The sequence below is a fragment of the Simochromis diagramma genome, unplaced genomic scaffold (genome assembly GCF_900408965.1).
Source record: "Simochromis diagramma unplaced genomic scaffold, fSimDia1.1 OVJJ01000501.1, whole genome shotgun sequence".
Taxonomy (NCBI): Eukaryota; Metazoa; Chordata; class Actinopteri; order Cichliformes; family Cichlidae; genus Simochromis; species Simochromis diagramma.
In genome coordinates, this window is record NW_024387320.1 from 5956239 (window position 1) to 6026515 (window position 70277).

General features: G+C 39.5%; 6 protein-coding genes across 9 annotated transcripts in view; 5 read left to right on the top strand and 1 right to left on the bottom strand.

Annotated features, from left to right (window-relative positions):
* The window catches only part of fgf14 (fibroblast growth factor 14), a 109950-nt gene extending 106731 nt beyond the window's left edge, over positions 1–3219 (bottom strand). The window contains exon 1 of the mRNA XM_040005391.1: positions 1930–3219. Within this exon, the coding sequence (XP_039861325.1) occupies positions 1930–2137 (208 nt within the window). The 5' untranslated portion in view covers positions 2138–3219. The remainder of the gene's footprint in view (positions 1–1929) is intronic.
* A 13839-nt stretch (positions 3220–17058) lies between these two features.
* On the top strand, positions 17059–19489 carry cfap97d2 (CFAP97 domain containing 2). Its single transcript, XM_040005840.1, has 6 exons — positions 17059–17226; positions 18039–18141; positions 18363–18443; positions 18665–18783; positions 18875–19058; positions 19197–19489. Exons 1-6 carry the CDS (start codon positions 17183–17185, stop codon positions 19356–19358), a joined length of 693 nt encoding a protein of 230 aa, XP_039861774.1. The 5' UTR covers positions 17059–17182; the 3' UTR covers positions 19359–19489.
* Positions 19490–19967: 478 nt separating this feature from the next.
* cdc16 (cell division cycle 16 homolog (S. cerevisiae)) lies at positions 19968–31414 on the top strand. Of its 2 annotated transcripts, none has more exons than XM_040005661.1 (18): positions 19968–20178; positions 20362–20416; positions 20676–20770; positions 20926–20964; positions 21088–21228; positions 24865–25024; positions 25134–25228; positions 25582–25715; positions 25921–26000; positions 26095–26144; positions 26229–26302; positions 26416–26541; positions 27096–27248; positions 28707–28770; positions 28871–28932; positions 29214–29349; positions 30062–30152; positions 30583–31414. In XM_040005661.1, the coding sequence occupies exons 1-18, from the start codon at positions 20131–20133 to the stop codon at positions 30834–30836; spliced, it is 1857 nt and encodes a 618-aa protein (XP_039861595.1). In that variant the 5' UTR covers positions 19968–20130; the 3' UTR covers positions 30837–31414. The 2 variants fall into 2 exon arrangements, with proteins under 2 accessions (XP_039861595.1, XP_039861594.1); XM_040005660.1 differs by having other exon boundaries at positions 19969–20178; positions 20673–20770.
* Positions 31415–33136: 1722 nt separating this feature from the next.
* Positions 33137–40163, top strand: upf3a (UPF3A regulator of nonsense mediated mRNA decay). Of its 2 annotated transcripts, none has more exons than XM_040005662.1 (10): positions 33137–33301; positions 34002–34108; positions 34199–34305; positions 34538–34636; positions 34793–34903; positions 35001–35056; positions 35135–35293; positions 35397–35530; positions 37705–38005; positions 38860–40163. In XM_040005662.1, exons 1-10 carry the CDS (start codon positions 33161–33163, stop codon positions 39046–39048), a joined length of 1404 nt encoding a protein of 467 aa, XP_039861596.1. In that variant the 5' UTR covers positions 33137–33160; the 3' UTR covers positions 39049–40163. The 2 variants fall into 2 exon arrangements, with proteins under 2 accessions (XP_039861596.1, XP_039861598.1); XM_040005664.1 differs by having other exon boundaries at positions 37705–37993.
* A 734-nt stretch (positions 40164–40897) lies between these two features.
* On the top strand, positions 40898–44509 carry p2ry8 (P2Y receptor family member 8). Its single transcript, XM_040005665.1, has 3 exons — positions 40898–41295; positions 42918–43231; positions 43576–44509. The coding sequence occupies exons 2-3, from the start codon at positions 42945–42947 to the stop codon at positions 44273–44275; spliced, it is 987 nt and encodes a 328-aa protein (XP_039861599.1). The 5' UTR covers positions 40898–41295; positions 42918–42944; the 3' UTR covers positions 44276–44509.
* Positions 44510–49523: 5014 nt separating this feature from the next.
* asmtl (acetylserotonin O-methyltransferase-like) lies at positions 49524–56125 on the top strand. Of its 2 annotated transcripts, none has more exons than XM_040005714.1 (15): positions 49524–49633; positions 50328–50438; positions 51011–51142; positions 51231–51278; positions 51373–51437; positions 51527–51591; positions 51807–51915; positions 52241–52568; positions 52639–52836; positions 54235–54397; positions 54504–54694; positions 54773–54905; positions 54991–55131; positions 55270–55392; positions 55796–56125. In XM_040005714.1, exons 1-15 carry the CDS (start codon positions 49580–49582, stop codon positions 55999–56001), a joined length of 2067 nt encoding a protein of 688 aa, XP_039861648.1. In that variant the 5' UTR covers positions 49524–49579; the 3' UTR covers positions 56002–56125. The 2 variants fall into 2 exon arrangements, with proteins under 2 accessions (XP_039861648.1, XP_039861649.1); XM_040005715.1 differs by having other exon boundaries at positions 52394–52568.
* The last annotated feature ends 14152 nt before the right edge of the window (positions 56126–70277 follow it).

Here is a 70277-nt window from a genome sequence, read left to right on the forward strand (position 1 = left end):
AGATGGGAACCAGGGGCAGAACTGAACCAGTGTTTACAAATGAGTGAGGTGCAGAATTTGTTCTTTTGATTTGTCATATTTAAAATGTAGCACCAACTACTAGTAGAAAATGCTGCACCTCTGAAGAGATAAGTTAGAGTCTAATCAGCACCAGAAATTTTTGACTGATTATAAAGGGCTTTATATTGTACAGCTTCCCTCTAATGCAAGAATAACTGTTTATACTGAAATATGGAAGATGAGTATTGCTTAGAGAAATCTTTTCAAAGTAAAAGCCACTTAGAGTGTCACACTCTGCCTTGTTTTGGGGGGGGGAAATACCCAGGTTATGCCTATGGCCGGTGATGACATAATCTTCCTGCTTGCCAGGAAAAATGTGAGTAAGAACAATTATAATGCAGTATAACATAAAATAAATGGATGGCGTACATGCATTAACAAATATTTATATTTCAGAACAACATAAAGACAGCAAGAATTTATCCTACTTTCCTGCTTGGAGTTTGTAGCATGAGAAAATAGTTCCAAAGATGTTTATTATTATTATATTTTTTGACATATTTTGGCAAATCTTGTAATGCCTCCAAATTAGCTGTTGTAGCTGGGCCTATGAGAAAAATGCGTATTGCCAAACTGAAGGCACAAACTGAGGCTAACTGTGTTTTCACCCTATCTTGAGCTATACCAACACAAACCTTGGCTAGGTTTGTGGAGACATAATGCTGTAAAATATAACTTCTTCTTCTTGGTAATTGATAGTAGACAGTGTCTTGTTATCACTCCTGCAGTGTCTGCAAAGCGCGATTGTCCCACTAAAGTATGGTGATGATCTACTATACTGCAGTTGCAGTGTCGAAAAACTGTGCTGCTACTCAGCCCATCTACCCGCTTCATGAGGTAACAAGTAGCCCGCACTACATGCTGTCTACCTGGGGCTTTACAACAGCCTGTTGAAATAAGCATTCCTGGTACACTGGCCCTCTGCGTTGTTATATTTGTTTTGGCAGGATATATAAAAATATATATGATGTTACTGTGATCCTAAATTCAGGGCTTATGCACTGATTTTTTATTTATTTATTTTTTTTGTACCAGAAAAAAGTGCACAATCTAAATCGAAACGATGTCGACTGCTCAAGTGCAGGATTTGCTTCGGTGCAGCGGATCCCAGTCCCTTTCTACATGCCCTACTGGCATCTCAGCTGCCTGGCTTCGTCAACATAAGAGCAACTCAGGTGCTCGTGTAAAAATCACGCTTTCGCAGGGCCCGCATGATGAGTATTGGTCTGCATCAGTAGAGTGACAGACATGAAAGAATAGTCTGTCTCCTCCGGCTGTTTCGGTGAAAACACAGCGAGTATAGCTCATTTAATAGAGAAGTGGTGATGCAGAGGAGTGGGGGGGGTGGGGGGCACTGCTGCAGTCAACCCGAGGATGGAATAATCTGGTTAGGGGGGAATCACGTTGTCCAGAAAAAAGAAAGAAAGAAAAAAGAAATAATAAATAAATAACTGTGCGTGGATGTGATCCTCTGAAATACCATCGAGCCCCTGTGTGTGTCTGAGAGTGAGAGAGAGAGAGGTGGGGGGGGGTGGGAGCAAGCGTTATTTAAAAAGTTAGAAGATCATGGTGCCGTGGTGATGCAGCGGGGGGGCTTTGTGTGTCTGTGCTGTGCCCCCCTCCTAAAAAAAGACCTGAGCTCGCCGATGTAGTAGCAGCACAGAATAAGTTGTCGTCCCCCCCACCACCCCCCACCCTCCTTCAGGAGCCTCTGCATGATCCACTCGCTGCATAAATGTGATTGCAGATCTATCATCGTTACGACCAAATTAACAGAATTACGCAGACACTCAACTCTCTGCACACAAGCACGCATAAAGCCGGTTCGCTGAGAAACGGAGGAGTAGGCATAAATGGTGATGAGCTTACCACTTGGATTCTTGTTTTTCTTAAGACTCTTGCCACAAAGACACTGCAGCATATGCGTTCCTTTGCTGAAAATGTTCCAAAGAAACCACATTGATTTGGGCGAAGAGCAATCCCGTGTCTTAAACACCCAGATATAGATGAGATCCTTGCGGTTGCATAATAACACAATTGGATCAGTTCTCCCGAGCAAGGCTACCAATTGTATCATAAAAAAATAGGTATATCCAAGTCCTGTGCGCTTTCATTCACGTGACAAAATATTCACTGTCTGTCACACTTCGTGCTAATGGTGTGTTTTCTTCTTCTGGCGTGTAAAGAATGCCTCCTCAACTAGTCGACAATAGAAAATATACTCTGGAAATTGCATGTGTCGCACCGGGAGGAGACGGGTCGCCAGTAAACAAACACAACTAACGTGCAAACAGTAAACCACGGTGGATTTCCGAGGAGAAAATCATTGCCTATTAGTTCATCACTCTGAGGAGAGGAGGGTGGATCTGCACAGCATCAAAAGCCAAGGGAGGATGCATCCTATGGACAGACTGCTGCAATGATAGCCCCAACAAGACACCACATTGCCGGATCAAGTCCAGTTCGTTTCCCCTGCAAACCTGCTTGCCTGGCGAGGTCAGACAGCACCAACCCCAGTTTTCATTTCTTTGAGCCCCCACGCTGCAACGTTTCTATTAAAGCCAGGGTTCTTGGTGTGTGTGTGTCCGTGATTCCTGGAGTGTGCGTTTGCTCCCTTTTCGGGGTGTTCTCCTCAAGCCGTTTCAGCACAACGCCACTGGCATCTCCAAAAGTACGGTGCGCCTGTATAAGAACATTTGCATCATTTTTCTTTGGCGTCGGACCCTCTTGTTAGAAATAGACGAGTAGGAGGGGTTAAAGTGAAAGATTGGCTTTCCATTACGTAAACACGTGGTTTGTGCGCCGTCATATCGGTGATGCTTGGAAAAAAAATTTGATCCGGCAGAGACTGTTGTCCCAGGCTGTTGCAGGATATTACAATATTTCTATTTATTTATTTATTTATTACATGAGTGCGTGTGTGTGTGTCGCAGGTGAAAAAGTCTGGTGAAAAGCATTTCTGTCCGTTACCTCTGTGCGGTTTCTTCCAAACAAATCATTTCTTTGCCTTCACTTCCTCAAGCTGCTGCAGCTCTGTGCACCTATATGGGGTGTTAAATGAGAAATTGTGCTTAATAGCTCTAAAGTCGCAGGTGTTCAGTACTCATTTGGATAGGTCGGTAGACACTCGTGTGCACCTGTTTCACGTCATCTAAGCATTTGAAGCTCAGTGAAGCAACAGATCCCCGATTAAGACACTGAACTGAGGAGGAGGGGAAAGACGTGCAACAGAAGTCAAGCCACGATTGCAAAAGATACCAAAAGAAGTGACAGAAATGTCAAGGCAAAATTGTATATGAGGGGATTTTTTTTAATCACATTTACTTGCTCTGTTTTGTTGCTTCATCCCTGACGACAGAGGCCCAGTTAGTGTTGCTTGGAGCGACTGTTACCACTGCCTCATGGCTGATCTCTAAGGATTTATAGATTTTCCATCACAGACAAAAGGCGAAGGAGATATTGTTCATTATCCTTGCCCTTACCAAGCAGGGGTTCTGGAGATAGAGGACATGTATGTGCACGGACACTTGCGAGTTTATCATTTCAGCCCAGGCTCAAGATATTTTAAATTTGATTTGGAACCACCGGTGCATTTGTTGTTTAATCGTCTTTTGTTAAATGTGTTTTCCATACTTCAGACCGCTTAATAACTCTTCAGTCTGTCAGCATTATTCTCTCTCAGCACAAATGGCAGAAGTTGGTGTTTGGAAGAGGAGCCATTAGTCGCTCAGTACAGCACTGACTCCATTCCCAGGTGTTACACAGACCAGAGTCACTATAGTACAAGAAAATGGGGGAGGGAGGCACCGGGGTGATTGAACCAACAGGAGTATGTGACTCATTTGAGATCAAACCTGAACCACTTATTCCATGTATTTGATCTATTTTTTGTTTTTCATTTTATAAATCTGGGGTGAATAGTGAGTTCTTGCTTATATGGGGTATGTTTCACATTAAATCACTTCACTGATCCCTCCATTTTCAAAATAAATACCTTTGTATTTTAAAATTGTGCCCTTTTATGTTATGCAAGTTGTGTGTTCACCTCTAAATTACAGCATTAATCCACTTTAATGGCCTAGTTTTGTGGCGCCCAGGTCTTGTCAGTTGTCTGTGATAACTGGTTCCTTGGGGATGTGGGCCACTTCGAAACAAAATGTTTCCTGAGTGACGTTCTTGACATTGCGAATCTGCTAAATCCTTGTTTAAAACTTAACTGTGAGAATTTCATATTTAGGTGACTTTCAATTTTTCAACTACAGCTGACACACATTTACTGTAGAGACACACTTATCAGGTGTCCTTGCGTGTAGATCCAGTCCACCGCCTCAGATAAGTGGCACATGCATTAATTTGGGGAATTTATGCTAACAAAACATATTCTCACGTGTTCTGTGAGGCCAAGTGGGCTCGCTGTGGAAACAGCGCAAGTGAGAGTCAGAGCACTGCAGTCTTTCCAGCTTCCTCTCTCTGCAGAGGCCTCTCATGTCATCTTTGCTATCGATCCGTCTACTGTAATGTAAAGTATCATCGCACCCTGGAGGATATCATCTGACAATTTTGTCAGGGATCATTAGAATACTTCTTTTTGATTGCCCAGGCTGCGGCCCGGCAGGAAGTGGCTCCCTTGTGAGTTTTTAACAGCCTGTTTTCTCCTGATGGGAAAAAATAACTTGATTTAAGATGCACAGAGATAAATGGAGTGGTTCCAGTTTTACTCATGGTCCGTGATTTCACTGTACACTTTTAAAAGGCTCACACATGGGGGAGTGTGAATATCACATGAATGAGTGTTAGGATTTGGATACTGGTTTATGGGGATGGATTCATATGATATTATATCATACAAACTAAAATATCACTTTGAGAGATAATTTATAACGGAGGTTAATTTAACTCTTTGTACAAAAAAATCTATTTATTTAATAACAATCTGCACCAACATATGCTATACTTGGGTGAAAGGAATAAGAGCATTGAGTATACTCTAAAATGAATGAGCCAGAAATTTGTTACAAACACATATCTTTTGGATTTGATTGGAAATGAATGAAAGAACTGAAGTGATAATCTGAGTACTTCGCTAACTGTGAATGATAAATACTTACTTGTCAGTGCTCCAGTGTACTTTCTGCTCACTCAACAAAACAAGATATTCCCATCATTTTATTTGGGGGGGAGCAGAGAATTCCCCTTAAATGAAATTAACGAATTAAAGATAATACACTAGTAAATTACACTCTTACATAATCTCCCTCTGTACTCCAATTTAGAAAATTGTGTTTTCACCCAAGTCATTGTCAGAGTTTTCAGGGAATGCCAGACTGGGACCACTTGCGTCTCCATTTTAGCAGCAGTGTTAAAACCACCCCCTTTCCCGGCATGCCTCCAGCCAAGATGTCTACCAATCAGAGATGGAGAGTGAGCAGTGTTTGGCACAGCTTGGAGGAAGTGTTCACTAGAAAATGAACAGCTGCTGTGAACCAAGTCATATCCAAAGACTTCACTCAAACAAACGCACAAATTTACACATAAACACACACTCTCATTGTAAACAAATTGTGGCAAGCTTCTGCTCTGCAATTCGCACCCAACTATATGCCCAGTGAGTACCCTGCTGCAACAGCTACGCACAAGGCAGCTGAAAGGCCCAGAATCATTTTTTGTGCTTCACTAGTTTCAAACAGCAAAAGCGCACTGTGTTGGGCAACTTCAGGTTTACAACTACTACACAGAATAAATAAATGTGTCCCGATTACATAATGACATAAAGAGCCTAAGGCAGACTCAGACTCACAGGACAGTTCAAAGACTTTATTCACAAATTCGGAGTTGACCAACAAAGTCAGTACAACTGCAGTCTGGATGTGGAGGAGTGGACAGTCTGGTAAGTTAACTGAGAGCTTACAGTGTCTAGTTTGTTTCAGTCAGTCACGCTGGAAGGGCACGTTACAGAGCTCTAAATCCAACGTGAACTAAGACCACAAGATGAAGTTCCAGCAAAACAGAAAAGTGGAGGGCAGCAAACCAGAGGATTCCTGCGAGAGGAGGTATGTGTCACACACAAAGAAAGCAAATATTGAAAACATTTAGACTGTCAGAACCCCAGAATTTCCACAAAAACAGGCTGAGCAAAAGCAGGTCGATTAGGCAGTGATACACAGGTGTGATGACCCAGCTGCTGCAGCCCCTGGCCACACCTGCTGGAAACCCCAATCACACCAGCCCCTGAGAGCTGGGGAGAAATCAAGAGAGTGGGGGGAGAAAGACACAGTTAAATCTATAATTTGTTGAACATAGACACAATTATTTGTAGTTTTTCCTTAGTACACCACAGTGAATTTCAAATCAAACAATCAAGACACGATAAATGTGAAGACTTTCAACTTGAATCCAAGGTTTTACAATTAATTGGACAGTTAACTAAAGTGCAGTTCGAGGGCCATGTGAGGCCTGTTTGTTTGGTATTTTATGACAAATGAAGCAGACAAAGTTCTGAAACTGGATACAAGAAACCAAGATTAACTTGCATCCACCCATTTCCTTCTGTTTATCCAATTCAGGGTCACTGTGGGGCAGAAGCCTAATCCAGATGCCATAGTATGAAAGGCAGGGTACACCCTGTACAGGTTGCCAGTCTGTTGCAGAGCTACCAGTACTAGTGTTTATTGATGATGTGACTGCTGCTATAGGATGAATTGTGAAGTGCAGGGTTAAACTCTCTGCACAGATTCAGCCAAATGCTGCAAAACTGATAAGACAGCGCTTCACAGTGTAAATGGATAACAACCCAAAGCATGCTGCAAAAGCTAACCAGGAGTTTCTCATGGTAAAGAAATGGGATATTTTTCAATTACCAAGTCCGTCGCCTGATCTCAGTCCAACAGAGCATACTTTTCAGTCACTGAAGACAAAACAGAAAACAGAGAGACCCACAAGCACGCAGCAGCTGCAGATGGCTGCAGTAAAGGTTGAGTAGAGAATTTCAAGAAAGGAAACGCAGCATTTGGTGATATCCATGGGTGCCAAACTTCAGGCAGAAAAGATTTTCATCCAACTATTATAAACAATCCTTATAGTTAAAATTATCCTAATTTGTCCAACTGATTTTGAGCTTCCAAAAATTAGGAGCTGTGTATAAAAATGCCTGCAATTCCTAAACCGTTAATGCTAAATATTTGTTAAACCCCTTGATTTAAAGCATTTAACTCATGTTTTGAAAATGTTTTAAAATCTGTCCAAAAACTACAAAAACTGTGTCTTTGTCCATCAAATTATGGACCTAAGCGTGCAGGATATGGGCCCACTCACCAGCTGATATTAACATGTACAGTTTACTTCCTGTCAGTTCTTTCTCATGAATTCATGTGTAAAATGCAAAATCATGCATCTTGTTTAGACGTCATCTCTAAAACCTCTCTGGTGCACCCACATTGTGACTAATAGGGCAAAAGACGAATCGTGCACACATTATAACGAATTCATCTTTTAAAAAAGAAATTATAATCCAAAGTATTTATTAGTGATAAGAGTAATGAAACTGGCCCCAGTGAGGATTCAGGTACCCTCCATTGTATAAAGATAGCCTTTATGCAGTGAATATAGACAGCCAGTTACACAAACTGTCCCCATGCATGATGATGATCCACGGTCTGCGTCTTTAATTTCCCCATCACCCCTTTTCAGTGTCAGTCTCTTGTAGAGCAGTAAAAACACAGTCTTTAAAAAGCATGTATGAAAAAAAGACATCTTGGTGTCTCCCTTTGAAGACATAAAATGACTCTAAGAAATGAATTCTGTTACAGCGTAATAAGGATTCATAAAAACTCTAGCTTAACCTGTTCATGTCCCGAGAGTAATGAATAATTCTTCAGTCAAGTCGTCACATTACTGACACATCAAGAGTCTTCTCTTTGCTGCTTTAACTTATTATGTTTTGAATTTTCCGTCTCACAGAGGTTTATGTACTCTTCCTAAGATCAGCTGGGGAGTTCATCAAATTTCGAGTGTTTAATGGATTCATTGCTTTACTAAATCACAAAAAGCACAAAGATCACCCATGGTTTCAATGCTCTCTTGCAGTATTGTTAACACTCAGAAACATCTGTTACAAATACAGCAGGGTGAAATGTAAATGAAGCCGTTTGGCTTTGGGGCAAAGCAAGAAGTGCCTTTACTGCGTATTCACCCAAAGGATGAGAAGGAGTCAAATGGAGCAGTCAATATGAGAGCTGCTATTATTAATGCTACAGTGGTCACTCTCATACCAAGCATCTCTTGACCCCGGCACTGCCCTTTTTCAGCCTTACTCCCCACAGGCTCTTCGAAACTTTACCCAGAAGCGATACGAGCACACGCATCGCTTCTTAATGAAGCGCATGGCCAAAAATAAAGCCCACACTCAAATCACGCCCTTTCATAACCATCTCTCTGGGAGTTTCCTGTTCACTGAGAATTCTCATAATGAACACATTCTCTTATCGTGAATGCACTTTCCATTTTTAGCCTCTTGTAGTTGTCTGTATTGCTTTACTCTATATGGTTGGGACAATACAGCTACATAGATATGCACATTAAGCCAGAGTTTCCCCCGAATGTACAGCCCTGTTCATGATCATGCAATTGATTGGTTCCTGCAGAGCCAACAAGATAATCGATATTTTCAGCTATTTTATCCCCTGTTTAACCAGTGATCCGTTCTGTTCTGCTATATTTTTATTTTAACCTTCGGTACACATTTCAGGAGTCAGTGCAACCGCGAGAATAAAACATCACCTTGTACTGTTTGTACCAGAATAAAATGCAACAAGTAGGTGAACAACAAATGTGATATCATCATGTTATTTTGAGTGTCAGTGGTTTGTGTTGTTTCCTTATTCATTTATTTAATGCTTTATCTGGCATGTTTAGTGACTATGAACATAAAAAAGGTGTTTAGATAGATAGAGTCTACAGTACACACAATAAGTAAGTGGGCATTTTAAACATTTTAAGGACAATTATCTTTTTGTGTCATTATTAAGATGCATAATGATACATGAACAATGATGGTTGTAGGTAATGGTCTGATTGGCAGGAGCCAAGCGCGCTCAATCTAGTATTGCCCTAATGTTATGAGCCACGCCTCATTTCTTTGTATTTAGCTAGGAAAATGAGCAAAGGTGTAGCAATTTAGTGAAAAATGTGCAAGCCTATATGTGGAAATACATTGTACAAGGCTGAAACAGAGATTGTAAAGCTCTAACTAGGTTGAAAGTCAATATTTGGTATGACTGCCTTTATTTTTCAATGCACCCTGAACTCTCTTGGGCAGCTTTCTTGAAATTTCTTTACACAATCTTCAGAAATAGTTGTCCAGGCTTCTTGAAGGAAATTCAAAGCTCTTCTTTTAGATGCTTCTACCTTTTGGTTCTGTTCTCTGGCAAGATGCCCCCACACTGCTTTGATAATGTTGAGGTGTTGAGGTTAATTTGGTATAATTATGCCTTTTCTTTTTCTCTGTTTCCTTTCCTTGAGAATGGCTTCTTGACAGCCAACCTTCCACTGAGACCATTTCTGATGAGGCATGAGGAAAACAGTAGATGGGTCAGCTGAAGGGCCAGATGCATCTCTCGGGTCATGAGTTAGGTCTTCACTGATTTTTTTCCCTATTTCTTAAGAACATGGCTCTTAGACACAAAATACAGTTTAAAATTGGTTCATTGCTACGTTGTCTGTTACATGTAGACACAAAAGTCAAGTAAGGGTGCCTTTGTCATGCTTGAATGATCAATAGGTCAGCCCAGTGTTAAGTCGTTTAACACATACACACACACACAAAACCTACATTTAGCTAGATTTTCTTCAGTTTGTGTGTTCTGCTTTTGTCTTGTTAATTTAAGTTGCCAGCAAAAACACACTTTGAAAAAGCTGACTGTTAAGGATATTTAGGCCTTATTATTATTATTATTCTCACATCCAAAATAATTTGCTCCATTTGGTGCACAATAATCTTCACCTTTGAAATGGAGGATATCTGAGTTGTGCGTACAGTTGTGGTCAGATGTTTTTATACCCTCATCATGGGCATGAATGGGGCTTTTAATGATTTCTTTAAACTTTTGGAATGATTGGTGGAATGACTGTACAGCACCCCTTTTTGGTAGTTTAAAAAAACATGATTTGGGTGCACAGTTTGAATTTATTTTGGATTTCTCTAATCTAATCTCCACAGAATCAAAAATATACATACAGGCTCAAATACAGACATAAACTCAGTTAAATCTTTTAATAAGTGGTGCTGAAGGTTCTGCAGTGTCTTTTAACTTGACAAGGCTGAGGACTATTAGCTTCACATTAATGATCATGATTGACTACGACTGGTAGTTTCTCTTTGCCAGGATTTGTTTGACAGCACTCATCAGGCTGACCTATAGTTAGAACAATGGAAAAGCCCAAGGAACCCAGTGAAGAGCTTAAAAAAAAACATAGAGGGACAGAATGATGTATTTGCACATGTTGGGAAGGTCTCTTGGAGCCAAAATCATCCATTTAAACAATTGTATGTAAGTATAAATAATTCAGTAAAGCCTGCTGTGAACTGGAAACAACTGGAACACCAGTGTCCACAGTGAAGGCAGTTTGGAGAGTCATGGACTGAGAGTGTACGGACCAAGAAATAAACCCCTGTTTCAAAATCAACACCTCAGGGTCAACTGAAATTTGCAGCTGTACACACAGACAACCCAAATGCCTTCTGGAGAAATGTTTTATGGTCAGACAAGACAAAAAAAACTATTTGGCAGCAAAGACAAGCGGTATCCTTGGAAGAGTAAAGGTAACGCTTTCAAACCTAAGAACATTATCATTATCAGTGTCAAGTCTGATGGTGGTACATGGATGGAATAATGAAGAAGGAAGACCACCACCACCAAAATCTTCAGCTTTATCTCAAACCAACAACAACGGTTAAGACTCGTACACAGTTTTTCCAACTGGACAATGAACCCAAACACACACGCAAACTGTGTTTGACATGGGTAAACATTAAGGCTAACGTTAAGCTTCTGTTCCCAACGTCCTGACCTCAACTCTATTGAAAACTTGCTTAAAAACTGGATCTGTGCCAGGAAACCAAACATTTTAAATGAGTTTTACCAATGCTGCCAAGAAAAGTGGTTAAATATCCAACCAGAGTTATCGTGGAAGTATTTAAAGATATATGCTGTAGCAAAAAGAAGTGTTCAAAGAACTCATTAAACGTCTCAAACTACCCTGACACTCCTACTCCTGGTGAGTGTGGATAAACTTCTGACAACTGTTTGTATTTAAACAGTGCGGATGGCAGACATCACAAGAGTTTAGAAACAACCATCACACTAAATACGATTTTAAAAGTTTGTGTATTAGAAACACTCGATGAGGTGCAGAAGAGAGAGCGATTCGTGTTAAAAGGGGAAGGATTGTCCTGTAAGTTACATGAGGAATTTTTGCAAGTCTTAAACCAAGATACAAGCAAGAGGGGACCTTGGCAGTAGCCAAGAAGCTGCGATGTTCAGATGAGGTGAAGTTGCCAAGGGAAACAAGAGGACATTTATAGATGCGAAAAAAGCTGAGGTTACATTTAGAGGACAAATATGAGCGTAAATCTGATTTTGTGTTAGGGTACCTCAGCTGATTACTCCAGGATGTTACTGTACTCAAGCCTACTCTGGCTAATTTGTTATCCTCATAACTCATTCCACTGTTATGTAATAGCGCTGTGGGTCTTTTTTAACTTGTAAAGACTGCAGTCTTCATTATTTATACTCTTTCATAGCACAGAGCTATCTGGCATTTAGGCCTGAATGGGTTTGTATATTAAAATGGAGCAAACTTCCTACATTGATAAGGAAGTGCAGCATGTATGCACCAAGCTGTCATCAAAAGAGCCCCTTTTAGAAAGATAAACCCTATTTCCCAGTCAAAGCATCCATTCCTCCATAGCTCGGCGGCATTAATGGAGCAGCAGGACTGAGAGCGGTGCCTTAGAGTTGTTACCTATTCTACCATCCATTAGCTGAAAATTGCGTTGAATTTAAAATAACTTTCTACATATCGACTGACGGAGGTTTTCACATGTTGTTAGAGTTGAATTTTAACCACTGGGAACTGTAACCATTTTGAACAAAGCAGAAGTCAAGGTAAAGCAGCTTACTGCACAAGCTCAAGCATTTATTGTTGACAATTTATTGTTGGGCGTGCAGCTCCGATCACAGCTGACCCTTCTCACCCTGGACACAGTCTGTTTGACCTGCTCCCCTCAGGCAGGAGGCTCCGGTCCATTCGCACCAGAACCTCTCGCCATAAGAACAGTTTCTTCCCCTCTGCTGTTGAACACATGAACAATAACCGTATGACTGTTCCCGCAACCACTAACACATGACCCTACGCTGTGTTCACTGCATCATTCCATGTTTGGCACTGATCACCACCTGCACTCATGTATATATCATGTATATATCTATCTATCTACTTAGCACTTTTAATTCTTATTCTCATTTTTATTTTCATGTCTATTTAAGCGTAATTTATAACAGTATGTTTGCACTGAAGCACCGCAGCAATTTCCTAATGTTGTAAACCCGCTCAACATTTGGCAATAAAACCCTTTCTGATTCTGATTCTGATTCTGACAATGTGTGTTTTTATATTTTACGGCTGTATTGTTTATTTTGTACCATTATTCTGTAACACTACAAAGTGTCAGAACAGAATCTACTCTGAAAAAAAATAGTAGTGTCTCTAATGTCTGTTTCTATTTTTAAAAAGGTCAAGACAGTGTTTGTAATGGCTCTTTAACACCAGTCTGATAGATGATCACTGGGTGTGGAGACAAGAGCTCTTAAAGGCAGAGGAAGCACTTTTGTATCCTGGTCAGTTCGCCTTGGAAGCCTGTTGATTTAAAAGGTATGGGCAATGTAGAGTAAACCGACTGCTAACTAGAAAATTGGATGTCAGGATGATTTTGATGAGAGAAATTGATTAAATCTGTCAACTGTTCATTTTAATAACACAACTCTTTGCTTGCAGGTGTCTCTTTGGCAGTTCTAACAAGCAGGCTGGGAGCCAGCGTGATGCAGCCATCTCTCAACAGGATCTTCTCAAGGGACCTGTTACCATAGTCACTTCCATCACACAGATTAAAAAAAAACTCAATCCTGACCTTGGGGAAATGCACTCCTCCTGTTGATCTTACAGTGGTACTGGTCGCAGGGATAGATGAGAAAATAAGGCAATTGTGTGAGATTTGAGCTGACTTCTAATGTTTGTCTCAGTCAGCAGAAACAAGGTGGCTAACAGGGGAGACTGTGTTTCTGTTTTTCCTCTGCTGCCCTCAGAACATAATGAAATAGGGATGGTGATGGAATTGGATAATCTGATGGCATCGGATAATCTGAGTTCTCGCAGATGTTGAGCTTTAATGATGACAAAATTATTTCTGAGCCATATTTGAGCACATTTCGTGTGTTTTCACCTCTGGAACTGAAAGTGATTGTTTCTCTTTCTTTCTCTGTGATTTTTGCATTTGTCTCAGTAGATTATAGATCGTTACAACTCTAAAACCATATAATAATGTTGAGGTGCATGCAAACAAAACACCAGTTATGTTTGCATGATTTTCTTCTGTTACTGTGCGTCCCCAGTCCCAAAGAGGCAGTTTCTCTCAACACCTATTCCCACAGCAGTGCAATGGAAGATCCACCTCTGGGAGTTCCTGGAACTGTTAGCATCCACTGCCGTTCTGATCAAGACCTGAAAACAAGCTTCACTGCATCATTATCGCTTGTCTGAATCACTTGAGGTACTAACAAAGCCTATGAGAAGCACTGTGTGCCTTCTCTTGTTTCCTTTTTTTCACGATTTTGACGTCATAACTAGACGATTTAGGTGTAACTATTTATTTTCATTGTTCTAGATCTAAGATTATTATAAACTTTTTGTTTTGTTAACTCTGTGTTCTCTGTAAATATCATTTTGACAATATTTCATTGATTCAAAAGTGTTTGTGTTCATTGATTCTAGCTTTGTCTTTGTGTTCATTGATTGGGCTGTTCCTGAGTAACCGTGGAACAAATTTACGCTACAAACATGTTTTAACAACACAGCCATGACTTGATCAAGTCTTATGGAATACAGCTGTCTGAGCTCTCGTTCATTCTTTGAATGAATGCCTGTTATATTTTTAGTAGTGTTTGTGTGTTGCATGTCTTGGCAACATGTAGAAAGTTTTGCATAGAGATTAAAATATTATGTCATGTTTGACCTCTGACCTCTCTCTCAAGGTCAGTAGATTATTCTGAAGGTCAAAGGGATAACAAGGCTATATAGAGCTATATATTCAAACTGCAGTTGTTTGTGCTGATAATATTTTCAGCATACAGGGAAGGAAAAGGGGGGATTCTAAATTTAGTTTGGGCCTCTGTCGTCTTTTTCAAGGTCAAAAAAGGTCAAACTTTCAAACTTTAAAATGTCTTCTATCTTTCGAACCATGCGGTGACCTTAAGATGCGATATGCATCTATAAAGAAAGTATTGTCAAGAGTAAGACAAACTGTATAAATGACAAATAATACAAAATAATTATATTCAAAATTATGTCAAGTATTTCAAAATGCATTTCAACAGGGAAAACAAAATCCTGCACTTTGCAGTGCAATAAAAACAAATGCAAACTTGTTAAAAAACTAACAAAGATGAAGAGCATATACAAAAACAAAATATTATTCCACCAACAGAAGAGGATGGATGGATGGATGGTGAGCTGCCTTGGCAGCAGTTTATGTTCTCAAAGTGGCTCTTGCTTTTGTTTTGTTGGGGTTCTTTTGTGGTTGTTTTTTAATAAATGATTAATCAAATGAAATAATGCAATTAATCAAAGTCATTTTTGATCCACCTACTTAAAATTCTGGCAAAAAAAAACCCAACTCATAAATACAAATGAATATTCCAGTCAAATCCAAAAGTCCAACCTTAAATCTGACAACTGCAGCCTAAAAATCAAATCTTCTAAAACTGTTTGCACATAAAAGCCACTGTTTAAGCTACCAAAAGCTCAACAACATTGTCCTTTTCTCCATGTCCTATTAGGACTTGAGGGCTTTCTTCAAATTGATGAATCATATAGTTTAATATAGTATATTAGTATGCTAATATAATCATACCAAGCCAGTGAATGTAAACACAGTATTAAAATCTGGGAAAGTCTTTGGCAGAAAGTGTACACAACAGTCTGAAAGTAGAAGGCTCTATGTTCTTATAAGACCAAGGTTTAAGCATTTTGATAACATGTCAAATTTTTATTTGGACAAAGTTAAACACTGTGCAGCAGAAACAGCAGAAACTCTATTTGTAAAGTTTCTGCAACAGTCCCTGGAAAGGTCTGAGTTTTATGTCCAAATGTCGCCTGCAGTCTACATGAGAAATGGAATTTGGGTTTTAGTCAGAACATTTCAATAAATTCATAAATAAACTGCACAAGAATGCCTTCAAAACGTCATCGGTCCTGAAGGGCTTAGTATTCAAATCAATTCAAAATTGGTCACAGACATTTGCCCATGCTATAATCACACATATTCAAAGACCTAGAAACATTTTACAAATATCTCAGTTTAACTGTTCAACAAAAAACACAAAAGTGTAAAAACAAAACAAAAATAGGATGGAAGAGATCTAGAGGCATGTAACATGATTTTTTTCCATCTTGGTATTCTCCGTCTGTCCCATCAACACGTCTCCTCTTATTCAACAAAATAACAAAGTGGACTGGAAATGTTTTATTGCATATAATTCATTCATGAGAGTGCTTCCCACGCACTGAGGCAAGACTACGCTGGGAGATGGAAGGAGGGCCAATTAATTCACCTCTGAGGGCATCTGTGGGGAAATGCCAGACATGAGGCCTGTAGCCGTGACAGATCGACATCAGCTGCTAACGTCTACGACAGCTTTGTGATTGTGCAATATTCTCATTAAACCTGTACTTGAAGAACAGTTTGCTTATGAGTATTTACAGGTTTGAGATATGTGTGAAGCGAATGTTACAGTTTATTTTTCTGGCTAATTGTTATCTTAATGACAACATTTATAACAGCTTATAAGGGTGTGAAAAAACGGTGACGTGACCATTTTTTCATCAGTGCTTTTTTGTTGTTGTTGTTGTTGTTGTTGTTGTTCCTTCTAGCGTGAAATTTGAATGCTTAAAAGTAAAAATGCTATGTGTGTCAAAAGTCGTCGTAGCCAGTTCCTGTCAGTAGGGGGAAGTGTTGCATGTATATTCATTCATAGAGTCAAATCACTAGAATAGGTTTCATTCAACAACTCTGATTTCCTCTTTCTGTCTTTTATTTCCCGGATGATATACATAATACTTTATAAACACATTGAAATAATCCAACGTGATACCACAGTATAGAAGTGTAATGCTTTGTATTTCTAATTTAAGTTAAAGGTTTCACAATAATTAACTTTCCCGGCATTTTTCCTCATGACCAGGCAAAATCTAACAATGTCATTTCTTGTTTTGTGTATAAACTAAGTTTGCACTAGTGTTAGTTTAAGTGGCACTGGTGTAAGTTTTCCACTGTTATTGACCGTATGTACTTAAAATACAAAAGATGTATACTGTGTCCTTACAGCTTATAGATTCATTCTACATATGGTTAAATTAATTCCACTGATGCTCTAAAAGATGAAGAGATCAAAGTGATTAGTGGATATAACGTCTAGCCAGACACAGTAAGTGTCAGACTTTATTTATTTGTTTGTTTTTCTTTGTAAAAGTAAACTAAAAAAATAAATAAAATAAAAGCAGTTTATGTTCTAGCTCATTTTCCTCATTTTCAGCTTTGAACTATGTGTAAATGCGTCTTCACACAGGGGCTCATTTTACAGCCACTCGCTCCACAGTCTGCTCGCTAATTAGCCTATCTCTGTGGCTGTATGTGTTTCTCTGTGTGGAACAAACCAAACAGGCGCATCGTTTGAAACCATTCATCTCCGCTCTCTCGCTCTGCTGTCATGGCAACCGTGTATGACTGGCACGAAACACACTGCAGTTTTCTGAGCTTTAGTCCGCGCGGACGGTTCAGCGTACTCTCGGAAAGATGAGTAAAGAAATCAAGGAAGCAGGGCAACCACAGACTGCAAGGTGAGGCAGGGAGCCCGGAGGGTATTTACGCTAATTGATTTATTGGCGTACGCGCCAACTGTTGATGCACCCTGTTAACAAACTGTCCGTCGTTTATTTGGATTAAGAGATGCTGGACAATTTAGGGAAAAAAAAGTCCCATCTCTATACATAGGCCCTACTGCTTTATTTATTCAGCAAAGCTGTCCTCTTTGCATGAGCCTATTTTCCACTGCAGAAACTTTCCAGGGACCATGAACCTTTGGGGGGATTCACTTCGTTTACATGACTGGAACTGGATACAAATAAGTTAATCTAAAGCACTCATAAATAAACATACAGTCCATGAAACAGAAACACATACCTGCCACATAGAGCAGGTGTATAAGAGCCATGGAGATGGCCAAGTTATAGGTACTAGAAAAAAGAAGCACCCCTGATCTGGACAGGGCATCCCAGAGCTTGTTATTCTTGCATAATTTGCCCATACTTTTATTGTGCTATTCCTTATATTGTGCTATTCATTGTATCTTAATATATTGTATTGCTAATAGTTTAGTCTGTTTTTGTTTTTGCTTTTGTTTTTCTTAATGTTACTGGACTGGAGCAACCATAACCCATATAATTTCCCCAGGGATTAATAAAGTATTCTGATTCTGATTCTATTTTAAATAATCTTGAGCAATTTTAAAACAATCCCCATGTGGATTTTATTTGTTATAGTTTTCTTCATTTTCATTGTATCATTAAAATGTGTGAACCTGTTTGTTTTCTGCTGAGTGTAAAGGGCTTGGTTTTTTGCAGCTTTTTTTTTTTCTGTTTTCTCTTTACAGGAAGCCGTCGCTGCATCCCTTAGCAGTGCCCCTGTTTCCCACTGCAAGCAAATACCTGCAGGAGAAATTGGACCAGGCTGCGTACGACATGCACAGAAAAAGAGTTAAGAGAAAAGTCTTTGATTTTTACATTTTTTAAAAAAAACATTTGTCATCATTTTCCCTGTTTGCCCATATTCTAAATGTCTTGACCTTAGGTTGTTTGGGGGGGGGGGGGGTTTGTCACAAACTAATCTACCTTTTTGTTTTATACAGTTGTTTTAAAGTCAGGATAATCACGGTTTACCGCCTCAGACAGACATGTATGTGTTTTTTTCCCCCAAGGTGATGACAGCAAATCCAGTAGTAAACACGGGTCCACCAAAGACATATAGTCACCTCACTCCCAAGCAGAAGAATCACAAGGTTGTCCTTTGAGTGAGAAAACATAAGAAATTTAAATGAATAATTAGAATCACAAAATTATTTTTACCTCCAGTCAGTGTAGAATAAAGTATTGTGAAGCCTGAAGTGATCCAATGTAATAACAATGTTTTAGAGTGACTAAAACACAGTTTTTACATACATGTAGTTAGAATAACCTCCTGTAAATGTGACTGTTTCTAATCACATTTTGTTGAATTAAGACTGAATCGCTGAGGATGCTGGAGATTCAGAGAGAAAACAATAGGCTTAGAGAGAATATATCACATATTATGAGCACACCTGGAAGAGTCGACAACTGGAATTTCTATGAAAAGAAAAGGTCAGTTAAGTTTCGTAATAACCGTGTCAGAACAATAGGGTTTTCAAAGAAATAAGGCGGCTTAATTGTGCTTTCTTTTTCTTCAATATAGCCCTGGGAACAAAAATCAGCAGCTGGAAATGCTCAGAATTGCCCAAGAGAATCAAAGGATCCAGCTTAAACTGAGCCAGTGCAAACCTTTCTATGTGAGGGCTTGGCACGAGGATTGGCTCAAAACTACCGAAGTGATGGAAAGAATTAGTCACTATCCTCATGACAGAGAAAATCAGCAAAAGGTGTCCTTTTCTTTCTTCCTTGTGTGTATTAAAGCTGCATTGCATTCCTTAACTTCTATGCTCTATATGCTTTTGTTTCACACTATATGTACAAATCAGATAAAAATGTGAACACCTGATCTCATGTGTCACTGCTAGGGACAAGAAAAAAGCAGCAAGGTAAGCAGGAAATGTGGTGCAAAACAAAAGAAGAAAAACGAGCAACAAGGAAGAGGATACAGGAACACAGATACCTTTAAAACAAATGCACTACCAAATGAGAAAAGGAATGAAAGAAAGAAATCACAAGATACACCCTAAAATTCAAAATAAATCAATTAAAGCAGTCATTCCACTGACAAGTCACATGTTTTTGATGTATTTAAAAATGCCAAGGACTCCTAATAAACCTAAAAATAAAAACAGGAAAAATGTTAATGCCGTGCAGTATTTGTTATTCTGTGATTAGGTAAGCAATTTTAAATGCAGTTTTCTTTTTCCTTTTTTCATATTGTTACTTTATTTGTATTTCATTTTATCCTGACTTCATTCTATTATATTTTTACTTTCAGAATACTTCTTACATTATTAAGATATTTGTTTAGTCATTAGTGTTTAAAATGTATTTCTCTTTTATCCCTATACCATTCTGCCGATTTATTCTATTTGTTATGCATGTATTGTGTTTATTTAACTGCTGTAAGATGAAAGGTGTTCCTGTTGTATCTGTCTTCACTGTTGTTAATGTGATGACAAATAAAAACAGGGGAAATACACTGAAATAACATATATTATTATTATTATTATTATTATTATTATTACTACTACTACTAATAATAATAATAATGTTGTTGTTGTTGTTGTTGTTAGGCGGCCCGGGGGCCAGGAGCATCAACGTGGAACTTTCTATCACGACGTAGTTTCCTTACGGAACGGTTTAGCGGAGCACTCATTGCAGAAAGAAGCCGCGGGTTTGATTTTACGCAGCTAGCGAGATCTCACGTAGTGTTTTAGTGCATAGCTTCCTCTGCTTCTTAGAATGACACACTTTTGATAGTCAGAACTTTTGACAGTCCACTTTTAAAAAGTCAAAATGAACCTCGACAGACTCAGAAAGCGAGTGCGGCAATACATCGATCAGGTAGGAAAAAAATATTAGTTTCTGTGTTGCTAGCTTACGCTAGCTTTTTTTTTTTTTTTTTAGCACGTTTGGTGTCAGTGGTAACGAACTCTTGCTGTTTTCCTCTTTAACAAATAACAGCCAGTGAGCAGCTTGACATATATTTTGGAGACTGATGCGGTGCCTTTGTGTGTTTGTTTACAGCAACAGTACCAGAGTGCTCTGTTTTGGGCCGACAAGATAGCATCTCTCTCTCACGGTGAGCAAATTACGGTAGTTCTAATCTGTCTGTTAGAGTAGCATTACTTAACCTGTCAGCAAAACTAATGATGGTGTGTGTGGTGCTTCATGGGAAGTGGTTACGTTTTCCTGTTACGTTGCAGCTGAAAGTTTTACTAGCGGTCTGGGCGGATAACAGATTAGCATCCTAGCACATCTTCATTGGTGTGAAACCTGCCAGCGATAACTTCCTAACCTCTAAAACTGATAACCCTATCGACTTTGTTTACATACAGAAGATCCCCAGGATATTTACTGGCTTGCTCAGTGCCTTTATCTGACCTCACAGTACCACAGAGCCTCCCATGCCCTCCGTTCACGTAAACTTGACAAGGTGCGTTGCGTGAGTGTTGAAAAGTGGGTGATTGCCTTTATAACCGTGTTTAGTACGGGAGTGGTGTGTGTTAGAGTTAAACTGTTTGTCATAAAAAAGTCAGCAGCATAATGTCAGACCAAAGTTTTAAACATCTCTTGTCTTCTCTTTAACAGCTGTACGGAGCTTGTCAGTATCTTGCTGCAAGGTGTCATGTAAGTAAATGGAAGATGCACAACATGCCAGTTGTTAGAGCCTTTTCTGCAATCTTCTAAATTGCAGATAATCGATTAGATCTGTCATTTTTAATGCTTCTTATTTGTTTCTGCTTTTTCTAGTATGCTGCCAAAGAGTTCCAGCAGGCCTTGGATATCTTAGATGCAGAAGAGCCAGCAAGCAAAAAGCTTTTGGACAGGAGTGGAAAGGAAGACAATGAGACATCAGAATCAACCAAGGATTGGGACATGTCCCCTGCTTCTGTAAGTCTGGGTTGCCATGTGGTGTGTATGTTTAATGAGTTATATTTTTAAATGATTTGACCGCTCACTATATCACAGCGGAGTTGTAGATAGAAAGCCCTGTACTGCCCTATATTGCACCTTAATTTGTTTTTATATAATTGCGTGGAATGAGTCTTGAGTTGAATGTTTTTAATAGGCAAAAAATACTTAAATAAGTAAATGACAAGTTAAATTTTTTCTTCTTCTTTTTTTTTCTGCTGATCTGAAAATTGATCCGATCTGTGACGAAAAAAACATGATCCAGTCCAAACCGTGAGACTTTTGATCTGTTGCACCACTAGTATACAGTGGAATAAACAGTTACTGATGTGTAGTAATGACAGAGAGTAAGAGGAAGAAGCTCCTCATCATTCTCTCTGTTTTGGCCTTAAGGGAGCGGAAGCGCTTCCCAGACCTCAACAGTGAGAAGAGTCCATTGTTGGGATGGGAGAGATCCCTCATAATCTTCTTGGCTTTGGTCTTGCACCGCTTAGTGTAGTTAATTGCTGTATGTGTGACGATGTTCTTGCAAACTTTCATTCAGATTGGCCCACCTGTTAGGGAGGAGATGGAGGTGCATACAAACATACATAACAGTAAGAAGATAGTTGATCTTGTTGAGGACTTTAGGAATTTTCGTAAAGCCCCTTACGTTTTAGCTGCGGACAATATTCTACAATACTGACTTAGTGTTATGTTTGTGGCCTGATCACATGTAGTAACCAGTTATATTGTAACCTGTTTGGGTATGCTTAGAAAAAGACACTTAACGTTGAGATAACTGAGTGTTCGATTATTGTATAAAATAGTGCTGATTGCATCCTGTGGACATGCTCTGCCAGCTGGCGTGGTCTTTTCACATGACCTCACGAGGGAAAATTGAATACAGAGGAGACGGCGTCAACTTCAGCTCAGCTTGTCAGTCTGTTAAACTGCTGGAGCACCTGACTCAAGCACACTCTCCTTCGCACAGACATCATTTACAAAAGTATTTAACAACTAGCCAACAACGAGAAACCATTTGATGCTTAAGAGACACAGAGTGACAGTAGGCAGTATAGCTTTGGTTTTTTAACATGAAACGAATTGTTTCAGTCAGGGGCCATATAAAAATGACACCCTGAGACTGCTTTTTAGTTTTAGCTTTCTTTTTTTCCCACTGTGATATTGTTTTTGTCACTATTTAGCTAATATGAACTAATTTTAGTCTGTTAGCAGCAATCAACCTAGTGAAGTCACAGTCTGTACTAGAGATGGACCGATCCGATATTACGTATCGGTATCGGTCCGATACTGACCTAAATTACTGGATCGGATATCGGAGAAAAATAAAAAATGTAATCCGATCCATTAAATATCACGAAAGCACCTCACAAAACTTGCAACGCGCCGTAACTCGCCTCAGAACGTTAGCACGTCGGAGCAGTATGCATCACGTGATAGAGCGGCTGTGGCATGCGGGACCTGTGGGTGGTCTGGATAGCATTTGGAGCTTCGCTAGCAACCCGGCATTTCATCTCCGACAAAGTTATCCCGAGAGAAGTAAAGCAAGTGTGTAAGTCCATCTCTGAATGTTTGTAAAGCATTCCTGCGTTAAGCTTAACAAGCGATATATGGAGCGACTGCCTCTTCTTGCTGCTACTTCAATCATGAAACTGCTTAACGATCAGCTGATCGGCTTTTCTGTTGCGACTCCGTCTCTCTTGTTTGCTTTTGGCCCACTTTGCACCAGAAAGAGGAAACCAGTGGCTGAACAACAGCAGCACGTTTAAGCTTGATCAGCTGTTGTTAGAATTTATTTAATATTACTTTCTACTCGAGGATCTTTTTCTACGTAGCTGACGCTGGTAACTGTGCAGGGGCGCATCTAGCAAAGTTTAGCCAGGGGGGCCGATAGGGCATTAACAGGGAAAAGGGGGCACAAAGACATACTTTTCTTTCTTATTCTCATTTAAAATGTCTCGCTTTTAATTATTTAATATTTATCTGAATCTTACACCCAAAGTTTTAATCTGATGTAAAATGTATAGAAGTCCATTACTGCATATAGTAACTGTTAAGTCTAATATACCCTAGTAAGCTATAGTACTTTTTCCTTTGGGAAGGTACCATCTGTGCAGTCTGCAATTTTGTTGAAGAAAGATGTTGAATCTATTTAATATTTCTTGAAAAATAATTGATTTCTGTGCATTTTTTTTCACACTGCATCAAATTAAGGTTGATTACGTCGATTAAGCATCATGAGGTGGAGCGTGAGGGGTGGTTCCCTATTTTTTATTTATTTATTTTTATTGTTGCTGGGAGTTGGAACCCTATTAGTTAGGTTGCTTAATATTTATGCTAAGTACTCTTTAAAATACCAGAATAGGGAGGATGGTGTAGGTTTAAGTTTATTAGATTGATCAGTATTGCTGAACTATGAAATATTTTTTTTTTGCATACAGGTATAACAGAATAGCTTTAGTGTAGTTGTTGTTTTAAACTTGAGTATGAACTTATACAAAATGCAGCAAGATATTTAAAAAACAGTTTTGTTGATTAAAAAAACACTATATCGGATTCATATCGGTATCGGCAGATATCCAAATTTATGATATCGGTATCGGTATCGGACATAAAAAAGTGGTATCGTGCCATCTCTAGTCTGTACTGGACGAGATGGTGCTAGACATGCTCTAAAAACAGTCACTTTTAACTTAAAACACTTATTTTTTGTAATTCCAGCTTCACAGACAGTGTTAGATTTGTGACAGTCAATTAGAGCAGGGCTCCATGGTGGAAATTACCTTAATACATGTAGAGTTTCATATCCAGTTTAAGTAAAAGTGAAATAACTGCTTAACAATTTAATTTAACAAACATAATCGAGCCTTGTAACTCTCCAGGAACTGAAACTGAGAAATATTTTCTATCTGCGATGTTGTATCTTGGGTTGCTCTTCTTTCCTACCATGTAAACATGTTCCATTTCCATTCATCGTTTGCTCTTCCTGTGTTATTGAGTACAACTAGTGAGTGCAGCGAGCGGTGCTCAGTTGAGTCATTTGCTCACTTTTGGTTTGCACATCACCAGCTGATAGTATCTTCTCTTATGTCTACACAGCTAGGTTATACTTAATAGTATATTTGTACCTTTTGTGAACCACATTTTCTGTTTCCACCTTTAGCGAAAACCATTTTCATGTGCAGTGAAAGAAGCGTTCGGGAAGGGTTGAAACATTTTAGCACAAACAATGTCCCCCAGACTCTGTAACTCTCCTCCTTTGGACTTGAGATTAGTGAATTCTATAATCTATTTTAAAAACCAGTTACCTATGCTCAAGTTCCTCAATAAGCACCCACACTTCAAACAAATTAAGAATGATCAAGGTCTTTGAACACGTATTGAGGCATGAAGGATCCTTTGTACCAGTGAGTTATGTCCCTGTGCAATCCACACAAATTCTGTTTGTAGAGAAATAGCATAAATTGTCCTTTCCTTCAGGATGTGAGAATTATCTCAAAATGCTGTCCAGTGTTGTTATGTATGGAGTATTAACACTCTATGAATTTATGTCCAGTGTCATAGACTCAACCTTTCTTTCTATTCATCTTTGCTCCCAATGAAATATTTCAGATCAGCAGCTCCATCTGCCTCCTGCGGGGTAAGATCTATGATGCCATGGATAACAGACCACTGGCCACCTCCAGCTACAAAGAGGCCTTGAAACTGGATGTGTACTGCTTTGAAGCCTTTGACCTTTTAACGTCCCACCACATGTTGACTGCACAGGAAGGTGAGACTCTGTGGCCAGCGTGTGCACTAAGAATTCCATTTTGTGCACATTAATGCCATAATAATTCCAGTAGTTTATAACAACGCTGTACGTTTTCATCTTTCAACAGAGAAGGAGTTCCTCGACTCCCTTCCTCTGAGTCAACAGTGCACTGAGGAGGAAGAGGAGCTGTTACACTTCCTTTTTGAGAATAAATTAAAGAAGGTAAGGGGTTATGCATTTAGTTTAACAACTGGATTTTAACTGTGAATTTATAAAGTTGGGGGTATTTTTTTCCCCTCTTCTCAAGGATTGCAACCAAAGGCCCAACGCTAACAGTGAATTTATGATTAAGGATATTTTTTGTGATATCAGCTCACTGGTTTGCCATTGCTGATGACAAATTATAGAAAAATGATCTCTATGCAGTTATTATAAGCATGAGTGTGTAGAGTGACTGTTGTCTGTTGTTGCTGTGTGATGGTTTTGTCTGTTTTCACACCATCTCACATTTTAACCTTGCTATGTGCTTTCACAGACATGAATTTCACACATGCTCTCTCTGCTTTCCTCTGCAGTATAACAAGCCCAGTGATTTAGTGGTGCCAGAGATGGTCAATGGTCTTCAGGACAACTTGGATGTCGTCGTGTCTCTTGCTGAAAGGCATTATTATAACTGTGATTTCAAGATGTGCTACAAACTCACATCAATGTAGGTGTCCCAGGGTTTTCATTTAGTAGTAGCAGACTTAGTGCCACTGTAGAATCTAAGAAAATGAAATCTAGCTGTAGATTTTGCTCTTTAACTACACTAGATTATATTTGTATACATTTAGATTTATGAATGACTAGCAAATACATTTTTTGTGACTTCTGATTTTGGCGATGTACCTGAAGTACACCTGTTTTGATTACAGGGTAATGGTTAAAGACCCCTTCCACGCCAGCTGTTTGCCAGTCCACATAGGAACACTGGTGGAGCTTGGAAAAGCAAATGGTAAAATATATACACGGGTTTATTCATACAGCATGTTTAGTTTGGTTCCCCTGAATATCAGTTTAATGTTTTTGTTTTGTTTTTGTCCGTGCAGAGTTGTTTTACCTCTCACACAAACTTGTAGACTTGTATCCCAACAACCCAGTAAGTTTTTTTTTCATTATTTGATCTGTTATACATTTTTTTTCCCCCAATTATTTTGCTGATAACTAAAAACCTTTTAACCAGGTGTCTTGGTTTGCTGTGGGTTGCTACTATCTCATGGTTGGCCATAAAAACGAACATGCTCGACGATACCTCAGGTATTTATGTTCCCTCTTAAAGAGAAATCCATCCTTTTTGTTACAAAAAAAAAGTTACTGACAGTTTATGTTCTGGTCTCTCAAACATATTTGCTGTTGTACATCTCCTTAAGCAAAGCCACCACTTTGGAGAGGACTTACGGTCCTGCATGGATTGCCTATGGGCATTCCTTTGCGGTGGAGAGTGAGCATGACCAAGCCATGGCTGCCTACTTCACTGCTGCTCAGCTGATGAAAGGGTAGGTTGATGATTGATGTGTCAGAGAATGATCCATACGCATGTAAAATGTTTGTCTGTAAATAGCTGCGGTTGGTAAAGAATTTTGTTAAAACTTTAATTACAAAAGAGTCAAATGTTTCTATCATGTCCTTTAAAAACCTCAGCAGTATCCAAGCATAATGCCATCCAGGTTGTGTTGAACATACATATATTTTTGCTGTATTTTTGCCAGATTACATGCTGAGAGCCACGAGTATAAAAGCGTTTCCTGCTATTGACAAGAAAAAAATATTGGCTTAAATGTCTGCAGCCATTTTTACAACCTTTTATTTGTGTGTTTGTGGTGTTGTTTTGGGGTCATTGTGACATTCCTGCTTTACATTCATGCTTAAGTGCATGCTTTTGACTCCTTGAATCTTTCTAGACTATAATGGTGACTAAGAAACACAACATACTGTCACATGTAAAAGTCAGGTCATGTTATTGTTGAGTATTCTGTGTGCATTGACGTGCTTGTAAAACATGAGATGAGGATAGATTCAGCTTTCCTGTTTCCTGTACTCTGTTACACAGGTGTCACTTGCCCATGCTCTACATTGGGTTGGAGTATGGATTAACCAACAACTCCAAGTTAGCAGAACGTTTTTTCAGCCAGGCTCTTAGCATTGCTCCAGAGGACCCATTTGTCATTCATGAAGTGGCAGTGGTTGCATTTCAAAATGGAGAGTGAGTATGACGGCACAAACACCCTTAAACTTTTTGTTGGACACATTTAGGATAAATGTTGTCATCAGCAAATGGATATTGGTATCATAAACTGTATAGAATGGATGGGTGTAATTACGCTCATGTCTCCTGTTGGTCTGCAGCTCTGCTTCGGTTTACAAATTCAAACAAACATTGTGGTATGAACGAGAGTTAAAAATGGCCCAAATTCTTTCATCTTAAATAAAATGATCAGTGTGGCTGCTCTTCTGGGTGTTACAGTAGAGCTTAACCACCCAAGCATCTATGAAAAAGAGGATTTAAGAAGTTTAACAGTTACAAAATTAGCTCAGTAGTTTCCACCTGAAGATGATTATACCATGTTCTGATTGAGTGATTTCTAAAAAGCTCAAATGTGCTGTTCTGGTATCACTTCAGACTTGAATGAAGACAGAAAACTAAACAACAGCAATGTTTGTCCATTGAAGTTGATCTAGGTGGTAGCTAGCTACAAAGCTATGTAGCTAATTAGGATATTAAAAACACATTAGCAAAGTAATGATGGAGGATGAACGTTAACTTTTTCTCCCTCAATAAAACTTAATGTGAGGTTTCCCGATGGGCAAAGAAATGCAATCATAGGGCAGGTAAAGACGCTTAAAACAAACTCCAGTCAACAGAACATCTGTAATGATCCATCCACAGCGCGAGGTTAGACATCAACATTTTTGTGCGTGTTTTGCATTACTTCCTTTGGAAAATTGCTAAACTTCAGCTTAATCTACCCATTCAAACAGCCTCGGCTATTCATGATGCACATGAATAGCCGACAATGATCAGAGCTTATTTTTAGAGGGTGTTTATATTAAATTAAACAAAGATGTAAAGCATTACAGCACATTTAAAGGACGACAGCCTTAATGAACAGAGTAGGAGCTTGGCCCCGTAAGCAGGTTTGGTGCGTCACTTAACAAGCAGATAATTAAATGAGGTAAATTTAGCAGCTAGTTACCAAGTTTTGCTGCCTTTGTGAGCACCCAAGTGTACACGTACACACATACACAGATATCATTTAATTATGCATTATTTTAAGCTTTAGTTCATTGAAGTTGTCTAAATCATGTACAGTTGTCTTAAAGGGGGAGTTTATGGACAAATTGCTTTTTGTGACCTTTTGTTCTGTAAACATGCGAGTTTCAGCTGTAATGTTGGAAATCACTGGACCGTGACAACAATTTTGAAACCAGCCTCAAGTAGCCATCTGAGGAAGTCGTTGCATAACGTGTGTTTGCATTTATGTAATCTTGGTTTTTATACAGTCTTGGTATTTAAGTACAGTGTAGGAACCATGTAAGAGATCTAAGAGATGTTGCAAATTTGAGTAAATCCTTATGTATAGAGTGCACTGTTGTCATGTGTTAGTACACAGATTGCAGACAGTTATTTAGTTGCCTTCTAAGAACATTTTTGCTGTTTCAGCTGGAAGACAGCAGAGAAGTTGTTTCTTGATGCACTGGAGAAGATCAAAGCCATAGGGAATGAGGTAACAGCTGATTGTTTTAACTGATACCATCAATGTGATCCATGTCTTGAAAACTTAAGTCTTTGCAATATTTTTGTAATTTTGTTTTTTTTAATTAAAGGTTACTGTGGACAAGTGGGAGCCTCTGTTAAACAACTTAGGTCATGTATGTCGGAAACTGAAGTAAGTACTACTTAATTACATCAAGACTGTATTTGCAGACTGTGTTATGTCTCATTGCCATGGTACATGATACGCTCAAAGTTGATTTTATAGTTACTGATTAATTTCGCTACATATAAATTGGAAAATGATATAGCTGTTGTTATTCCATCAGCAAACATAGAAATGGAAAGTTTTGTAATCATTTTAAATGCACTATTTATGACATGTAAAGCCTGCTGATGATGTTTGGCTCACTCAGTGAGTAACAGCTTTGCATGTTGCTGTGTTTGTTTCCTTAGAAAGTACGACCAGGCTCTGGAGTACCACCGTCAAGCTCTGGTGTTGATCCCTCAGCACGCCTCCACCTATGCTGCGATAGGATACGTGCACAGCCTCATGGGTGACTTTGAAAGTGCTATTGACTACTTCCACACGGTAAACTTTAAAGGGATCCGTTGGTTTTGTTCCTTGTTTGTCTTTTAGTAAGAGGCACTCACAGAGAGTTGGAGTTCCTGTGGGTTCTTAACAGTCTGAAACAAAGTTACTAAAATGAATCTCTCATAAGATTACTGTGTTACTGGTATTTTAGGTAGCATTTTTAGTAGGAAGGAAGGAAAAAAATGTATAGCCTATGACATTTTTTTTTTTTTTTTTTTTTTTTTTTTTTTTAGTTAACCAAACACGTACACCAAAAAAAGTACACAAGAAAAATCTGACATAAACTATACACCGTCTAGATATCAGACAGGTTCACTTAAAATATAAAATGACTTGGCTCCAAAAATTTGACTTCTATCACAAGTTAATAAGATAAAGTAGCTATATTATAGTTGCATCTTAAAAAATATAATATTGCCCAATGCAGAGAGGTATTTTTGATTTAGCAGTGACTTTGTTTTGGGGGTTTTTAAGCCACAGATATAATGCATGACTTTGATCAATGTTTGGTTTTAATTCTTATTTTAGCTCTTGAAACGTTCATTTTAATTCTTTATTTGTTGTTGAGGGTGCTGTCCAGAATACTAGCAGCCATTAAAATCACTTAATTGTATTATTAGCACATAAAACATAGTCAAAACAATCTGTTTTTATCATTTAAAAAAGGGTTAAAGTAGTTTGTTGGGGTGTTTTTGTCTTTCTTTGGCAGGCACTGGGACTGAAAAGGGATGACACTTTCTCTGTGACGATGCTTGGCCACTGTATCGAGATGTACATCGGTGACACTGATGCATATATAGGTTGGTTTCAATTTTGGAAAATATTTTCACATTTCTTATGTCTCATATAAAGTAAATTGTTAAAGAATTTAGCTGTAAAAAATATTCATAGTCACCTTTTTTTATTATCTAAAAGGGCATTTCCTTTGTGTGAGATTAGGCACCTTCTTAGGAACCTGGTATTTGTGATGCCACCATAGACAATAAAAAGGTCTGGAGGCGATAGCTGTGGTTGCAAAAAGACTTTCTCAGGAAAAGCATAATCTTCTCTAATATTCTCCACTGAAATCCAAAGCTATCTGCAGCAATATATTAATAGCACTATAGACTAAAGGGGTAATTATAAAAAAATAGATTTGGGCTTTAACTGTCCTTTTAAGTCTGCGTAATTGTAATTACATGAGTGATATCTGCCTCAGAAAATGAAGTCTTCCTGTTTGTTTCTGCTAAGGCACAGACATCAACGATAAGGTGCGAGGCAACTTGAACACTCCAGCGCTGATGAAGATGCTGAACACCTCAGAGCCTGATGACCTTCTAGCCACTCCGAGATTGGAAGACACTAGCATCATGTCTTTGGAAACGCCTATCCCAAATCAGGACAAGATGATGCTGGAGACGCCGCTTCGGCTCTCGTTAACCCTGGAGTGTGACATGTACGAGAGCGACGTGATGTTAGACACCCTGTCAGACACCAGCACGTGATCTCTGCCACGAGGTGGAACTGTCGTGGCAACAGGGTGGCATAGGTTCACATATCCATGCCCAAGGACAACACAAAACCTTAGCACCTGCTCTTTACCAAAGGCTTCCTGAGGTTTCCCCGTCTTGTGCATTGTATGGTTGTTTCTCTAAGCAGCAAAACACAGAAGAGGCAGTTGTGAACATTATTAACATGAGTAAGTATAGATTAAATCTGATACGGCACCTGCTGTATTGCATATTATGTTTGCATGAATGCACTTTAAAAGGGGAATGCCTTGGTTAAGGTGCTTAGTACTTGGCCCAGCAAAGGCACAGCACTGGACCTTGGGTTAAGACACTGGGATCATGTGTTCCTATGACACTTGAATGAACAGGGGAAAGAAGCCACACACCTCACGTCATAAATTAAAGACTACAGTTCCTGTGGCAGCGCCCCCACCCCCAATGCTTAACCTGTGGATTTTCAACTTGAATAAAGAGCCAGCTAACAACAAGCCGTTTTTGGTGGGGGAAAGCGTTTTGATTATTCTTTCAAGAAACAATGCATTTATCTTGAAATAAAGAAATGTTGAATAACACCTAATCATTTCCTTTTTTTAATTATTACTATTGATTTCAAAAATCTACTGAACACAGTTGGTTCGGTGATTAATAATGAGAAGTTTTTAAATATTTTTCTTTTTCTACACATTTGTTTACTAAGTTGTCAAAGCTGAAATGTTGTAGATTATACGTTTGGTGGTTGAAAGAGTTCTTTGCAACTTAACACGAAAATTTGTTTGCTCATAAATGTGTTCAACTGAACCACTAAACAGAGAGATTTGAAGGAACAAAACGCATTTTATTGTGTGGTTTTTGACACCTCGTCATTCACAGCTGAGAATGGTGGTGTTTGCAAACAGTAGGGACAAAATTAAACCTGGTATCACAAAATTAGAAGTAGGAAACATTTGGCTTGTTTTTCTAGTAACTTCTCTAAAAAGCAACAGCCTTTGTTTTCTCCATATATATATTTAGCTCTGTGGACTAAAAAACAAAAACCATTGTGGGTGAGAAGTGTTTAAAACTTTTAAAAAGCTGATTGGAAAGGCAGGAATCTGCTGCAGATCAGCAGCATTGAACTAACCTGCAGCATTGAGCAGCCTCTCACGTGTCTTATTCCAGTTAAGGAGAGGGGTGGGATCTCTGAGCTCGAGTGAAAACACCGAACTTGTCTCCATCGCTTCTCTGAGAGACACAGGACAGATAGGGTTGTGCTACTTACCGCGGGGTCCTTGTGTTCAATGGAGAGCGTGGAGAGATGGGCTGCACTCCAACTAAGTCAACCGGCATTTACACCCACGATAAGGTCTGCCGGGACTTGGACACCTGCTCCACTTTTGTCCCCAGCATGAAGAGCTCAGAGTCGACACCAGAGGGACCTCGGCTGTGTGCAGAGACCAGAAGCAGCAAGGAAACCTTCCTAAGTAGTGAGTGTGCTGCCAACCTAAGTTCAGTGCTGACTTAAAGAAAAAAACTTGTTTGTACTTGGAAAGAATAAAAGTACTTGTTTATAAAAAATAGGTTTGAAAAAGTGTGAGGTTTATTCCACTGTGGACAAATACGCCAGTTTGCCGTGTGCACATCCATGCCGAGTCCGATGTGAAGAGATGGCTTTGTTGACCTTTTTGCAGTTCCCTGTCGAGACATCCACGGGCGGTCAGCGAGCCAGTCTTCCTGCCATGAATCGTGGAGTTTTGCGGGCAGCTCATCGTCTGCGAGTCAGTGCGACATGAAGCCCACCTCAGGATCCTCACAGTGACACCGAAAGAGCCTGTCTTATAGAGTTACATACACACTGCGTGAGTGGGAGTGTGTAATTATTGCAAGAACTGTTTCTTACGTACTTTTCGGTACTGATTAAAGACCGTTGTGGATGCTTAAACTAAATAAATGCGTTTTTCAACCAAGTGGATAGTTTCCCTTCTTTATTTATAAAATTGTGTTATTTCTATTATTTTAGTTGTTTTGCTTTTTTTTTTTTATTTTAGTTTTTAAATTTTCTTTTCTTTTCTTTCAGTTGTTGACCAAGCTAGAACAACAGCTCCATACAGGGAAACTACGTAAACTTCATACCATAAAGCCGCTTAAAAACAGAGAGAGAGACTCCAAAAAGGCTATAAAAGCGATAACAATGTTTGTTGATTAAATAGTTTGCTGCCTGTTCTTTCGGCCTTCGGGATATCAAAGCTGTCTTTTCCAGCCTCTGTCCGCTCGCGACATCACTGTATTCTCGCGAGCACTCGGTGGCTTAACGCGGGTGAAGAGAAGGGAGATGGAGAGAGATGCGGTCTGAAAAGGACCAGATGACCGTGGGCAAGGAGAAAAGCGTCGTCGAGATACAGTTTAGGGACATCCCAAGAGAGCAGGAAAACACTTCCGGCAACCCTAAACAGAAGGAAGAGAAGAAAGAGGTGTTTACAAAGGTGGGTAGCCGAGCTTTTGAACCGTGTCGCATTGTTTACGCTGCTTGGGGGGGCAGTCATGGAGGAGACGCGGAGGGATCGTTTCAGCACCGCGGACAGCGACGAGAGTTTGAGGCAGTGGATTCACGACGATCCCGTGGATTCACCCACTTACAGCCTCCTCTCAGCTTACATGTCACGTTTAAGTCTGATTTCATTTCATGTAACGACTCTTCACGTTGGTATTTTATGATGACATTCCCATGTAACGTTCAACGGAATGCAGAATACGACTGCTGGCGATTCTCAAAACTGTCTCCGATACACTTCTTGTTTTCAGCATGCATGCCCAGTAACCCCACTTTTAGGCCTTAATATCATTCCCGTGTTCTTTGAATGTAAGAATTGCTGCAGCAGACACTCAGTAATTGTTTAGTGTGTTGGCTCCCATCACTGCTAATGTTTTATTACATCGCTATATCGTGTTTGAGCCTGTTTAAATTCTTTGTTGAGTTAATATTTTCATAGTTTCAATGACTGCGCATTTGCCTCAAGTAGCTCTTTGGTGTCAAGTTTTGAACAACATGAGTTTATATGGAGGGGGGTTTTGGGGTATGTATATGTTGTGCCTTTGTAAAGTTGATGGATTTATTTATCTTACTGTATTTCTGTGTAAAACAAATGTTAAATAAAAATAACAAACATACAAACATGCTTATAGGTGGTGATTCGAAGGCTCCCACCCAACCTGTCAAAGGAGCAGCTAGAAGAGCAATTGAGTCCACTTCCATCTTATGACTACTTTGAGTTTTTCCCAGCAGATCAAAGGTATCAATATTTTCTGAACTAGGTGATTAAAAGTTCTGTTTTCTTACAAATGTAATTATGAAATTTTGGGATGCCATTTTCTCTTCACAGTCTGTACCCCCACCTGTTCTCCAGAGCGTATATCAATTTTAAAAACCCTGAGGATATCCTGCTGTTTAGGGACCGATTTGATGGCTATGTCTTCATAGACAACAAAGGTACTTCTTGCCTGCTTTTAACACATTTTAACTTTATTGTCACTGCATCACTGTTGGCACACAGGGTCACATTATCCTGCTATGTTAAATGCAAATAAAAGCATGTTTGCTTTACGGTTACAGGATAATCTTTATGGGCAAAGAGGTCGCTTTAAAACTTTTGTTGCCATTGTTACTATCTGATAGCTAGTCTGTCAGTGATGGGCTGCTTTCTGTTTCAATATTTATTCAGGCCAAGAGTATCCTGCAGTCGTAGAGTTTGCTCCCTTTCAAAAGATTTCGAAGAAGAAGCTAAAGAAAAAAGATGCCAAAGCTGGGAGCATTGAAGAAGGTAAAATACATTAGAGTCTGTCCTGCTCTAAAGCTGTCCTAAATACAGTTTGTCATTCTTACATGGGTTTAGGATGTTCAGAGAATCAAAAGTGTTTAAATAGGACACATTTAGGTCAGAACTTGTTAATTTAGTATCTGTTCCATTCTGGGTCAGATCCAGAATATAAGCGGTTCCTGGAGAATTACTCCTGTGACGAGGAGAAGTCTATGGCCAACCCTGAGACACTGCTAGGAGAGATAGAGGCCAAGACCAGAGAGCTCATAGGTACAGTAAAATATCTTCATGTGTCCATCTGCCTACTAATAGCGTACCACAGATTTTTATATATTGATTAACTGATTCTATTGTTTCTTGATTTTAGCCAAACGGACGACACCGCTGCTGGAGTACATCAAAAATAAGAAAATTGAGAAACAGGTAGGAAGGCGAAGCTATCTCCAAAGTGTTTTTGAAATGTGAAACATCTATTTCAAGCTGTCCCATCTTCCTCGGCAGAGAATAAGAGAGGAGAAGAGAGAGGAGAGAAGAAGAAGAGAGCTTGAAAAGAAGCGGCAAAGGGAGGAGGAAAAGAGAAAGCGGCGGGAGGAGGAGAGACGCAAGCGAAAAGAGGCAGAGAAGCAGAAGAAATTGTCTGACAAAGACATTAAAATTAAGGTAGCCAGTCAGCATAAAAATCTCATTAAATAACCCTTGTTGTTTAGATCATGCAGTGGCGTGTAGACATGGAGTTTTTTCTGTATTATTTGTGCTCCTTCAGCTCCTTAAGAAAAGTGACCGGGATGATGATGTGGATTCAGACCGAATGAAGGACAAGAGTGACACTGGAGAGACAGACAGAGGCAAATGGGAGAAAACTGGAGGACAAATAAAGTCAAAGGACCCCAAAGACAAGTAAGGACTGTGAAATCATTCAGTCATGTTGACTGGTTTTGATTTTGGCTGACAGAATTAAATCACTACTAGTTAAAATACGGCACCCCTATGGACAGTTTTCAGACATATATATCTACCAAAACATAAATCAAGACCGTAAATATTTTGATTGCATATATCATAACATATTAGCCACAATATTTTATGTATTCTAAAGGACAATCATTGATCTTTGTAGCATTAATATACAGTTAATAATTACAAATTGTATTGCAGAAAAACAAAAAAATACTTTTAAAAACCTTCCATGATGTCTTATAATGCAAATCTTTTGCAACTAGCATCCTGGGCCCTATTTCAGGAAGCAGGTTTAGAAAACTCAGAGTGGAAAACGATACTCAGGGTTGAGTAACCCCGAACTGTCCAACTCGGAATATTCGGTTTCAGAAAGGCTGATAACAAGTAGTTCAATCAACGCGGAGTTGCTTTAACCCCAAGTTAAGCGCGCGCACGAGGATACATAAAGCCCTGATTAGTGGAGCACAGATTAAGCGAGTCACCATGGAGACGGAGGGAAAGAAGGCGCGGTCAATGTATTTTACAGCGCTTGAGGCCGAAATTCTGATGGCAGCCATATGCCGATAACATGCAAATTCCGCGGAAAAAAAGTAACACAGCCTCAGCTGCAAAAGAAAGGGAGCATGCATGGCAAAACATAGCCGACAGAGTCAATGCGTGAGTGTTAATTTAAACATTGATCTAGGGATGTCCACCCATTTAACACGTTATTTTATTATATTTTATTTTATTTTTTATTTCATACATTTTATTTTGTGACGTGATGTGAGCACAGGTGCAACCCAACAGGCCCCAAACGTTCCTGGCAGCAAGTAAAAATGAAATGTAAAAATATAGTCCAAACAGGTAAGGTGTAATTGTATTATGAGCCATAGTGCTTGGTCTGTTTGTCCGATGTAAATCAATTGCAGTTAGAGGCTACATTCATTTCCCCTCTGTAAGCACTTATTGAAATTATCTGAGCACATTACAAGTACATATTTGCTTACTCTGTATGCTCAAACGTGACCCGTTATAGCCAACAGAAAAAAAAGCGGAGGCCCGAAGGACAGGTGGGGGTCCTCCACCACCACCACTCAGAGGCTGAGCAGTTGGCTTCCACATTTGTGATAATGTTGGCAGCATCACATATGATCTTCACAGTGCAGAGAACACAAATTAGCATCCATTACTATAATGAAATAATTTGTTAGCTTGAAATGCTACAGGGAACTATGTACCTGTACATTAATGCTGTGGAAAGACTTCCTGTTCACATAGTCTCCTTCATTTACTGAAGGAGCAATGATTGGAATGTGAGTGCCATCTATACAGCCAATCACGCCTGGGAACCGTGAGAATAAATGTAAAATTTAAGTAGTAGTTCAAGTATCACCACATCATAAATTAAGTTTCGTTCATCCTGATACCTGCAATTTTGTGGAATCCCTCTTTGATAAATCTTGTGGGTCTGTGACCGGGGAACACCACAAACGAGTACAGGAGACGTTTCAGTGCAACTGTAACATTCCTGACTGCCCGACAGACGGTAGCCTTGGAAACGTGCTCAGCGTCACCAATATTATACAGAAAGCTCCCGTTTGCAAAAAACCGAAGTGCAATACAAATAATATGTACAGAACTGAGAGGATGTCCGCGATGTGTCACATGAGCAATATTAAGCCTGAGGATGTTATTCAAATAAATTATAGATTGTGCTGAAAAACGGTAACGTTCACACAGAAAATCATCAGGAAATGATAAAATGTCCGAACGCGCTCTAATCACTCTCTCCCGGCGGAGAGCTCTGCGGAAAATTTGGGCTTCAACATCTACTGGCTCTTCAAGGAAGGAGCACGCCATGTCTGACACTTCCTACAGTCAGGTTTCCGACAAAGAGGCGGAGAAAGTCAGGGTTAGTTGAAGTAAACCTGCTAGGGGGCAGGTTAGCTTCACGGAGTGTGTCGTCATAGTAACTCGCTCGGAATTAATCTAAACTCGCTTTGTGAAACCGAAAACCCAGAGTTTTCGTTAACTCAGGGTATACTTACTCAGAGTTTGCACTAAACCGGCTTCCTGAAACAGGGCCCTGGTGTCTAACCTGGTGTTTCTGCAATCTATATTCTGACCACTAGAGGTCAGCCTGAGAGTGACAAGGAGCAGCGAGAACAGCATGGGCGCAGGCAGAGAGATAAGGATCACCGTGGGAAAGATGAAGAGAGGAAACGACAGAGGCATCACTATGAGTTTGACAAGTTCATGCGGCGGAAGGATGAGACCAAATGGGGGAAGGGCTACTGCCAGGACCGAGCAAAGAAAGAAGGACACCATCATGGCTATTCCTACTGTCCTGACAGTGGAGACAAGATAGGAAAGGAGGAGAGAGAGGACCTGGGTAACAGGAAGGAACGCCTCCGAAACAAGGTGAGCGAGAAGGTGAGCATGAGAATGGGGAGAAGGCGATCACTGATTGTTTCATCACTAATTTGTTCATCTGTGTAAACTTGTTTCAGATATTGATTTATGTGTGACTGTCTCCATCTGATAGTAGGCCAGCTTATGTTTCTTCCAAGCAGGCCTGTGAAAACACTATTAAATGCATCATAAACAAAGATATCATCAGTGGGTTTTTCAACTTTTTTTTTTGCTCCTGCCAGACTCTCAGACCTGTGAAACCCACACTGTTGTTTGAAGGCTGTCAGTTTCACAGCTTCATTTGTGTTTAGAGCTAGGTGTCAGTTAGTGTAGCCTCAGGCTTCAAGCAGAGATGATGCCAGCAGCTGTAAATTCACTACTTATTTTTGTTTGCTTTTGTTCTTTTTCAGCCACACGGTTTTCAACCCCCAAAATAACAATTTTTAATACCCTATTATTTGAAGCAATTTACCAGATTCTGTGCAACTCCCACTGGAATCACAAAATACTTCAGTAAATGGTAAATGGCCTGTATTTATATAGCGCTTTACTAGTCCCTAAGGACCCCAAAGCGCTTTACATATCTAGTCATCCACCCATTCACACACACATTCACACACTTCAGTAGAGCTTTATATGCAGCAGTTTCACCCAAAAGAACTGTGAACTTGCTTTGTTGTGTATGAATAAGCAGATCCCTTTTAGAAATTGAATGAATGGTATTTAACCTTGGAGATAGTTACTGCAATCACCCATAGTGTGCACTATTGTAATCACAAATTGCAAGTAACCACACATAGTAGGTAGGCTCAGTGTAATCAAGTTGCTACTATATAGCGTCTCTCCCATGTCCCTGCGCTCTTTTCTCCCTGCAGGACCGTCCAGCCATGCAGCTCTATCAGCCAGGTGCACGCAACCGGAAGCGCATGAGCTCGGCAGGCAAAGGCTACGACTGCATCCCTGTGGGCCACTCGCCTGAATCCAGGACGGAGCACTGTTATGAGGTTGCGACCATGGCAACGGGGCTGGAGAAAGGTTTTGAGAAAAGTAAAGATGAGCAGTGAGCAGTGTGGACGCTTTAAGGGGTAAAAACGAGTTAATTATTCATCCTTCACCTAAGTTGGTGGTGACACATTCGACTGGTTATCACTGAGCTTTCAAGATGAATATACCCCGCTGAGAAAGAAAAAGCACTTCAAAAGCAGCCTAGTAGTAATTTTTCTGTGTGTTAGGTGTGATGAAATTCAGAGATTTGGGTGTTGGTCAGGATTCTGTTTTGGGGGTTTTTTTGCCTGCTCGAGCATGAAGACTTGGAGGAAAGAATACCAAAATGATAGCACAACAGTGAAACAAATCTTTTTTTGTTTTATGCCCTGCTCTTCCTGTGTTCTCATTCAGAGATTGGCGCTATAGCTGCTACTGAAACTGCTCTGCTAGCTACTTTCAACTTCATCAGCACTTGAGCCAGTTATGTGTCATTCTGTGTAGTGATAATATTGAAGTGTGATCCCTGTGGGAGGCAGCTAATTGGCAGCATCCATCAGTAGTTTACTTGTGAGACCATTGCCTCATCCTCTGCATCCTCTATAGTTCTCAGATCATGTATATTTTATAATGCTCTTATAGATTTTATGTAAACTAAGAATATTGCAACTAGAACGTATAGAAAATGGATGTAAACAATGCCAGGCAGGAAATTTTGTGTGTGTTGTTGTGTGTAAAAGCGAGCGAATGAGGGGAAATGTTCCATTTTACTTGCGTGTCTTAAATTTGGTCCATCCTATTTTTCAGGCGTCTCTGTCTCTACAACAGAGATCCTGTTTTTGCGTGTGAGCCAAGCTTTGTACTTGATCACCCAGGAGCCAGGAAGAACACATTCTCTACATTTCTATAAAGTATTTCCTAGAAATAAATTATGTAAAATTGCAAAGTATGGCACCAATGGGTGACCACTATTAATTTTTTATGCTCTTTGCATGGTTTTCTAATAAAGCCATCAACTAAATGTAATGGGGAAGCTACAAATATTCATTTAAAAAGCCTTATATTTTTGTTTTTGTTTTTGCACGTGTCCCAACATGGAAACTGACAGTGTTTAAACATGTAATACCTCTTGGATCATTTTGTTGTTGCTTTAATTTTCCATAAGTGTGAGAAAATAAAAAGACTAAACCGTTAATTTTTTCTGTTAGTGTGGTTGTCTAACAGTTTGGGTGAAGCCAGATTTACCTGTGCATAATATGCATTAACAGTTGCTAGTTATGAGTCATTACTGTTTGCATATGAATATAGTTGGTATTCGGTCGTTGCAGGAAGAGTAAAGTTGGTGAAGTGAGACTGTTGAAGGCTGGGTCGCAAGTGACATTGAAGAAAAGTTGCTCATGCATTTTGTTTTTGCTCTTTCTTCAGAATATCCTCACAGGCACAGTTTGTCATCTTTCCCCCAGATAAAGCAGAAGTATCATAATCAACAGGAAACCAGCAGAATAAGAGCACACATGTACACACTGTAATTCTCATGAATGTGCGAAAAACATGCATTCTCACTCACAAGACTCTTAACAATTGTAATATCACATTCGTGGGTATATGTTCACACTTTCATATAGGTGTTGAAGGTGGCAGTTGGTATTTCCTCAGACCTAAAAACTCTCTCACGGTCCCTCTTTATAGTCTTTAGTCCTTAAACTTTGTTATTTTTGCTCAGTTTTTGTTCAAATTTATCCCCCCTCCTCCTCCTCGCCACACACTGGCATACATGTCACAGGTTTTACTTTATGCCTTCTCTCTTCTTTATAATCTCACTTAATGAGCAAAAGCGAAAGAGACACTATGACACTCTGGGAACTCCCAAAGACTTTAAGAGGTTTACTATAAATCTGTACACAAACATAGTGGGTTTTTACATTTCTAGTCTCATTTCTTAGAAGCTTTCAGTAGAGTTCGGTCACACAATGTTTTACTAAATAACTGATTACACAGGAGCGCCATAGCTGAAGTTATTATGGCGAACATGGGAAGGAATAAGACGAGCATGTGGGGGAACGTGGCAAGTAAACGTGTGCTCATAAGCTTGAGGTGAGTCACACATGTCTGCCTTGTTGCAAGTAATTTCCAAGACTGAATCTAATGGGTGGCCGTTAGTACAGTTGGTAGGATAAAGATTGTCACATGATCCATTTCCTGCGATTCTGGCACGGTAAGTTCAAACCCCCCATTTCCTCAGCAGCCTTCCTTAGTCACAATATCTGTAACCCATCTATAACTGACACTCAGATGCCAACTTGTGGCTTCAGCGTGTGTTCGCAAAGGTGAGTTCTCAGCTCTTGTATACAATACGCATTATTTCCCAGTGTGTTACTGAATAAAGACGAGCCCAGTTGTTATTGTTATTATTTTAGATGGTTTGTATTCATTTTTACCTTTTCACTAATAGTAGATTCAACATGATGTTTTTTTGTTTTTTTTTAAATACATGTGCTTTAGTTAAAAGTTAAAAAAGGAAACGATTACGACAGCGTTGACGCGACAACAGTTTGAACAAATTTCATGAGAGGCAATGTGAGTGAGTTTATGTAATGTTAAAATATAATTCTGAAGAACACATTAGTAAAAATGTGCCTTTATAGTGATATGAGAAATAGTTTTCAGGAAATGAAAAAGGGTAAGTTACCAAAATGGTGCTGTCGTCACTAACAGTAACAGCGATGAAGTAATAACGTAATTCCCATCGCTTAAAACTGAAAGAAACTTTCAATGACTCAAAGTTGGTGGTCTGTAGATTTCACCTTTCTTTGTAATGTGGTAACTTTGTTCACCACGATTGCCATGCGGGCCATGGCGCGTGAGGAAAAAGTGCTTGTATTCACTGCTTTTGCTGTAGCGTTCATCGTCTCGCAGTTTCAGTTTACGGTTTTAAGCCTTTTAAGGATATTGTTTGCTACAGGTTACAAATCAGCTCCCCAGAGCATTTCACAAGATTGAAAAAAATAAGCCATAGCAACAGTTGGCACTCTGCACCACAAATCATGCATACCTTTTTCCTGTGTGAAAACTCCACCCGACACATGTGCTGCTTGCACGCGAACATCAACACAGAAATAGATTCCTGGAATAAGGGCAAAGGTATTTGTTTCACACCTTGAGATCAATCATTCGTGTTTCTGCAGCAAAATACTGTTTGTAACAGCACTTCAGACAGGATGAGAGGGTTTTTTTCTTCCCTCAGTCATTTATATTGATGTATGAGAAATGCAGGACATCAAGATGTGCTGCAAGCTGTCAGTGCAAACAATCCCTCCAACTGTACTTTAAATTGTGTATGCAACGTTATACTAGTGCTAAGTTTAGTTGATTTTGACACTTTTGTCACCAGGACAGTTCTGCACTGATTTATTTCTTTTCTCTTTTTTTAGTTGTGCTGTGATTTTCATTTGAGTTAAGATTGTGTTTACACTTTCATTGTTGGGAACAAGTGATGTGGTTTCCAATGCTTGTGTAGGCGAGAGCAGTGTCGGTGTTTATCCATTCGGTGTGCTCATCCATGGCTGCTGTTCAGATGTTAACAAAAAGCTGTTATCATGTAACCAAACAGGGTACAGCACAAAGGAATGGTGAAATGGAGTCATTAATTAAGCTTGGTTACTTTGGCCGGGTACATTAAATTTACATGACTTAGTCAAATTAAATATTTCACACTCAAAATTTAAAAAAGATTTCTGACTTGCCATTGTAATATTAGAGGCTACTTTCAGCTGCTTGATTTTTTATTTTTTATTTTATTAAGCGATTGGTGTGCATGCTTGTTTAGGTAAATCCAACATATATATTTTTAGAGTGTAAATAACATTTCTTTACTTCCACCAGTATATTGTGAAAAAACTGACTTGTCTTCTGTGAACCTCACAAGGCTTTTCTGAACCCTTGCACACAGGTGACGAGAGACCGCTCGCTTTCAAACATGAAGGTGAATTCCAGCAAACTAGACAACGCCACGATAAACTTTCTGCAGAATTCTGGCGCCGCCATCTCTATCTCTATTTTGTACATATTCATCACCGGCATTAACTTGGTGGGAAATGGCTTGTCCATGTGGCTTCTCCTCTTCCGTACCTCTCCCAAGTCTCCTTCCATCATCTTCATGATAAATCTTACCCTTACCGACATGGCTCTTGGTGCTGCTCTGCCCTTTCAGATCTCCTACCAGCTCCAAGGATATCAATGGAATCTGGGACCAAACATGTGCAGGTACTTTTTATTAAGCTCGGACATTAATGGGACAGGGGGATTATTGATTAATCTGCAGAAAAAACTTGCGTTGAAGACAACAAAGTTATATAGATATATCAAGGTATATATATACATGTGCCACAGCTTTTCTTCTATTACACTGATTTTATACAGATATTTCAAGGGAGACAGAGCGTGACAGTCTTGATGCTATGACAGTGAAAGTAGTCACATCTTTAAATAGAAAATATACGAAAGTGTAGTCGAGATTCACTTCATTTTCCTGAACCTGTTACTGATTATTTTTTTTACTTCAGCCAGCAATTAAACAGAAAACGTTTTTTCTTTCTTCCCATTTACAGTTTTGTGACCCTCGTTTTCTACTCCAATATGTACTGCTCCATCCTTACAATGATGGCCATCGGTATCGACCGCTATCTGGGCATTGTCAGGCCCATGCTGTTCAGGCGGATCAGGAAGAAGAGACTGATCGCTTTTATCAGCTGCTTCGTCATGTGGGGTTTGGTCCTGAGCACTCTGTATCCACTGATGACGACAGACCTGACCTATCGCGTTCCTCAGCTTAACATTACAACCTGTTTTGATATACTGAAGACAGAAATGCTTCCATCCATGGCGGCCTGGGCAGCCTTCCTCTTCAGCATGGTCTTTGTTCTCTTTCTCTTTCCGTTCTGTGTGACATCATTCTGCTACATCAGTGTCATACGCAAGCTGGCCAGTGATTCAAAGACATCCCAGAAAAAGAGAGCAATCCGTCTGGCAGTCATTGTTCTCTTAGTCTTCACATTCTGCTTTGGTCCAAACAACATCCTCCTGCTGATACATAGCGTGCTGAGACTCTACTATAAGAAGTCTATCTACACAGCCTACAAGCTGTCTCTGTGCTTCAGCTGTCTAAATAGCTGCCTCGACCCATTCATTTACTACTTTGCATGTAAGGACTTCAGACAAAAGCTGAGAGAGATAATACATCTGCAGAGTTTGAGCAGTGGAGATTCAATGAAGATGGAAAATAAAGAGACTTTGTACTCTGCGCAGTGAGGTCAAGAATGAGCACAGAGAAAGGTGTTTTTGAAACCACAATCACCACAGCATAGAGCAAGAATGGGTCAAAGGGGAAGAAAGACTTCAGAAAGGAAGTCAGAGCGGGTTATTCTGAGTCAGAGAAGCTCTTTGTCTTGAGTCAAATCTCAAAATCATTTGTGCCAGTTGGGGTTTTTTTGTTTGTTTTTTCTTTGTGTGTGTGTATAACAGAATAAATGAACATGAAGAGCAGCTGTGTGTCCTGGGTAACTAGTTATCATCCCTGCATTAGCTTTCTATTTATTTTAAAGAATCCATCACCTCATTACAAAGCACATTTGTCATAGGTGGAAAACCCTGTTTCCCCTTATTATTTCTGATCTGACTTTAACAAATGCAGGATTTGTTAAGTGGATTTTCCAAGCCAGACAGAAATGTGATCATGAGCTGGAATAATCCCAATCCACAAAAGACAGACCCCCACAATCACTCGGGCACAAAGAGTTTCTGGCAAAAGCCTGGTGCCACAACCCACAGGACACCCCAGGGGTCCCTTGTCCTTGTGCCACTGTACCAGAAGTGGTTTGGCTGACTGATAGGGATCTACACAATCTTATGCAGGTAGTTTTAATGATGTAGCTTATATGTATATATCTATATTTTAACAAACATTCATATAACAGTTGTTTTTAGAATTTATGTAGCATGTGCAATTATGTAGCATAAATCAAATATGTTGTATGAGCCGCACTGTTTTTGACTTTGTAACAATGTATCTCATTATTTTTTTTAAATACCTTTTCTCTGTACTGTGTGTGTGTGTGTGTGTGTGTATATATATATATATATATATATACACACACACACACACGTGTGTATATATATATATATATATACACACACACGTGTGTATATATATATATATATATATACACACGTGTGTGTGTGTGTGTGTGTGTGTGTGTGTATATATATATATATATATATATATATATATATATACACATACACGTGTGTGTCTCAGTTTCTTCCATTATATAAATAAAATTGTTATTATTATTACTATTACTTATTTTATTATTATTAGTAGCAAGGCTGGACTGGCCGCTCCTGATTTTTCGTTTTAATGGGCCGATGGGGTTTTATTTCTTTTCTTTTTTTTAATGGTATAAATGAATGGTGGTGGATTGGCCAGTTGGTCATGATCGACTCTGGGCTGGACCAATTACAGCCGAGGAGGTCGAACTTTAAAGTTGAGGTGAGAAGGAACGCGATTTGTCCCGTACTACTTCAGCTAGAAAGTTACTAATTCAATCATGAAACTGATCAGTGATCAGCTGATCGGCTTTTCTCTCTGCGCCAGAAAGAGGAAACCAGCGGAGGTCGCATTAAACAACAGCAGCACATTGAAGCTTGATCAGCTGTTGTTAGCATTTATTTAATATTGCTTTCTAGTATCAGCTGATGTTTGCTGGAGCCACAGCTGTAAAAGCTGCTGGTCATGATTTCGGTTTGGATATGTGGTGAGAGGGAAACATGAAGATGAAACCAGGAGATGTCCTTACTGAATCATCACAGATGAACAGGTGATGGAGAAACAGGTTTACATTTTAGGTTGAAGGGAAGTTATGAACTGTTGCTGAGAGACAAATAACACCAGGATCCTTTGTAGCTGACAGCTGGTAACTGTGCAGGGGCGGGTCTAGCAAAGTTTTGCCAGGGGGGCAGGTAGGGCATTAACAGGGAGAGGGGCACAAAGAAATACTTTTCTTTCTTATTCTTATGTCTAGCTTTTATTAAATATTTATCTGAATCTTACAACCAAAGTTTTCATCTGATTTAAAATGTATAAAAATCCATTATTGTATTCAGTAAGTATTAAGGTTAGCATATACCCTAGTAAGTTATAGGGCTTTGGAGCGTGATGTCACGGGAGGGGGCGTGACCATGATTTTTGGTTGAGCCGCCATCTTAGTAGGCCAAACAAAGGGCTACAGGGGCGAAAGCACACGGAAACATCAGCTATGGCTCGTACTTGCTATGTTGTCGGTTGCAATGTTAGATCGCACGATCGGGAAGGGAATAAGCTGGAAAATGGGCTCTCTTTTTATCGTTTCCCCTCCTGAAAGCAACATGAGGGATCTCATGTATCTGATGTTACCAAATGTGAACATCAGGCTTGGATAGCAGCGGTGAGACGAGCTGATATCGAGTTCTCTGCCATCATTTTTTGTTGGTGTGCTCCCGACATTTTCATTCAAATTCTAAAGAAATTCATGTTGCTCTTTATAGGCTTTTAGTTTTATTTTCAATGCGCTGAGGTCATAGAAAATTAGAACAAACATCCTAATGTGTGATGCAGCAGAACTGTGTTCTGTTTATGGAGTAGCTTATCGGTGACAACTTCTCCAGAGTAGTGAGTGGAATTTGCCTTTTTTTTCGGACGGTGTGTTTATGTTTTCTTCTAGAGCAATTTTTGGGGCAGCTGCTGAGGAGAAGTCAATGTTATGTGCAACCTCTGGCTGTATCTTGGTCATATGGTCAACATACAACGTGGAGGCTCAAAAGCGGCCAACTCTTGTACCCAACCGTTTGTGAATTAGATGTGCGCCTCCAGGGATTTATAATTCCGAAAATGATTCGCGGTGTATGCGCTGACTCCACAGACAAGGTACGAGAAGGTATCAGGGTAGGACAATGGCGGTAGGTCTTCAGGGTTTCTACTCCACTGCCGTATTTCATACGGGTCCACATTACCAATGCACGCTATTTTTTCCAAGTACCGTCTCTTGGCGTCCGGGCGCAATCTGTCTCGATACAGTCCTTTGACTTTTGAGCTGATTTTGAGCATGGTTCTGGAAGTCATCCTTCCAACACAGTGTGTTTGTTTTGATTCGTGGCCTTCTCAAATGGCGCCGTGCTCCCACAATGCATTGCGGCGTTACGTCAACTCCAAAGCCCTATCCGGTCGATAAGTCTGACGTCACTAGCCGTGTCTGGGCCTAAACTCCGCTGCAGGTCCATATATCAAACGATCACTATGGCATTACTGAGAGTTGAAAAACTGTCTAAAGTCTTTCATCTTTAATAAAATGATCAGCGTTCTGCTTTACCAGGTGTAACAATTGAGTTTAACATCCAGGCATCCATGAAAACGGAATTTATGACATTTAACGGAGTTAGAAGTTAGCAGGAAGTTAGCTCGCTAGCTTCTATCTAAATACAATATAGCATGTCCTGACTGCAGGGTTTTGGAAACAAATTAAAACGTACAGCTCTGCTATCACTTCCAACATAAATGAAGACAGAAAACTAAACAGCAGTGACGTTTGTAGGGTTACTGAAGTTTGGCTAGCTGGTATATAATGATGTGCTACGTGACCGCTAGCGACACAGCATAATATAAACAAGCTAACTTTTTTTCCACTCTATAAAAGTTAAGTTAACGTGAGTGTTCTCAGTGGTCAGGAACAAATGTAATCGCATGGCAGGATGCTGTAAAAGGACCAAACTTCAGCCAGGAGAACAACTGAGATAATCCATCCACAATACGAGGTTAGTCATTCATATACTGCTGCATGGGCTGGGCTGTAGTTACGTACTAAGGTTTTAAAAACTGAGCTTAAATAAATGATTAGCGGTAATAAAAGCCGAGGGAGGTCAACAGTGACCACTGACTGTTTTAGGAGCTTTTTGAGATTAAATAGAAGAAAATACATAACATTAAACATGTTAACAACACAAAAGCCATATTAAACGCAGACTACTTTAGACCCGGAAGTAGGATTCGTCATGTCATCACTTAAGGACCGGATTGTATTCTTTCCTTTGGAAAGGTACCATCTGTGCAGTCTGCAATTCTGTTGAAGAAAGATTTTGAATCTATTTGATTACTGGAGAAAAATAATAGATTTCTGTGCATTTGTTTTATATGTGCATTCAATTAAAATTGGTTTTGTCAATTAAGCATCTTGAGGCAGAGGGTGGGGGAGTGGCTCCCTATTTTTTTTCTTTTCTTTTTTTCCTGGGAGTTGGCAACCCTATTAGTTAGGTATATGCAGTGTTGGTCAAGTTACTTGAAAAAAGTAATCAGTAACTAATTACTGATTACTTCCCCAAAAAAGTAATCCTGTTACTTTACTGATTACTTATTTTCAAAAGTAATTAATTACTTAGTTACTTAGCTACTTTTTAAAAACACGATTTACAACCTGAATAGGTAATAAAGCGATAGATCTGTCAGCCCAATTCTACTTTTTCTGCATAATCCATCATACAAAATGTAATCAAATGGAAAAGTCTCTTTTTTTAACTTGTTTTATCAGTTTTAATCTTTTAACTTTATGCATCAAGCAAAAATTAAATTATATGCACCATTCTCTGGCTTGAAGAAAGTAGTTTAACATTTAAACCTATTTTCTACACATTCCAGCACATAAAATAAAATATTTTTTGTGTTTACACTCAGTCTTTCAAATAGATGCAAGTAAAACACAGCAGAATATAAATAAAATCAAAGACTAGCGGTCCTGTTGCTCTATTTTCACCTGTAAAGCAGGAGTGAGGTAGGCGGAGGTGTGCTCTGGTGCAGGTGTGCTGCAGCGGTCAGGTGAAGAATCCACGAGTTTCTCTGTGAATTTCCCATTACGTCGTTGTGCACTCGGAGCTTGTTTAGGGTTTTTTTCGGTGTAAAAAGAACTTTTCTTCCCACGCACAACGGACACTAATGTTTTTGTCACTTTTTATGGAATCAAACTCAAAGTAAGGTCAGTACTTCCACGTTTTAAACGCTGCATGCTCATACTCTCTCCACACTCGATATATGATCCATTGTTGATCTGCACACAGCTGTTGTCACGAACGTCGCACTCGCTTACGTCACTGTCGTGAGACATTCTTGCAAAAAAAATCACGGTTTTAGTAACGCAGTAACGCAGCGTTCCTACGGGAAAGTAACGGTAATCTAATTACCGTTTTTGCAATAGTAATCCCTTACTTTACTGTAATCAGGTTACAGTAACGCGTTACTGCCCATCTCTGGGTATATGTAATTATAAATTAGGTTGTTTTATATTTTTGCTAAGTACTGTTTAGAATACCAGAATTGGGAAGATGGTGTAGGTTTAAGTTTATTATAAAGGCTTTATGGCTTTTCCTATAATACCATGGTGGGCCGGTCACTAGTCAAAATGCCTAGGCTGATTTTTTTTTTTTTTGTCCCAGTCCAGCCCTGAGTAGTAGTAGTCGTAAGTAGTAGCAGTAGTTTACTGGTGGAACTGGTGTGCGTTTCTTGGAGACGCCTACTTTATTACGTCATCACGCATGCGTCGTGACGCAGCAGGCGGGTCCTGCTGTCAGTTTCCCCGAGTTGTACAGGTAAGAAGGACAGCTGCTATATACATGTACTATAGTATAATAGTGAACACATGAGATATTTTAACCGTGTCACTTTGGGGTGAACTTGGTCGCCAAACGTTGCAGTAACATTTTGTTCACTCGTGGTTAATTTTTTTCCTCTTTCTTCTCGCTCCGCAGCTTTAAACGCCGCAAACTAGCACAAGTTAGCTCAAATGAATTAGTGTTGCTAACAGCAGGGTAATTAAAGCAGATCTTTAGTGTTGTGAAACTGTGTTCGTCGAGTTTCATAACGCTGTCAATGTCTTACTTGTGTAAAATATACGTGTTGTGTAATGCTACGCTACTTACGCCCGCTGCTTCCTGAAATATGAAGTTGTCTTTATTTGCTGACTTTATGCAATAAATTATTTGCTAAGATGTTATGCAACTGAGTGGGGATTTCTCTAAAGTGCTCACTGTATTCTTTAAGGTCATTGTTAATTGTGCGTGAACACAATACATCCTCGTGTTATATATGCTCAGAGGCGAGAATTGTTCTTTCTTTAAATCTTAAAATACAGTTTACAAACATAACTTGGATCCTGTAAAATACATAAATAATATTTTTTTTAAATATCAGAGCTAATTTCATGTTATGATAAAATTAGCTCTGATATAAGGGAGCCGCAGAGGACACATCTGTAATGTTTAACTCTGTTCACCTTGTTGGCAGTTCGACCTAAAGGCCACCATGGTGCTGAACCCAGTCATTTCCAAGCTTGCTGGTAAACTGGTTGTGCTGGCCAGCGCTTCTCCTAGAAGACTTGAGATTCTCCGCAGTGCAGTATGCGTTTTCCTGATTATTCCCTTGTTATTCCTTATTATTCCGTATATTCACAGAATGTAGTTTGAGTTTGCACAATAGGACTGAGTGTAAATGTGTAAAACCCTAGTAGGTAAAAAATCATCTCATCATCATCCCTAGCATGTAGTCTGGTTCATTATAATGGGTGAAATGGAAGGAAAAAGGGAGAAGACATTTGATTTTTAAGTTCTTTAAAACATGGCAGTTTTATGGTGTTGGTTAAAAATTAGCAGCTGTATTAAAGTATAAAAAGCAGACAAATCCACATTAAGAGAGCAGATTTACAGAGCAAAATTTAGAAAAAATAACAGAGTTCAAATCAATCATTGGGTACAAATTTATTTATTTGACACAGCTAGAAAAGCCATGTCAAATAAAAACATGTATAGCTAGTTCACTGAAGGAACTACTTTAAACTTAATTTAAAGGATTATTGATTTAAGAAACCCATACTGACTGGATTTTTCATAGGTTGGTAAATCTGATAAGAGTGGCGTAAGTCCTATTAAATATAACAAGTGTTTTGTTTGATTTGTCCTCTTATCTGTCAGGGTTTACGTTTCGAGGTTGTGCCGTCCTGGTTTAAGGAAACCCTCGATAAAGGGCTTTTCAAAGCACCTCATGAGTATGCTGTTGAGACAGCCAAGCAGAAGGCCCTGGAGGTAGCCAGGAGGATGCCCTTTGTAAGATAAGCTACTTTTTTATGACAAATAATAGAATTTATCCAGTCAGATGTCATCACTGAGAACACTTTGTCTTGATTTGCTTTAGAAACACCTGAAGACTCCAGATATAGTTATTGGGGCTGACACAATTGTGGTAAGACAGAAAAAAGCACAAAAGCAAATGCATTTTCTTAATGGCTACCGTAAAGTTTTTCTTTATTCACTCTAGCCAACTGTTTATTTCACAGACTGTAGATGGCATGATTCTGGAGAAACCAGTGGACAAACATGATGCTTATAGGATGCTGTCAAGGTCTGTGTCAATGGGAAACATTCAGAGTTAACATTAAAAAACCATAAAATGGAAAAAGATATAATGGTGATTTTGTCCTTCTCTTCCAGTTTGAGTGGTAAAGAGCACAGTGTGTTCACTGGTGTAGCTATTGTCCTCTGCCATGAAAAAGAAAGTAAGTACAGACTCAGAAACTGTCACACTTGTACTTTATTTTTCTGTAAAATGAAAGAAATTCAGAAAGAAGCAGTTCCCTATTACAGATCACTAGCACAGATGTTTTAAGCAAAAATAGTAAGAGAAACATTTCTGCCATAAATATGTAGAAGACATTTATTGGGCAATTCTGTCTTGCGACTCTTTTTTCATTTCTTCAATGCTGCCTTCAAGATGAAGAAGTCGATTACCAGTTGGTAGATTTCTACGAAGAAACTAAAGTGAAGTTTGCTGATCTCTCAGAAGATATGCTATGGGAGTACATCAATAGTGGTGAGCCCATGTAAGTGTGATCTTTTTAACTTTTCACATTTGTAACAGTTATTGTTGACTCTTTCTAAGTATTCGATCAATGGAGGTCATTTAACTGCTTGTGAGTTTCATGAACTTGTTGCTTTTTGGACTTTGATGCCTGATTTTGTTCCAGCTGTGTTTGCCTTGTCCCATTTGACACGAGTCAGCAAACTATGACAATTCTGCTCAGTTCAGAAATAGTGTGAAACTGTTGCAGAATGCATCCAGTAAACAGCTGATCATTTACAGTATGTGTTTATTGATCTTTGCCTACATGTGTTTGTACAAGTGAAACCTTTCTGTGTGTGTCTCAGGGACAAGGCTGGTGGCTATGGTATTCAGGCTCTGGGTGGCATGCTGGTCGAGTATGTCCATGGAGACTTTCTCAATGTTGTGGGTTTTCCCCTAAACCACTTCTGCAAACAGCTAGACCTTATTTACAATTTTTGTACTTCCTCTTTGAAAAGCACGTCTACCCTTTCAAGCTGCAGCGACAATCTTCCCATCTCAGTACCCACCCAGCCCCCCTCCAGCTCACAAGCTCTGCCCAGCCACAACTCATCCGTTCGCAGACCAAGCAGCCCCTGTGACATTCAAAGACTCCACACCCAGATCACCCCCACAGCCAGTCCTGCCCTTAAGGTTTGTTTTTATAACTCTATAACAAAAATCTGTCGCCTTTTGACACTATTTATAGAAAATCTTCCCATAGGTAAAAAGAGAAGACGGTGAAAGTGAAAGTTCACAGACATTGGTCAATAGCACGTCTAAACATACAGACAACAGGAAGGTCAAGCTTCATGACAATGCAACATTACCATCGATAACAAGGAGAGGGCAGGTGACTGAACCTACAAGAGGAGACTTGGAGCGAATCTGTGAACTGATGGATGGATTCAAAGCCTCGAAGGTAATCAGTGCCTTTGTATAAAAAAAAAAGTCCTTTCTGTAAAAGACCTGTTAAAGAAAAAATATCAACTTTATGTGTTTGTTCTTTGTGTAGTTGGCTTCCACAAGATGTAATGAGTAACGTAGCTCAGCTTAAAACCTTGAGTTGTCTTGAGTTAACTGCATCCAAAGCTCACTATTTTTGCAAAATAAAGCTTCCACTCTATACAAGCAAATCAGTGAAACCAATCTGCGGTGGTTTTGCACGGAGACATGTGCTGACATATTTCTTGATACGTTTATGTGACTTCCTGTGTACCCTGCAAGTTGCCTGTGAAGCTTAAGGTGACCACAAATCTTGAGGACACAGATTTAAGCAAATAATAAATACAGGTTTGTGCAAAATATTGAGCTAAAACACATTTCTGGGTTTTCGACGTTAAAAGAAGGGAATTAAAAACCTTTTGGTAAACAAAACTGGAACAATTGCATTTAAAGTTTGATATGTAGTGCAATACATTCACATGTGCAGAGTGTTTCCTGTGGTACCAGTTCCCACACATCACTAAATCTCAGTCTTTCCACCCACGTATTTGTATTTAACAGCGGGCAAGTTGCTCTTCTTACATTAAATGCTGCTTATTTTAGTTTCTTCTAGATAAACATTTGGTGGTTGCTGTCAAAAATCTCAGTTTGAATAGTCCAGCTTTTCAAATGACTGTCTTACCCAGATGTTGCTTTACTTGCTTACGAGACTGTCAGGCTAAAGTTCACAAGTTTCCACTTTGAGAAGGTGGCACTGCACAGTAGAAGATTACTGCTGTGTTTGCTAAATCTGTTTCTGAAAGTCATCGTCAGTAGAAAGGAGAAGTTCCTCTCAGGTCCTGAACTGCTTTGGCTTACGCCTATCAAATCAAGCGAGGCTTTCTAAGTCCTGAATATTCTGAATGATTGTGGTAAAATGTGAAAAAATAGAAAAAGTGATCACAATAACACCTTAAGTTATGGTTATCAAACCTTTACAGGCAATCATAATGTGTTATTTAATGCGTGGTATAATTCCAGTTCATTCATCCATAACTATGAGCTGGATGTGGGAAACATCAGCAAACTCTGTTTACTTTTTTTACATTTAGCACACAGATTGTTGCTGATCTTGTTGTCTGTCTCTAAAGAAAATAAAGTAAATAATGAACTAGAGAACAATAGTTTTTAGTTGAGATGGTAGCTCACCGGTATGCAGCTGTAGTGGAATACAGTAAATCATGCACTTTGCTATGAATAGAAATGTTTGTGTTACTATTTGAAGAACCAGGAAGCATATGCTTTTTCGTTAACAACAATCTCACATCAACATAAAAGGAAAAAAAAAGCTAACTTTGTTTCTGCATTCCCTTCTACTTTTCCAAAAACATTGCAGGCACTTTTTACAGCATCCAAGTTGTGTTTGTTTGACCTGCTACATAGCCGGCCTGGGCTGGATGCAGCACAGGTGGCCCAGGAGATCAAAGCATCTGCAAAGGGGACCGAATGTCTGCTGGAAGCCTGTGTATCTCTGGGATTGTTGAAGAGTATAGAGAAAGGTTAGCCAGCTCTCTTATTAATTGCATCATGATATTTTTCCCTTGCCTTCAGCAGCAGGCATTTAATACTTAATTTGGAAATATCTTGCTGTCACTCTGTTGTTAGCATGCCAAAAGCCAGTGTATGAGAACGCAGATCTGGCCACAGATTTTTTGAGGTCAGATGCCCCGTGTTCACTGCATGGCTACCTCCAGCACTGTAACGAAACCATGTGGCCACTTTTCTCCCACCTTGAGAGTGCTGTGCAGGAGGGCACCAGCCAGCGTGAGAAGGCCTTTAGCAAGCAAATGCTTCAGGTGGCTATCTCTGATTTCTGTGTCATATATCTGCGGTGCCGGTGAGAGCATATTCAAACTCACCTTCTCTCTTTAAAGGAAACTTCCTCCAGCAGTCGGGAAGGCAAACTGAGATTCATGAAGGCCATGCACAACATTGCAAAAATTACAGGGAAAACCATAGCAACGGCATTTGACCTCTCCACCTATAAGTCAGCCTGTGATCTCGGAGGTAAGAAAAGAATGCAAAACGTTACAGCTTGTCACTGAATATGAAACCACTGTTCTACATCTTTTGTCTTAATTCACTGTCTCAGGGTGCACCGGTGCCTTGGCTTATGAATTCGCCGAAGCTCATCCTGGATTGTCTGTAACAGTGTTTGACTTACCTGCTGTTGTCGAGTTGAATGAATTTTTCCATCCACAGCACCCAGACAACAGGGTATCATTTGTAGCAGGTCAGTTGTTTTGTGACACTGAAAATTGTGACTGAAAGATTGTTTGGATCATATTAGACAGAGTGACAAATATGCCAACAAATTCCACTCAATCTGTGATTAATTTGAGGGCTTTTTTTCCACTTTCTTTATGATCAGGAGACTTTTTAAAAGACGAATTACCCAAAGCAGACTTGTATATCCTGGCGAGGATTCTTCATGACCTGCCTGATGAGAAAGTGCATATACTGCTGAGTAAAATCGCAGATGCATGCACAGCAGGTTTGTAAAGCTATATTCACTCATATGAGTACTTATCTTTACTGAACAGTGAATGTCAGCCAAACATCGCTTCAAACAGAAAGCGTATTGTTTATGCTGAGTATAATATTCTCATTCTTCAAAAGCTCTTTTTCTGCAGATGCTTGAAACTGATTTGACCGATTGATTCTCATGCTGTGCTAAAACGACAGGTGCTGGTTAGTTTGGGTTTAACAATGTCTTTGTTCTGAACCGCTGTTGCAAAGAGCTCAATGTTGAAAAAGACGAAGGCTTAAAGCCAAGTCAGAGTGCTGCCTTGCTTATGCAATACTTTTTTTGTGGAAACATTATAATGTAAAGAGCGAAAAGGGAGTACAAATCTGTTCTCTGATGTTCTGTGTCTGCTTATGTTTCATGTTGCTAGGCTGTGGACTCCTGCTAAGCGAGATCTTCCTGGATGAAGACAGAAGGGGCCCCAGTCGTGGGCTGCTGCAGGCCCTTAGCATGAGCGAGGGGAAACAGAGGAGCGCAACTGAATATAGCCTGCTTTTGAAGAGCCACGGTTTCATCACAGCGCATATCAGACATACAGACAACCTCCTGGATGCCATGCTGTGCATCAAAGCTTAACACTACATGCACAGTATACATTTTGGTGTATGCTGTAGGTAACCGTTGCCAAAATCAGGACTGTTTTTTTGTGGTTCTTTAAAACAGCTAGCTGATAACCAATAAAAGACGTCTTTGTTTTAAAGTGTTTCATGTGTGCTCTTTACACACTTATAATCCTGAATGTGTTTTAAATTCTCACCTGTAAGATCGCTGAATTGTTGAGCAAACACGGAGGTCTGTGTTACCCTAAAGCTTTCATAACCATTAACATGCATTTAAACTTTGCAAACAAATCATTGTGGCTTTCAATCATTTTACCACAATACACGGAGGCTTTGTTTGTGTTTGTTTGCTTGAAGAAGCACTGGCATGTAGAAATGGTGATACCACATTTAAAAAAAAAAAAAATATCCGGTTCATGAAAATGTCAAGCTTTAAACGTGGGTTAAAAAAAGTGCAAGTATTTAATTTTTTAAACCTGGTTAGGGTGGAGCTAATTCAGAGTATGTTGAATACAACAGGATTTGTTGTGTTATAAAATATATTTTATGATATTGTGTGGAGTAGAGAAACCGTGGCTGCCAGTTTGAGCCTGCTACTTCTTTGGTATAATGCATTAGAGCCCTTATAAATTACTACTAAAATAAAGGTATCCTTTGCAAACCCTTGAAAAATAAGTCTCTTTTTGGTGGCAGTTATTCTGTAAAATGCACCACACCCCGATCACAAGGTCCAGCAAGCCAGCAGACATCAGATCTGACAGGCAGTACAAGTTAATCCTAATACAAGCCATATTTTGTGTTTGCCAGTTTCATCCATGCTTCAAGGCTTGGGCAGTCTTTTTTAACTGGCCTTCTGGTGGCGCACCCACTGGTTTGAAATGTTGGCAGGGAGTAGCCACTCAGGTCAAATGTCATTAGAAGCCTGCGCCAGTCTGCAGCTTTATAATGAGGAAAATAGTCTGTAGCGCTGCCTACGTATGTGTTTTTTTGTTGCAGTGAAAGGAAAAAAATCAGCAGTACCTCATATCATCTTGCTTGGACTGAAATCCGTGTGAATGGTCTTCATTGTCTTGGAGTGTTCGGTGTGGAGCTGCCATACCAAAAAAAATTTGGGGTGTTGTCAGCTGGATGATGGCTGCGGGTGGAGCGTGTGCATCTGACCTCTGAAGTGTCATGTCCTGATGATGTCTGGATAAAATGGTGGGAGATGATTAAAGAAGAAACGATAATGTCTAAGTGGGATGTCATTTTCGTAAACAGATGGATTTCCCCCAGTGGCCATGACTTAATGTTCGCATTCACTCAAAGACTCTGAAAAGCATCAGTTATGTTTTCTTTATTTATTTATTAACGGTCCTGCTCGATGGATCCATTACACGACCCTCATTCTCTTACCCCGAAAAACTGCTACACCCCCCTGACTAAGTGGAATTCAAACTTCAATCTGTTCCTCTCTTTCCTAAAGCGCTTTTGCTTGGAATTTAAATCACGCTGATGAACAGACAAATACATCAAAGTTCTCACAAGTTAAACACAACATTTGGTGGTTTCGACTATAATTGCCCTCTAAAAAAATAATGACTACACTTTCATCCTCTGACATTAATCTCTAAATAGACTATCTTAAACGCTAAGTGACACTGGATATCGTGGAAACGTAACCCAAATATTTATCTTGCAGTTGAAATGAGCGCTGTGGTTTAGTTTCCTGCTGTAGCCGTAAATCTCCTCAAGATGGCATCAAAAACCTGAAGAACCCTTCTAGAAATGTGGCCACACACTCTCACACACACACTACAGATTTCCCTGTTTGGTTGTTCTTTCCAGCAGCACATGCAGATGCAGATGCAGGTTTATAGGCATCATTAAATGACAGCTAACTATGAGAATCACACCTGATTATGCTAAGTTTGGGAACTTGATTCGACTTTTATGCATCGGGTTGGCTGGTATAGTGTCTTAATCAAAAGAAGCTATAACACCAACCCTTAACTCCTTGCAGATTTACCTCTTGAATTTCAGTTTTTTTGGCAGCGGTTGAGGCAACCAGACAGCTGAGGGGGAATATGTGGGAATATCTATGGCCATGATAAATAGCTCTTATTCTTTGTGACACAGAAAGTGTCTCCGCATTACTCTTCATTTTGGAACCCACTCTAAGTATTTTCCTAGGAGGGTAATAAGGGTGGTCATGTTATTCATGGCTATTTTCTTGTCAGTCTGGGCTCAGGCTCTTTGTGACATCTAACTGATTTCCATTACTCAGATTTAGTTCTTTGGATGAGGAGAGACAGAGGGAGGGTGGACTCAAGTTCAAATATGACACGGAGTGTAAATCACATGAGGTTTTATTGTGAATGCCCACCAAATGCACTATATACTTACAATACTTTTCTTCCATATTGATTATGAAAGCCTGTGTTGATTTAATAACTCCAGAACTTATATTGCTTTCCCGAGGAGATCCTTTGAAAGACAACTAAGTGAGACCAAATGGCTGCGTAGTAGGAGAATGTCAGGCTTGTGAAACACAGATGAGTTTCACAAATCAAAGCGCATAGTCTGCTAGCCTGTGTTGCCTTAAAACATGATGAAGCATTTCCATGAAAGGATTTGCATACCCGTTCACTTCCAGTGTCCCAGCTGCACCCGCTCACCCTCAAATGCCTCAACTTTTGTGTACCGGTATCAACAGCTAAGACTCTGCTAGGCTTTCTAATGAAAACCATTCAAGTCAATCAAGTTTACCAGAGACCAAAGGCCAGTGTAATTTGGGAAAATTGCTGAAACTCCAAAGTAATCTTCTGTAATTCGATCTTGCCTATTGAACACTGGCTGTACTGTACGTGTCGGATAAGAGCTCAGTCATTTTCTTCAAATGCAGTCCTGACAAGCAGCATGGCTTTCCACCTGCAAGTAATCATCATTCTAGTGTTAAGTGCTTTGATATTAAAATGACTGATTTAAGACCATTTGCTGCTAGTAGATAGCAATTTCAAAACACTTCCATATGTTGATAGTGAGGATAAGCTGAGTTTGTGAACCGGCCGGGCTGCGTGTTGTGTTTACTGTAGTAGAACAGCCAGGAAAAACACACCGCAGCTAAGCCATAACTTTAGTTTTTCAGTCTTTCAGTTGAGAAGGCAGACTTTACATTTTACATGAATGATGCAATCAAAGCAGGTTAAAGAATAACACCAGGAAACTTTCATAAGATTTAGGATGTTCATTTCTAATGTAAACTTGTACGTCGTGCAGTTTGTAACCACATGGGGGCAACGTTGGCTAAAGGAAACCTCCATGAAAGAGTACGATTTTTTATCAAGTTCTACTGTTTGTTGATGCTTTTATCAAAGTGATGGGAGAAGACAGTCATTCTGACTGCTTGGGTATTTGAAAATTGGCAAATATCTATGTCAAACCTTTGTGTTATCTTAGCTGAAAAATAAATAGCATCACTGTTTATACCGAAAGCCTTTCTGCGACTTCGAGAAGGATACGCAGAATCCGAATGGCTGCATGCAGAATAACAAACATCCTCTAATCAGTCAGTTTTCTGAATTGCCTCTCAAAACTGAACTCATGCTCGGGCACCTGTTTCAAAGAACAGGCTTGTTTATCAAAGTCCTCCTCTGTCAACAAACAGAATAAGTGCGATGATGGTTGGCTCCTCAACCCACATCTGATTTCAGCAAATGTGCAGTTGTTCAAAGTGAGTTGTGCTTCATTGATTTGTTTCAAGGCAGAGGAAAAATAACCTCAGGGCTTCTACCAGTTAGAAATAACAATGGAGTCCTTCATTGCTGTTTGTAGTTTTGTTGGCCTGACATCAGTGGTAGAACATGGAGGGATTTTCACTGTGAATTTAACGACTAGCAGGGACTCTGAAAAACACTACTTTGGGTTTTTTTTATTGTATCAGATCAGTAGATTTTTACAGTCACTTTACTCCAGTGTTTCAGTAATTCTGCAGAGATTTTGAATCGATTCATGTCTAATTTTCTCTTTAGTGCTTATATGACTTTTTTTTTTTTTTGCTTTTCTTAATTTGGTAACTTTAATAATAATTTAACTTTGGTATGTTTGCTAATTTAATTTTTTTTTCTTCCTGAGAGTTATAATGGAAAATCAATACCACTCTCATGCCTGCACACTAACTTGAAGGCAAGAAAGACTAGCTTAGCTTAGCACAAAGCCTGGAAGCAAGGGGAAACCTGTAGACTGTATAAAGAAGACAGAATCATTCATTTGTGAAGTGTTATTTTTAAGCTAGCAAAGCAAATACATATTAAAGATGCATGTAGCCACCATCCCCCAGTAGTTAATGAAGTCTTGTTGTAAAGCCTTGAAAACAGTGTGTTGGCTATCACCATCTTGGTATTCTAAATCTATGTATAAGAAGTGGCATGCTCAAAGTGATTTGTCATATGCATACATAGGCACAACCTAAAGCACACTTTTATAGCGATCATAATTTTAAAAAAAAAACACAATTTGAATATATACACAAAAACAAAAACAACTAGTAACTGAGATAATACATTATTTAAGACATCTGCTCCTGCTGACTATTAAGTTATTGTCATACTAGGAGTGATTGGAGGATGTGGCATGACCGTGTGCAATGACCTTGCGATCTCATTACCTTTTAAAATAGTTGCTTCGATGGCAGGGACCAGTCTGCTTGTGATGATATAGTGATTAAACACCATTAAACAATTTTTCATTTAATTAAACCTGATGAATCTGAGAAAAATTCAAATCTGTTCCATTCTGTTGCAAATATCTACACACATAGAAATTCTGTTTAACATTATATTCGAGCCAGAACCTCAAATTTGAAACAAAAATTCAGGAATTTGACGACACATAGTGACATAGTTACAGACATTTCCAACTCGGCAACTTTGCTTTCAAATTAAAATTTTGTCAGAATACAACTGTTTGGCAACACAGTAAGTCGAGTTCCCTACTACAAAAAGATGTGTCATAGAAGTGTTGCACTCATAAGCTTATGGTGATTCAGACTGATTGCTGGTCTCTTTTGATGGTTTGTTTATAAGTTAGACAGCAAATATTTACAAAGCTTTGCCAATTTGACTGAGAAATGCTTGTAGTGATGTAAATTTGTAATTTGTGCAACTTGTAACTCAGAGTGCAGTTGTTTAGAGACAGGTTGCCTCCCACCAGGTGACCTGTGCAACTGCCTTGTGATCAAAAGTGATAACTCAGACATTGAGGTTGTTTTATGCTAAAACTTTGGGCAACCAGGTGGTTGCTGCAACTACTTTTAATCATTTGCAAAATGAAAAAAAATTGCATGAAATCACCTGGTAACCACCATTTTTTGTTGCCATTCTATTATTACCCTAGATTGACGGAGCAATTTTAAGAGTTGCAGGCTTAAGGTACTTCTCTATTACCTTCACGTTTACAGAGCAGGAAGCCATCTTTGCTATACAGTCTATGGGGAGGGACTCACTTTTCAGATAAGCCTTAAGTGTCCATATGAGACCTCGAGTTACCTGCTTGGGGAAACCAAGCCCTGCTTAAATGAAATCTAGTAGTAGTAATGCCAAAGCTAGATGAGTTACTGCAGGTAGATCCCTCTTACCTTATTTTTATGTTCCCTAAACAAACAACCTAATCTAGTCTTATAAGATGTGTTTTTAACATGTAGCTGTGAACTCTGGAAAAAGCCAAGCTAGTCTTTAGGTAAGTCAATGACCTTGTGGTTTTATCCTAATATTTAGGTCACATGAGTGTCACTTCTCATCTAACTTAAAATTACATTTTTGCAAAAAAGCTCAGTGTTAAATGATTCCTCAAAGCCAGTTTTTAACCACACATGATAAATGTCAACATCAGCAATTACACAGTAACATGCAACCTTTCACTTCCGAATCAGAACCCATTTGGCCCCCACTAAATCCAACAGCAATCTTATTAACATATGGAAATATTTGTTGCGGTCAAATGAGAGCGTCCGCCTCCCTCTCGTGTCTCCATGTGATGTGTGAGATGTCACTCAGTGATACAGTAGGGGAGGAGACTCTATGTGCTGAAATGGTTGGTGACAGAGCTTTCATCCCACCCACCGAGGGCTCTTTGTTGTTATTTTTGGATCTCTCATGGGCGCAATCTGAGAGAGCAGACAAGAGACTGGGTCTCATCATTGCTTGGGCATGCACACACACACACACACACACACACACACACACACACACACACACACACACACACACACACACACACACACACAAATGCACACTAACAGGCACCTGCATATACAAAATCATGTCTCACTGTCATGTCAGTCATATTATCGGATTTTCTTTTGGGAAAATCCATTAATTGTGTGTAATTAAGGCATAAGCGGAATATTTATGTCACTGGTTTGTGTGGAAAAGCTCATTTTGGATAATATAGGAATTAAAATAAGTACATAAATAAGCTACTTGTTGTGAAATTCATATTATTTATACTTAAAAACAACTTGACTCCAACAATACAGCAACATTTTGATTTATTAGGTGATTTTTCTTAACATTACTATGTCTAACTTTTCTCTATCCATTTTCACCCTTCATTGTTTATCCCTTGCAATAGTGAAACTCTTTGATTTGTTTTTCTTTTATAAGTTTTGTTTTGTGCTCTCGGGTTCTCAGGTAGACCCGAGTTATTTTACGTTGCCTTTGTCTTCGAGGCTTTAGACCCAACCAAATAACAAGAACAAACAGAATTTCCCTCTCTAATCTCTAGAGGTATACAGCCCGTTTAGTTTCTCTTTTAAAAAATCTGCCATGGTTTTGACATATTTTGATTTTGATGATCAACTAAATAGGCCGTAAATAATTTCAGTTCAATAAATTATACATTTTTTGTACTACCGGATCATATTGTAGTTTCTGGATTTTTTTTCCTTATGTCTTTATTACAGATTGTCAAGATTCAATGAAGGTTTCTAGACTGAAACCAGAGCCCTTTGGTTTATAGTTAGTGTCAAAACTCATATAGGAAGCACCGCATCGACTGTGAAGTTTAAATCATTTAAGTTTAGGATACAAAACTGAATCACTCATCAATGTGTTGGTGTTGCTAGAGAATCTTGTTTTTGTAATTAAGGTAAATTATCCCCTAAAAACTCGCAAATCTGGGGGGGGGGGGCTCCATATTCCTTTACAAAGTTTTAAAGGATTAGCATTCTTTGTTTGAAAAGGACAGTAATGCATGCATAAAAATGAAAGTCTCCAGTTAACAGCTTAAGTCTATTTGATTTCCAATTCAAACACTAACAGTGATTATAACCTCTGACAGAGTAAGATGCAAAACAAATGTTTAGCCTATCAATGGTTTGTGGCGATAAGATATTTATGGGGTTGACAAAGTTGTCTTTGTGTCTGTCTCATCACAAGTTGAAGGTGCTTCTGCGCTGGCCTCTGACACTGATCACAGGCGGCTGCTGTTTAAAAGTGAGAAGATATATTCCTCTCGCTGTGTGATGATGACCCTTGCTCTTAACCCCCTCCAGCAGCAGTTCATCCTCCAAACAATAACAATCAATTCCCTCCACATCTGACAGAGCCGAAGAACAACTTATAAATGATATGCATCTCCTGCTGGTCCCATGGCAACCGCCTTGACTTTATTGTTGCGTTTCTTTGATCCCGCCAAGCTTTGATTCATTTCTCTTTCACCCTTTTAGCTAAACATATCATGTGAATTTGGAGCTTTGTTCCTGACAGGCCCCGTCTTACCTCGCTCTCTCCACAGGCTCCTGACGCCTCCCAGAGGAGCCACGGAGGAGGAGAGGAATTCCACTGGATTCAAAGACTTCGCCGGCTTTCTTTTGACTCTTCCGTCTGCCTTGCCTCGCCTTCCCTCGCTCTTTATGTTGACCTGTTCTTCGTGATCCCCTGCCAAACCATCTTCCGGGCCCTCGGGGACTGTGGCTGTATGTGCACAGGCATAAAACATTGCATGGGTGTAGATGGTTTTAACCCCCTTTTTCCCCCCTGATATATTTTCAACTGTAAGTTCTTTGGCAAGTCAGTGAATGAGGATAGTGAGCTTTAGCCGGATTCAATGAGCATTCTTTTTCATCAGGGTCTATTAGTTTGTTGACAGAGCTTTAGATAACTTGCAGAAACCTCAGTCCTGAAACTGTTCTTACAGAATCCACTGAGGAACTCATCGCAGCCAGTGTGACATGGTTTTATGACTCATCTTCAAAAGAGACGACATAATATCTTCAGGACTTTCACCCAAACGAGTGCGTAATGAAAAATGAAAAGTGTGTGTTTTCTCAGTACCATCTGGTTTCAATCATGGCAATATCCTAAACATGACCAGTTTCTTAAATCAGCTACCTTCGGCCTGCCTCCCAGACGTTAGGTACTCATTATTCTAGTCAGGCCTCTGACAGCTACACAAAGTCAAACTTTTTCACCAGTAAACCTCATGCTGAAGTTAACAATTCACTCGTTCATTTCATCGTCGCTTCATGAGAGCTGTGTTCAGGGTTATAATGTGGTTTGTAGCAGTCTACTGTTTATTACGATTTAGCAGTTTTTGCTGATCGCCTTAAATCATGTGTATACTGTATGCGATGTGAATATGATGCAGAATAATCTGGTAATAAACCTCGTGATGATCTGACTTTTTATTACAACCACCATGATAGTCATTCTTCATATTTCTCCTTGTAATTCAAAAGAAAATTCAGTGATCTACACGGACAAATAGTTACAATAGCAAAGTATTAAGAGTGCCTTTTAAGCAACAGCTGGGTACTAAACATGTGGGTCATAAACAGCATATCATGATCACACATTATGTGAGTCAGTAGTCGCATTATAAGGTCACCTATAAATATGCCAGAGCAAGAAAGTGAGGCATCATCAGTGTGTGTCGAACCAAATTTTAATCTATTGTTCACTTGTAATGTACTTCACGTGCATGTGGCGAGTTAAAGACGTTAAACAGCTCCAGCACCTTTTAAACGTGAGGTTATCATTTAAAAGTTAAGTGTTTGCCATATGAGCTATTAACAAATTAAACTACTGTATGGTATATAATGCTGCCTTCCTCTGCCTCGTGCCAGATGTGCTATTAAATCAGCACCACATTTCCTATAAACGCCACTACTAAATGCTATGAGCCTGTTTTCACATGTGAGGAGCTTTAAGAAAACTTGAGCCATTTTTAAACTTGAACAGAATTAGTTAAGCACGAATGAAATCATTTTTCTTTGCAGCTTTGTAAAGTAAATTTGGTTTCACGCCTTCTGTTACTTGTCACACAGACTTTAAACGCTGTTTTCACTTCTGCTCAGGCTGAAGGTGTACAGTGCTGGGCTGGGAAAGCTGGTAAGTCATCAGTCTATGACCACATGCACCAAGTGGAATGATAAAGATGCTAAACAGGGGCAACAAAGCAACGGCGGGTCCAGTCAGATAGTGTGTTAGAGCACCATGGGTGTGTAGGACCTTTTAAGACACTGAGCTTCTTGTTCTCTAGTTTATGAAACTGCTCAGTCACATCTGTAGCACGCTAAATCGAACCCAAATATATCCCCCTAAAAGCCAACAAGAATCGTCCATTCAGCAGAATCGCTGAATCACTTTGTGAATTCACTCATCTTGCTGTGCAGTGTTATGGGAAGCACTCGCATGACACTGCAGTAGCTCCTCGGCTGCGAGTGCAACATAAGTCTAAGAATTTGTGATACTAATGGGGAGCAATGGGGAAAATACATCTCTCCAAATACTCTGTGGGCGTAGGGCATTTAAAATTATTTCAAAATTTGCTTTGGTAAGTAAATTTGCTTTGTCTTTTAAGGTTTTTTTAAGTAACAAATTTAAAAATATCCAATGTATGCGCAACCACTTTTTCTCTGGTCTCCTTTTCCCCTCACTATGCAAAATACATAGAAAAGAACAGCAAAAGTGCTTGAACACATTCAGAAGTAACGCTTTTAGTGAAAACTGCATTCAGCTATGCATCATCTATGAAGCCAAATCTTCAGTGTCTCATCCTAACTAACTTATACTGCAGCATCACTGAACCGTGATTGTATAAAATGATAAATAAGATGACGATATCTCGGATGGAGCGCACCTCCAGTAGTACCTCCATCATGTACTTTGACTCTAAAATCATAGCTGATCTTGAGAAACTGCTGATGAACTCTTTCAAGATTGTGATCAATTTTAAATGATAAAATAACAATCCTGAACTGTTCTGAAGTTGAAATTTCCCCAACGACTTTACCCTCTGCATGGTTTTTGTAATATGAGCTTTAACCAATGGAGGGCAGTATGACTATGATAACAAGCATAATCACAAAAGCTGGATACCACATAGGTTCTGTTCCACTCAGTGAGGCCCTGGTTTGTGGGGGTATATAGTGCGTGATACATGAACTGCACTGTGTGTCTTCATCCATTCACATGTGGCACTCTAACACGTTTACACTGTAAACATTTTGTATGTTCTCGCTCAAAAGAAAACATGCCTTCCTTTTCTATGATACTCCTGGTATTAGTTAAGTCTATTACTTCAAACGCTGTTTCCCTTCAGTTTTATAAAGAGCCATCTGTTCTCTGATCTGTCACACACCAGAGTTACAAATTTTCACTACCAATCTAATTTTCTATTTATAATGTTGATTGACCAGTAAGACTCAAATACAAATTATGACAGTCATTTGTTCTCTAATATGTTGTTTGTTTTTAAAAAATAAAAGCATCCCATTTCAATCAATCAATTTCAAGCACTTTCTCTCTTGTTTTCCGCACCCCCCCTTTTTTTAACCTTTCACACCTGTTCAGCCTCTGAAAATAAATTTCTACTGATGTTTGCTAGCTAATCAATGTTTAATTTTTTTTCATTCGAGTGGAGTTTTTTTTTTTTTTCCCCAAGAAGTGTTTGAAGAACCCACAAGAGCCTGGGAATGGCTGGGGGTGAGCTAGGCCTAGATGGCAGACAGCACCTGTGAGGGAACCTCAAACCTGAGGGTAAGACCTGCAACATGACCTCTGCAGTCAGAGCAGAAAAACACAAAAACCAAAGACACAAAGGGGAACTTTGTTTGCACCATTGTGTTACTGTCATTTCTTACTTTTGTTTCATGTAACGAGTGATTTAAAAAGTGGTTTGACTGCGCTAATTCTTGCTGTCTGCATCTTTTTAGATTCTCTTAAATGTTTTGTTTAAATGCCGACCATATCGGCTCAGTTTCCTTTATAGGTTTTTAACTTAGCATAAAACGACAATACATTTTCTCTTCATAGGCACTTGCAGTAATTACTGTATCTCTTCTGCATTTCTCTGAAGAGCTACTGCAAACAGCTGCCTGATTAATAAGTTAGGTCCTCTAAATATGGCTCAGAGTCATGTATCTTTAAAAACTACTTAATAATGGTAATCAAGATTATCAACAATGTACCAATTACATCTTTACACTTTCCTCTCTTAATTATGTATAGTTCTCCTTCACCGTGGTTTAAAGGGCTGCTTTCTTAGTCTCAGGTGGATTGTTCATCTTAAGTGTTTATGATGGTGTGTTTGTATCACAGCTAAGCTACACTCCCTTAAAGTGGCAGTAAGCTAAAAAGAGGCCTGTGCCTCCTTCCGTGTGTGAATCAGCCACAATGGAGGAGTTCCTATGTTTTATTTATTGATATGTTTTAGTGGGGGAAGACCTAACATTCATTATCATAAAGGCCTCTAGACATCAAGTCACACACAAAAGACCCAGCCATCTCCCAGCCTCTCACACACGCCCGCTGATCAACACAAGGCGAGGAGCTGCTGCTTTGCTGCAGCAGCTCCTCGCCAGCAACCGTTGGTAGCTTCAGTGACAGAAGCTGACAGTGTCAAAGTGTCTTTGTCTCTTGCACATAAACTGTCCCTGAAGCTGTCGTTGTGAGAGAGATGTAAAACACAAGCTTTTTTTGTTTTTGCCTTCTTCTTCTTCTTCATGGGGGAAGTTGTTTTCATTCCCCTCTTCTAGTTTTTTTCAAATGTGTCATATCTTTTCTGTCAGGGCCCTGGGGCGCCTGGTGGTGTGCTCATGCTAAAGGAGGAGCGTAAGCATCTGCAAACCCAGCGGAGTCTGACCATATTGTACCTGCACTCGGCTTTATCCTGCTTATTTTTGTCAAAAGCTCAAAGCAGTGAGTTTCAGACAGCCGTGTAAGGCATCTGATCTGTATGTGTGCGAAGCTTTGGTTGTCTGTGTGCATGCGTTAAAGGAAGAGAGCTAGTAGGAACAGATGTGGGGAAAGTCAGTAAAAAAAAACTCAATATGAACCCTGCAGAGGCCTTCCTTTCTCTCTGTTCAATTATTTAGAGTCAAAGAAAAGAGGCAGGAGTAACATATTTCCTCAGAAGCCACTGTGTTCGGCGGGAATGAATAACATATTTATCTAGTCTCATCTTTGCCAAATAGCCGGAAATGGAAACAAATACCTTCAATTGGATTCTTGGCTCTGGTGTTTTCCTTGAGCTGCTGCTATGTGTACTCATGCAGTCATATTGAAAAATTCCTCAGGACCAAAAAATTATGGAAGTGCTGACAAGTAGAATTTTTCATAGTATCTAGATGTACACTTGGCAGTTACAGGCAAAGCTTATCTGCTCCCATCTCATGTGATGGGAGGAGGAGGGAGAGAGAGAGAGAGAGAGGGAGATAGAGAGAGGGAGGAGGAAAAAGTGTTCACCTATTTAATTTGATTAGAGATTAGAAGAGGAAAAGAGTCACATTTCCTCCCTGGCACGTCTCTACTTGGCGCACTCTGACACCTGATTTTATAAAGAGATGTCACAGCCAAGCACGGCGGTAATGCCGGTAATTACTCTGAACTCAAATAAATAAATAAATTTGCTTTTCTTTGTGAGAGTCTGACAGGTTTTCCAACATCCTTGACTGGAAAAAAAAAATGCAGTGCGTGTGCGCAAGTAGGCGTGCACTTTTTTGCGGTTGTTTATTTGGATGTGTGTCTTTGTGTGGGTGTGTGCTTGTGTTTACATATAGTGAGGCACTTGTAAAGGAGAAACTCAGACAGGATGAACATTTTGACAGCTACAGTATAGCTTGTTTTCTCTTCTCTTCTTCTGTTTTTTTTTTTTTTTTTTTTGACTGTGATAATCTGCTGAGCCGTGCGCGCTGAAGGCAAACCTCCGTTTGAGACTGATAAGGTTCGAGATACAGCTTTGTAAATAATAAGGTTAGAGTTTCTGCACAGTTGCTAGTGCCTCGGCTGATCTCGCTCCTATTAGTGACAATTGGCTTTGACCTCACCTGCTCACCCATGCTGTCGTCACCGAGCGTGTATCTGCAGCAGCAGGCTATTAGATCATCCACTCTGGTCATAGAAGGAGACATCCAGACAAACGCTGCACTGCTGAACCAAAGAAAGTCTGATGCGTGTTGTCATGAAAGCTGGCTCTTCGACTTTAGATGCTCCTCATCTGCAAAAGCAGTTCCATATTTCATCTTCTAGGGGAAAAAAAGCCCAAGTTTCTCTAAAAAGCTCACAAAAGCAGGCAGACTTTTAGCACAAAACAGGTGGGTAATGTTGTCACAGTATAGACGGACAAATGCAATTAACCTGCCATGTTCCAAATGCGTTAACTGGATTGATTTAACAGGATTAGTCATACATGTGTTTGTCATATAACTGAATCACTGTTTGTGTTGCTCTAATGTAAGCTGCATGCAAAGTCCCTGAAGTTTTCAGTTTCAGGAGTTTATCCATTAATATTCACACATATTTCAACCATGTATTAAGTTTACATTTGCCAAATCTTTTAAGAATTTGTCAATTTTTTTGTTTGTTTGTTTAATTAAGCAAGTTATCCATCCATCTATTTAGTCTGTTACTCCTTTCACAGATTATTTCAGCTGCTTGCCCATTACTGTTTACACTTTCATGAATGTATCTATTTAAGTTAGCTTTTGGCTAACTTTCTAAAGTGTTTACTCATCTTATTTTTCCGTAATACTGTGCATATGTTGATGTATAAATTTTTTAATCCCTAATTTCAATTTGAAAAAAGGGAAATATTTGAGCTACTCTGCAGTCTTCACATGGAGCCCCTGGAAACTGCAGTAATACCCCTGGGGTACATGTACTGTAGGGCTAGGCCCCTGGTTGGGAATTGAATTAGACTGTAATCAACTGGACACTCAGAGAGCTCCTTAGATGATGAAGACAGCTGAATAATATCTCCTGCGGCTGTGAAGGAGCTTTGTAATGTGTGGAGAAGGGAAAAAAAAACAAAAAA

Bases quoted from the DNA above. Each gene is read 5' to 3' on its own strand.
- p2ry8 (XM_040005665.1), top strand. From the start codon at position 42,945: ATGAAGGTGAATTCCAGCAAACTAGACAACGCCACGATAAACTTTCTG. The intron at 43,232-43,575 runs GTACTTTTTATT...TCCCATTTACAG, and splicing joins CTGGGACCAAACATGTGCAG to TTTTGTGACCCTCGTTTTCT.
- upf3a (XM_040005662.1), top strand. From the start codon at position 33,161: ATGCGGTCTGAAAAGGACCAGATGACCGTGGGCAAGGAGAAAAGCGTC. The intron at 35,057-35,134 runs GTAGGAAGGCGA...CTTCCTCGGCAG, and splicing joins ATAAGAAAATTGAGAAACAG to AGAATAAGAGAGGAGAAGAG. The intron at 38,006-38,859 runs GTGAGCATGAGA...TTCTCCCTGCAG, and splicing joins GAAACAAGGTGAGCGAGAAG to GACCGTCCAGCCATGCAGCT.
- cdc16 (XM_040005660.1), top strand. From the start codon at position 20,131: ATGAACCTCGACAGACTCAGAAAGCGAGTGCGGCAATACATCGATCAG. The intron at 21,229-24,864 runs GTAAGTCTGGGT...GAAATATTTCAG, and splicing joins GGGACATGTCCCCTGCTTCT to ATCAGCAGCTCCATCTGCCT. The intron at 26,001-26,094 runs GTAAAATATATA...TTGTCCGTGCAG, and splicing joins GGAGCTTGGAAAAGCAAATG to AGTTGTTTTACCTCTCACAC.
- asmtl (XM_040005714.1), top strand. From the start codon at position 49,580: ATGCGTCGTGACGCAGCAGGCGGGTCCTGCTGTCAGTTTCCCCGAGTT. The intron at 51,143-51,230 runs GTAAGATAAGCT...GATTTGCTTTAG, and splicing joins TAGCCAGGAGGATGCCCTTT to AAACACCTGAAGACTCCAGA. The intron at 54,906-54,990 runs GTAAGAAAAGAA...TCACTGTCTCAG, and splicing joins GTCAGCCTGTGATCTCGGAG to GGTGCACCGGTGCCTTGGCT.
- cfap97d2 (XM_040005840.1), top strand. From the start codon at position 17,183: ATGAGTAAAGAAATCAAGGAAGCAGGGCAACCACAGACTGCAAG. The intron at 17,227-18,038 runs GTGAGGCAGGGA...TTCTCTTTACAG, and splicing joins GGGCAACCACAGACTGCAAG to GAAGCCGTCGCTGCATCCCT. The intron at 18,444-18,664 runs GTTGTCCTTTGA...TGTTGAATTAAG, and splicing joins CCAAGCAGAAGAATCACAAG to ACTGAATCGCTGAGGATGCT.